This window comes from Pygocentrus nattereri, chromosome 1 (assembly GCF_015220715.1).
Source record: "Pygocentrus nattereri isolate fPygNat1 chromosome 1, fPygNat1.pri, whole genome shotgun sequence".
Lineage (NCBI taxonomy): Eukaryota > Metazoa > Chordata > Actinopteri > Characiformes > Serrasalmidae > Pygocentrus > Pygocentrus nattereri.
In genome coordinates, this window is record NC_051211.1 from 29,450,201 (window position 1) to 29,520,877 (window position 70,677).

Sequence of the window (70,677 nt, forward strand, 5' to 3'; positions counted from 1 at the left end):
TAAATGAAATTAAATGAAAATGAAATGAACCTTTATTGTCATTACACATTGTACTTGTACATTTGCACAACGAAATTGGTTTCGTTGTAGCCCTAACACTTAACACTAACCCTCCATCTCAACAAGAATCGGGACAACCCTACCCCAAACACAAGACAAAAGAGTCTTGGGAAACACTTGCAATGATATCTCTGAATCTCTGTCTTTCTTTCTGCATCAGACTCTTTAGCCCCTCTTGTTCACTCCTTTCCTTCTCCCTTATATTCTTTTCTTTCCTTTCTCTGTCTCTGTAGGAGCACTTGTTTATCATTCTTCAAGTTACACTCTAGTACCAACAACATGACAAACTGTGATGGCCTTCTTCAAAGGGCAAATTCAGCTGCCTGGCTATAAATTGACCCAAAGCACATTCACATACATTAAGTAAATGGATCCCTAGATAATTACCTAACGCATAAGATCTTTAATGCAGAAAAAACATGCCATATCTGAAAAACCTGCAGTGTCAGTGCACTATATGTTACCATATGAACCAGTGCCAAGACAGGGACTCATGAGGGAGTACAGTTAAGGTGATGGTAAGGTAAGACTTGAGTCTATTATCTGAAGATGGCCTTCTCAGATATCTGACCTAACAATCTAATGTGCAAATAAAGGGCTTGGCCATGGGAACAGCAGGCACATTTCAGTAGACGTAGCATGTAGGCTTTGCAGCAGCATTAACAAACTGCATCCCTCACTCCTGCCATCAGGCAGAGGATGTTTTCTGTTGGAATGCTTCTGTGGGGTGGGATAGGGGCTGCAGACACCTACATCCTCAACAGCTTGATCAGACACTGCGATATCAGCTTTTCTGTTAGCTTAGAGAGCAGGCAGACAAAACATATCCTAAATACACAAACTCACACAAACATAAGTCTCTCACACAAATCATTAAAATACAAATGGAATCTTCTGTCATCTGCCTTAGCCACAACCACTAGATGTGCAGAATTCCTGAAAACGCAGTGAATACCGCTCCTCTTGGCTCCGTAGAGAGAGTTCCAAATTCCTAGCAAGCAGAACAAGTCCAGAGCGGTATGTTTCTTCCTGCAGATGGCTTTTGGCGAAAAGAGGGAATTCACATTTCATCAGTTCATAGAAGACAAACAGAACAGTCAACTAAAAAAGAGAACTGAAACTCTGACTATATAATAAAAGATAAACAGTAAAAAGTGGTCTTGGAGTGATGGTACTGAAAAATCCTAAAGAACCTTCTAATGGGTGAGTACGAAGAACACAAAGATATTTTTAGTGTCCCAATTTTGCTTCTTTACTTTAGAACTGGAAGTCATATACACTGAGTCCTAAACCACACTAACAAGTCTATGCGACCTTGTTGAAGACCTGGATTTGGTTTGAGTGGGGTGAGAGAGGTTTTGGGGATATACAGGAAAGATTTGAGGGACTTCTGGTGTTTGTCAGCAACAATAGCCTCCAAGCTCTTGTGCTGAACTAAAGTATCAAAATTTAACATCAAACGTGTCTTGGCTAATCAGCTTCATGTGGGGTAGGTGGAAAATTGTGCTTAGATTTGTGTTTGAATACATTTTTTATTTGAACCAATTCTTTCAACAGTGTAAAACCTCATGACACAACAGAAGACTGTCGGCAGTTCTCGAGGCAATGACTTATAATGAAAAGCTGAAAAGTCATCGTCCAAAATAAATTATATCACAAACCTAGCAGGCCAAACAGACAGAAATACAGTGCTTGACTTGAGATTTGATCATCAAAACATGACGGCTACTTTCCAGAACAGCCCACTTAATTTTCCATTCTTTCAGCAGAGAGCTGAAAATCAAGAGCAAAACCCATGCAGCAGCACTGGCTACAAGCTCCTGCTTGCTGTTTAAGCACACACTTGACTATTTTCATCGCTGTGAAGCACCACACTCCTGTACTCTTATAATATTATTTAACGCACTATTAAGTCCACTTAGTTACTACAGACTGGTAAGTGAACAAGTTGATTTGAAAATCGAGCTCACTTGGTTAATTAAGTTAGCTTCTTAGTTTAAATTAGAGTTATATACATTACACTAGACAGTTACAAGAGCATGCACAGAGCCCAGAGCCCAGTAAGAAACATACTAGCTTTCACCCACGGGCCCACATGCATGCAGAACTGTTTCCTCTTTGCACAATCATTACATAACCACTGAGGTGGGGAAAGCTTTCAATGGTTCAGCAGCTAACATACCGAGCTATGAGAGCTATGCACACTAAAATAGGGCATTTAGGAGGGAAAGGCCCTGTGGTTGATGAGAAAAATCAAGAAGACCTTTGAAGACACAATATTCTGTCACATCTCCATGGAGTCAAGACAAAGTCACTGGTGTCCCAGAAACAGGAACCAAACAGCTAAATCAATATAGAGGATACAGTGCTGCCAGGTTGTACATAGGAATTAAGTCATGCTTACCACATAAGCACCTGTACAATGATTTAGCATCAAAAGAACAACTATGAAAACAAAATGCATGTGAGCACCTGTAAAGGCTGTGGGTAACAGTGGAAAAACACTTGCGGGGTGTGAACTGGAAGAAATGACTGAATACAATGAAAAGCTGTGCTCTAAGGAAGCTTAAAAAGAAAAAAAAACAGGTTTTCTTTTGAAATATTGGTGCAGACTTATAGCAAATAGTGAACTTAAAGTGATGAGTATTTCTGGAATGCAGCAACTTCAGACTTAAAAGGGAATTTCACCATTTTTTCATTTTGAGATGTAAACAAATTCAAAGTATTTTCACAAAAAAAATCTGCTCTAGAGAAAATTACAGATTCAGATATTCAGCGGTGGTGATGGGAACTAGAGGTCACAATGTCTGCAATAAGGGTGCAATGGATTATCAAGGTAGTTGACTAAAATCGATGACCAAATTGACATCGAATTTAATTGTTGAGTACATTGTGCATATTTTTTTACTGACTCGGAAAGCTCTAATAACTGCTAATAAGGCATAACTGCTTACTGGAGTGAAGAGGACAATTGTGCAATGGCGACAGTTTCAAAACCAAAGACCTCTTAAATGTGTGAGCACTTCACTCTTAACTTGGCCAAAAAGTTTACAAACCACAGCATTAGCAAAGCTGACCTTCCCTAGCACATCCATGAGTGTATATACACTCAATAATCTGATCTTGATTTCTTAGATTGGAATAAGGTCTAGAAATCCAATTAAGAGAGCTGGATTTTAGATCAGTAGCCAGAAGTAACTGGAAATAATCAAGCTGCGCTGCAGCCAGATGGCAGCAAAACAATTTTTGGAGTGACACTGAAAACAACTACATGCTTGATGAAATTAAGGATTAAAATTTTTTTCATCTTCAAGATGAGGTATGATCATATTTTTGGGTAAAGTGGTGCAATGTTTTTAAAAAAGCCATGGCATGAAGTTTGAGTTTTTCATTAAGCTTATGTCATGTTGTCTTCTGTGAGTTTATTGGCCAGCTACAAAGTAGAAGTTCAATTATTGTCTGAGTCATGTATACCTGGAGTTTCCCCATTATCTGATTACTCTAGTACATGTAAATGGGTCATTCTACAGAAACATCCACTTTTCTGTCATTGGTGTTACCTATCTCCATTGGTGTTACACATAAGAAATGTAACACCAGAGACAGTAACTCCAGTGACATTTTTAATGAAAAATGTACTTTACAAAATGCTATAGAGCATCAAACCACATGTTGTCTGTGGAATATCTACTTATATAATGAATATGTAATCCACTTAATCCATTTGTATTCTATTTCACAATTAGCCATATAATGTAGGGCACACCAGTGAGGTCAACTAAAAGCTTCATATGAAATCACAAGCTAAATGAGAAAATTATTGATAACTGAAAAACACAGTGTTTTTTTTTCCGTAGATCCTCAGAAATTAAGTAAAATAATGTCAAATGATGACATCGGTGTGATTTTTATTTCAAAATAAGAGATTTTTGTTAAGTGGTAACACAAGTGACAACTTTCATTATATATAATTTTTTATAATAATTGTTTTCTTTATGTAATTTAAACCAGCCATTAGGGGTGTACTTTGTGTTCTTCTGGTGCCAGACCTAAACCCGGATAAATGGTGAGGGTTGCGTCAGGAAGGGCATCCGGCGTAAAACTTGTGCCAAAACTATCATGCGGATCACAAATATGATTGCCATACCGGATTGGTCGAGGCCCGGGTTAACAACGACCGCCTCCGGTGCTGTTGACCAGTAGGGTGCTGGTGGAAATTGGACTACTGTAGGTCAAAGACCATCAAAGAGGAGAGGAGGAAGGCGGGTTAGAAGGCAGCGAGAGAGAAGGAAAGGCAGGAGTGTGGAGGTTAGAGTAGGGACTCTGAACATAGGGACAATGACTGGTAAAGGCAGAGAGCTTGCAGATATGATGGAGAGAAGGAAGGTAGATATTCTGTGTGTTCAGGAGACCAGATGGAAAGGAAGTAAGGCCAGGAACATTGGAGGTGGATTCAAACTGTTCTATCATAGTGTAGAGAGGATATCATAGTGTAGGAGTAGGGATAATCCTAAAGGAACAGCTTGGGAAAAGTGTTCTGGATGTAAAGAGAGTGTCAGACAGGATCATGAGCCTGAAGTTGGAGGTTGATGGTGTGATTTTGAATGTGGTCAGTTCATATGCACCACAGGTTGGTTGTCAGTTAGAGGAGAAAGAGGAATTTTGGAGTAAGATGGATGAAGTGGTAGATGGTGTCCCTAGAGAGGAGAGATTGGTGATTGGTGCAGACTTCAATGGACATGTTGGTGAAGGAAACAGAGGGGATGAAGAGGTGCTGGGTATGTATGGTGTGAAAGACAGAAATACGGAAGGTCAGATGGTTGTAGATTTTGGAAAGAGAATGAAAATGGCTGTGGTGAACACGTATTTTCAGAAGAGGGAATAACACATGGTGACATACAAGAGTGGAGGGAGGTGCACACAGGTGGATTATATCCTTAGCAGGAGATGCCACCTAAAGGAGATTGGAGAGTGTAACGTGGTGCCAGGGGAAATGTAGCAAGGCAGCATAGGGTGGTTGTCTATAGAATGAGATTAGAAACAAAGAAGAGGAAGAGAGTGAAGACAGAGCCAAAGATTAGATGGTAGAAGCTGAAGGAGGAGGATGGTTGCAGGCAGTTCAGAGAAAAATTGCAACAGGCCCTTGGGGGCAGTGAGGAGCTACCTGAGGACTGGGAAAATACAGCTAAGGTGGTGAGAGAAACTGGCAAGGATGTGATGGGTGTTTCATCTGGTCAGAGGAAAGAAGACAAGGAAAGTTGGTGGTGGAATGAGGAGGTCCAGGAGAGTATTCAGAAGAAGAGGGTAGCTAAGAAAAAGTGGGATAACCAGAGAGATTTTCATTGGGAGTGACAAGGCTGGACAAGATTAGAAATGAGCAGATCAGAGGGACAGTGAAGGTGGAGCAGTTTGGAGATAAAGCCAGAGAGGCCAGGTTGAGATGGTTTGGACATGTGTTGAGGAGGAATAGTGGATATATTGGTCAAAGAATGTTGGAGATGGAGCTGCCGGGTAGAAGGAGAAGAGGTAGACCTCAGAGAAGGTTTATGGATGCAGTGAAGGTGGACATGGAGATGGTTGGTGTGAAAGTAGAGGAGGCAATGGATAGGGCAAGATGGAGGCATATGATCCGCTGTGGCAACCCCTAAAAACTTTTTTCTTCAAAATATGGAACTCGGCCTTTACACATGACTGTGGGGACAAGCACTTCTGTCTTGCTTGGAATTCTAGATAATTGATTTAAAAACCAATATTGCAAAATTAATGGTTCAAGAAGGTGTACTTGTTAAAATTATTGTTTTATTTTAAAATGTAAATAATTTTAATCCCTAACATGTTTTTATGTATAATCCATCTGTATCTCTAGGAAAACACATTCTTGTAAAATGATCCAAATGAGCTTATCGTTTCTGGAGCATCTGAACCTCCTGCAGGTTGGCTCTCTGGATGATGCAGACTCAGCTCCTGCAAGCTAACGTAAGCCATGCTACCTTACCCTAGGAGCTGCAATGTTTTCTGTTTTGAAATACATTTTTCTTGACCAATGACTTGTCAGTAGAACTGAACACACTGGAATTGTGTGGGAATATGGATAGCTCCAACACTGCAGGTATAGGGACAAAACAAAAACATAACTTTACAATCTTAAACGTCGTTGTCATTGCAATGTAGCTGGCTGTCCAGTGCACGAGTTTAGGGAAAACCTTGAGAATATTCTACATGGCAAACAATCCTACATCTCCTGTGTGTGTGTGTGTGTGTGTGTGTGTGTATGAGAGAGAGACCAGTGAGGATGGCGAGATTTAACTGCATCAAACTTTACGTTATTGTATTTTTTGAGTATAGGAAAAATGCTGTAATGTTATCTGGTTGTGCCCAAAAGAGAAAAGACCTTAATTTTAACTAGAAAGTGTTGAGGGGGAGTGTATCTGCCCTGTGATGTACTGGTACTATATAGTACCCTATTCAGAAAAGATTTGTACTACTACTAGTAGTACCATATTAATGGTATCTATTTAGCTTATTACTATCTCAATTAATGCCTTGAGTTAAAATACAGCATAACATAATACTCCATAACTAAGGTCTGAATACGTAATGTTTTTTTAAACAGTTCTAAACAGCTTTATCCTGTGTTTCAGATAAGTTGGTAGAATGGCCCATACATCAATGAATGCTACACAAACATTCATCTAGAAGCTGGTACAAATTTGTGATCAAAGATTTAAAGGCTGTTAAAACAGGCTAAATATCATATTGATGAGCTTCCACAGCAAATACAAATATCTCTAATGCCCCTTCACACTACCAAGTCTGTATTACATCACTTACTGCCGACTAGAATGAGAAATATTACATCATACACTGATGGGTTCATAGTTGGCTGGTTATAAAGCTGCTTTAGCCATTGTGACTTTAGGTTAATGCCTTCGCTTTCATACAGACAGACCATGGACTTACAGAGGAGGTGTAAGCCATCTGCAAATCAAAAGGCAATTGATACACTCCAGACAAAGAATGGCCTACAACATTCAACATGTTGAAGTTCAGCTGCTATAAAAAGGGCTAAATTACTTGCATCAAAGGTGAAGTGTTGGAAGGATAATGCCTCGTACATGCAAAGAGTACATGAACTGAAGAAAGCGAGAGGAGCAAAGAGTACATGAACAGAAGAAAGTATTCTTAAAAGGTTCAGCTTTTATCAAGGAAAATGCCTAGGCAATGCCTAATGTCTAAGCTAATAAAGAACATGTTTGTGTGATGGTCCAAGAGTAGATTTTCACATTATGCTTTACTAATTGCCAGATGGAGTAAAGGTTTTTGAACTGTTGCATACTCATAAAACCTGAGAGATCTTCAGCATGAACCAGCAAAATAGAAAGGTTTTTAGACTTCTCAGGTGATGACTAGTTGATGTTTGCCAACTTCTTTTTATTATAATTACAAAAGAACCAATCACTGTTTACACAGAATTCTGTTGTCGATTTGCAAATCTTTGTTCTCTTCCACGGTTTGCTTCTATCTGTCTTCCAGTTAAGACAAGGTCATTGGTGTTCCAAAATTTAGTAAATACTAGTACTAATACTAGTTAAAAAAATTTTTAGTTGTAGTTATTTTAGTTGTTTACACCAACTACATCAATGTCAGGGAATGCATGAGCTTTTACCATGTGTATGTCCAGCGACACCTTGTGGTCATGACACTTTTACTGGAAATGAATAAAGCACATTCGAGAACTACTTTTGGTTTAACAGTTTCATCACTGTAACATTATCAAACAATACACTTTTTACAAAGAAAAACTAATAAGTAAATTAAGAGATAATTTACAGGAAGCAAACCACAAAGAATTATTAGCTTCACTCCTACTGCTTCAGTATAAATATTACTCTTGACTTTGAATTTCTGCTGTTTATTTCAGCTATCAATAAAGCTCTAAACATATTGGAACTAAAAAAAATAGCAGAATGTAAATTAAAATCTGAAACATCTATAACATTATATCAGCTAATATTATCAGCTACTGGAATTTTAACCACTTAAAATCTGTTGGGCCCTGCTGAAAATTCCTATAATTAAAAAATTGACATATTATTACATTTATTTTCTTTTGTAAAAAAGCACAGAGCTTTTAGCAACTCTAAATCGATAATGTGTTGTTTCACTTTGGTATACATACACTATATTTCCAAAAGTGTTGCTCGTTTGCCTTCACACGCATGTGAACTTGAGTGACATCCCATTCTTAATCCACAGGGTTTAATATGATGACGTCCCACCCTTTGCAGCTATAACAGCTTCAACTCTTCTGGGAATGCTTTCCACAAGGGTTAGGCGTGTGTTTATGGGAATTTCTGACCATTCTTCCAGAAGTCCATTTGTGAGGTCAGACAGTGACAGGGCCATTCCCAAACTGTTCCCACAAAGTTGGGAGCATAGAATTGTCCAAAATCTCTTGGTGCTGAAGCATTAAGAGTTCCTTTCACTGGAACTAAGGGGCCGAGCCCAACTTCTGAAAAACAACCCCACACCATAATCCACCTTCCACCAAACTTTACACTTGCAGTCAGACAAGTACCATTCTCCTGGCAACCACCAAACCCAGACTCATCCTTCGGAATGCCAGACGGAGAAGCATGATTAGCCACTCTCAGAGAACATATCTCCACTGCTCTAGAGTCAAGTGGCAGCGCTTTACACCACTGCATTCAACGCTTTGCATTGTGCTTGGATGCAGCTGCTCAGCCATAGAAACGCATTCCATGAAGCTCTCTACACGGTTCTTGAGCTAATCTGAAGGCCACATGAAGTTTGGAGGTCTGTAGCAATGACTCTGCAGAAAGTTGGCGACCTATGCTTATTATGCGCCTCAGCATCCACTGATGCTGGGCTGTCACTTTACATGGCCTACCACTTGGTACCACTGGCTGAGTTGCTGTCATTCCCAATCGCTTCCACTTTGTTATACCACCGTATGTGTGTGTGTGTGTGTGTGTGTGTGTGTATGTATATATATATATATATATATATATATATATATATATATATATATATATATATACACACAGTATATGCCACTGACTGTTGACTGTGGAAATTTCACCACTTGACTTTTTGCACACATGGCACTGAGCTCCTGAGAGCGACCCCATTCTTTCACTAGTGTTTGTAGAAGCAGTCTGCAGGCCTAGGTGCTTGCTTTTATACACCTGTGGCCATGGAAATGATTGGAACAGCTGAATTCAACGATTTTGATGGGTGAGTGAATACTTTTGGAATTATACTGTATGACCAAACACCCGTAGTCATCCATCAACATGGGGAAGAACATATAACAAACTGGGTTCTGAGGGTAACTTCGAAAAATGCATTCCATTATAGCTTACGATTTACCTGTTAAAATTTACTCATAAAGGATTATTATATTAAAGTAACATAATCTTATGTTACTTTTGGATTAATTTTATATCAAAGTCAAATAAGTAATAAAGAGAACATTAAGGCTATGTAATCATAGACATCTTGCTTTTGTTGAACATGTATAAATGTATGATGTATATGTATGTATGTATGTATAATTTTGTCATGGAAAAAAATTAGACTTAACCTAATAAAAACTAAAACAATTAAACACCAAAAAATAACAGAGAATATAATCTTTTATTAAAGATTAAAGCTTCACAAATGAAAGTGATAAGAGTTGCTTTTGGCTGCAACAACCTTTCTTCTAAAAGTGCCATGTCATCCTTGATTAGCCATTTCAGTTGATTTTACTTCATTAATATACCATTACATTAAAAAAATCATTTGCCTTAAGCTATTGCATTTAATTATACCATTATCTATATGTTAAAACACATTTGGCTATGCTATCACATCAATTAACATAACTCTGTTTACCAATTTTTCTTTAATCAAGAGAGTACAAAATCATGCAAAATAAATAGATTCTAACTTAACTGTGACTAAACCGGTTATTCATAATTGTGACTAAGCAAGGACGTGTACGTGAGATTGGTAAAAACAAAATTCTTCTGCATTCTTCTTCTCCTGGCATCAATGCCACTGCCGCCTCCTTAAAACTCATCAAAATCAAATATTTCAGCAAACAAATTTCTATATATGAATTGCCTTCTATTTTTCCCAAAAAAGACAATAAAGGAATGTCTTTTTTCTTTCTGTGTCACCTTTTACTGTTCACTTTGTGAATGTGCTAGAAGCTGATTTCTGGTTTCGTGTTAGCATGATATTTAAAAAGCAAGAGCTTTGATTAGCTAGTTAACAAACAGAAATCTTTTAAATGGTAACACTGAGAATCTGCGAGCTAAGGCTGCGTTTTCAGGTTCTTGTTCAAAATCTCCCTTGTGAGGTTGAGGCCGCATTAATATGATTCGATTTCCAGCATACGACATACTGATGTACCAAATAGCTTAGATTTCTGTTTGTTAGCCAGCTAATTGATGGCTTTGCAGCATGGCCACGCAATTTAAGATGAAGCAGAAAAAATCAAACAAGAAGCTGGCAAATAGTTTCAATAAGAAACTTAAGTCTCATATTGTTAACTGCTAACTTGTAACTCCAAAATGGTCTGAACATGAGCTGGATAAACATTATATTGGCATATGTTATCCCCCTGTTTGAGGGGGATTCAAATGCCCTACTGGCAACGAGAGAAAGACTTTTAGAGATCTTGATTAACGTTACTTAATGTTAATGTTAGCAAGCTAATTAGATTACAAAATTATGTTAGCTTGCACATTTTGCTACATTCTTATATTAGCTACATTGCCAAATAAACTGTCAAATGAAAATGATGACTGCTATTTAAAAATAAAGATTTACCGTCATATCATCCACACTGCCTCCAGTAAGTGTTGGGAAAGTCGGCTGAAAACCTGGTGCTGGATTGAGCCTAATTTACAAATGAGATGCCAACAAAATGCTTTGTACAAATTATTGTACTGGGTATCACTTCAACCCCAGAAAGAAATCAGAACCATTTTGAGTTGGTCTGAATATCTGGAACAGAATGTATAGAGTGATATTCTCCCTCTTGCATCCTAAACATTTGTAAAGCATTTGTAAACGAGTGCCATCTCTTGGTAGCTATAATGTTACTCCAGTCAAGCGATGCCGAGGTGTGAAGAGTGGGAGGGTCAGTTAATTTTACAGTTTATGAATATGCAATATAAGACAGACCAAATTCTGAGATTCTATATTTAAAAAAATCTCTTAAAAACATATTTTATAGTCACTTGTATTGGGACCTATCCAACACAGTGTCTTGCTATGTCCTTTCTTTCCTCAGCCTTGTACAAAAAGGTAGATGGTGATTAGAACTTCAGCTTGAAGACCCCTGTTCTGTCTCTGTGCCAACTGTCCTGTACAGCAGCATATATGCAGTATTATACCTGAAGTAAAAAGACAATCATAATAAACACATACAATTCAATTACAACATTTCTATCAAATACATGGGAATTAATTAAAATAGGCTGTTGTAAAAGGACATTAAAAATAGGTTTGATAGCAACATAAAACTACAAACCCTAACCCTCCATATGTTTGCTGAACCTCCTTCCAGCTGGCCTATAAGAGTGCAGAAAAAAATAATTTTTTAAACACATATGTTAAACTGTATATCTGTAGTAGTTACATACATAAATCATCATCGGATTCACAAGATTTAGCATTTGGGTACAAGTAGACTCACCGGATACACCTGGCTGTCATTGGTGAAATACCACATCTGGTCCTGCATGGAACGGATGTATGCTGTGTAATGACCGAAGGTGACCCCTGAATGCACTATAACAGCAAACAGGTTGTAACTTCTCACAAGCTGAGAACAGAAAAATAAACATAAACTCTATATTTATTTGTGTTCAGCATTTTGATTAGTGTGATAAATACAGCTGACACCTGTCAGTAAAACATACCATTTCCTGAGTTGATTTTTCTTCTTTTAAAATGTCAGCCATGTTGAAGGATTCAGGGAAAGTGACTTCACAAAACAGCTTCCTGGCAAAGCCAGAGCGACTTCTGAATCTTTTCAGATGGATACACAGGATGGATGGCAGTGAAACAATCTTAAACCCCTGTGTAAGAAATAAGGTTATGAGGGCTTTGTTTGCCTCTAATTGCATTCAGTTATATTCTGTGCTGTTTATTTCTCTGAACCATTTTTGTCAGATTTTTTATTTTAAGAGATTTCAAAACTCAAAGCACCTGAGCAGTTGGCTTCTTCTCCTCACACCTGTCACAGAAGAATTTTTCGCTGTTTTCTAACTTCTGGACTGCAAAGAAAGAACGAATACAGTCCTCCTGGGAAATAATGGAAATAATAATAATAATAATAATACTGTTAATAATCTGTCTGTAAGCTTGAATTTCATGTGCAGGGTGCAGAGCAGCTTTAAGTGAATAGTAAACGTTATAGCAAACATTTTCACCGACCTCCTTCTTAAGACTTAATAAAAGTACACAAAAAATGTTTGTTATGCTAACCTGAAGCTCACAATTATTTATGCTGGAAGTCTAATTTTTGTTTACTGTTTTCCCTTCTTTTTACTTTTATATACTGAAAAACCTCGTCTCAGTCCTGTCTCGATTACTCGATTACTATAAAGTCTAGGCCTTAACTTGAACTTGATGTGTCTAGGTCTTGGATTTAACTCGGATTCACCTCTAGTGGTCTTGGTTACACTATCATAAGAGAACTTTTGTGAAAACATAAACCTGACACTTCCCTGTGTTATGCGGAAGCTTATCAGAACTGGTGTGTCTATAGTCCCATAGGTCCCTCTTTCTCATTCAGAACCAGCACCCAACCAGTCTGGCTTTAAACCAGAGCACTCACTCAACTCGCTCCTGGCTGGTCTTCCTATGTAAGCCATCATGCATTTGGAACTGATCCAGAGTGCATCAGCATAGCTGGTCTTCAGTCTCCCTAAATTCACCCGATGTCAACGGTCAAAACTTGATCAGTACCTTTCAGTACAGTTTGGTTTGAAATGCCATCCTTCAGTAGGCATCAATGACAAGCATCAAGACTTTTCTCTGTCCTGGCACCCAGGTGGAACAAACTTCCACTGACTGTTTGAACAGCTAAGTCGCTTATTGTCTTCAAACACAAACTTAAGACTCGCCTCTTTTATAAAGCATTTAAGTGAGAACTAATTTCTCATTGAAATGCACTTTATTGCACTCATGCTGTGTTTAACTTTGTATCTTTATGTAACTTTCTTTCTAGGTATCAGCACTAGCTTTTGTTTCTGAAAGCATCTTAGAGGTCTTAAAGCAAGGAAAATTTCTTTGTCTGAAATGTGTTTGGGGGCCAGCCATCATTGTATATCACAAACATGTCACAAATTTTTAAACCTTTTGACTTATACTAATGAACATATGATAATATAGTATTGTTTAATACAAAAACCTTCACTTTTTAAGTACTTTTAGGTCACCAATAAGTACTGGTCCCAATGCTGGGAAAACACTGCATTACATAGCTAAAAAGTAGCCATTTGAATTTCACCTACATCCAAAAAGAAGTGCACTATTTGGTTGCAGAAACTAGCATTTCAAAACTTCCCTTTCTCACTATTTAGAGAATATGGAGCCGTTTGAGATTCAGCCTGAGTTTAATGTTACTTAAAGCAGATCTGAATTAAACACTGGTATTTGAAGCATATAGTTCTTTCCTTATCATGTGAGCAGTATTAACATCAAACATTAATCCATCAACAGCACAATCATTTTTTGTGATGTGGCACAGTAAAACAGAGTTCAGTTGTTTTGAGGTCAATGTGCATATATGGTGTATTTTAGACTTCAAATGGTTGCTCAGATTTCAGGACTGATCATTTTTTAATGCTGATCCTGACATGAATCCGTTAGCATGATATATGCATCTCTAAGTCTTCAGGTAATCCAATCTAAGTTATTTTGGTGAACAAAGTCCATTTCCTTACCAAGGTGTTCTTATCTTCAGACACATGTAGAGGGAGGCTTAGAAAGAAGGTGGAGACGCAGTGCACATATGCACATTCTAAACAATGTATCTGTCCTTCCATTGTGATCTTGTAAAGATTTTTGATCTCTGCAGCCTGAGTGCATAAAATATTTGAAAGTCCATCACATTCATCATGATAATCTACCAGTGATTTAACTGTGTATTTTAGTAGCAAGTTCTTATCATTAGTAAACTTTAAACTAAACAAATTACAGTATCATACACACTAAAAAAACAAAGGTGTTAAAATTGGTTCTTTAGAGTGATACAGCAGACGAACTTGTAAAGGTTAAAAAACCTCCCCAAAAAGTAACAGTTCTATACCAATTAAAGTTTTTTATAAACTATTTATAGACTTTTATAGACAGAACAGAACATTTTGTAACTCACCAGGCTCAGATCAGACATCTGCTGCTGAATGAGGTTGAGGATGGCATGGAACACTTCATCAGCGTCATGCTCAATGTACCCTGCACCACATAATGAATTCCATTCATTCAGAAATAACTTTTGCACAGGCCAAATTTTATTATTTTTCCTTATTAAATTCAGCAAATCCCCGCGACCCTGACGGAGAAGCGGCTTAGAAAATGGATGGATGGATGGAAATTCAGCAAATAAATATGCAAAACAAATGTGCAGAAGTGTGCACTTCTTTTCAATTAGAAAATCAACAAAACAGATGCCCAAACTTTTGCATATGACTATATTTCAAGTACTGGTTTCTTGGATAGACCTTACTTGAAATACCTTAAACTTGAAATTTGTCTGGAATTTTATTAATTTGAAAATATAACAACATGACATGGTGGTTGAATACAAAAGTTTGGGCACCACTGGCTAAATTACGTACTTAGGAGATTTTTTATTTGAAAAGAAAGTAAACACAATGTCTGCAGCAAACTATTTCAAACATTTTTCCCCAATGTTAATGCACAATTGGTTTATTTTATTTTACTTTTTATATTTAAAAAATTGAATAAAAATAGTAAATATGGTATGTACAATTGGAGACAGAAGAATGGATTCCAATAAATATCAGCAAAATGTGACAGTCAAGAAACTGAAGCTGAAAAGAGGCTGGCTTCTTCACCAAGACAATGATCCAAAATATATCTCAACATCTACCATGAACATCTTGAATAAACACAAACTGAAGCTTTTGGAACAGCCCTTACAGTTCCCTAATTGGAACATCAGTGAACATATGTGGGTAGATTTTAAATATGGTCTGAAAAAAAGTTTTCAAAAGCGTTTTTAAAAAAAAGTTTGCTGTAGATGTTGCTTACTTCTTTTCATTAAAAAAAAAACCATCACTGTGCAATTTGCCCAAAACAAGCCTTTGCATTACAACTGCATTAGCAATTGTATTTGAGATTACTAAACTTAATTTGAGGCAGAAGTGTGATGATTTAGGCATGCAGCTTGCATGAAGCTAACTGAGCTAGCTCCTATTACTTGTTAGCTACATTAGCCTCACAACTGCTGCGCTAAACCAAGGAATTAAAGTGCAGACATCAACTACATTTTGGGTGAAAGGGTAACTGTAAATTCAAACTGAGCTGAGAATTACCACGAAGTATTAGAACAGTGATCACCTACCTTCCTCTTGAAGATCTACTTTACTGCAGAGTTAGGTTCCAACCTGCATCTATGCTGCTGCCCCTCCTTACCTAACACATACACTATATTGCCAACAGTATTCACTCACCCATCCAAATCATTGAATTCAGGTGTTCCAATCACTTCCATGGCCACAGGTGTATAAAACCAAGCCCCTATGCATGCAGACTGCTTCTACAAACATCTGTGAAAGAATGGGTCGCTCTCAGGAGCTCAGTGAATTCCAGCATGGTACCATGATAGGACGCCACCTGTATAAGTCCAGTTGTAAAATTTCCTCACTACTAAATATTCCACAGTCAAAGGTCAGCTGCATCCAAGCCTTACATCACCAAGCGCAATGCAAAGCGTCAAATGCAGTGGTGTAAAGCACTGCCACTGAACTCTAGAGCAGTGGAGACGTGATCTCTGGAGTGACCAATCACGCTTCTCCATCTGGCAATATTGATGGATGAGTCAGGGTTTGGCAGTTGCCAGGAGAACGATACTTGTCTGACTGCATTGTACCAAGTGTAAAGTTTGGTGGAGGAGGATTACGGTGTGGGATTGTTTTTCAGAAGTTGGACTCGGTGTTCGAACCATTTGATCATGTTTTAGGTTCTAGGGTTCGACCTCAATACCAAAGCTGTGAAATTAGCCAGAAGCCCTCCATCCTTCTAAGAGCCCAGCCGGCTGGGGGGAAACTCAAATGACCACAGAGACAGTGTCTGTACTCAGAAAGCCTCTCCCCTTTATTAATCAGAATAGCAGAGTTTATATACACACAAGTGGCATGACCATCGCGCGATCATGCGACAAGACAACAGAGGGAGAGGAGCCTAAACGACAATGTTAGAACATTGCTAATCAGATATCATTGTCACCATGGGTTACAACTAACCATATGAATGCACGAGCATAAGCTGAGGCCTCTGTATGACGCAAGCCCTAAGGCCTTATGCGTACTATAGGCCTGAACCCCATAGGTCATGATATAGTCATGGACCCAGGATTGTACATTGATCAGTATGCGCTGACATTAGGATCTAACAGTCCCCCCTTTGATTCCAAAGGAATCATTGAGTCAGTGCATACAACAAAGTATAGATCAAGCAACATCAGTGTACATAGCAGGATCAGCTATGACAGCAAAGGAATAGTTAAGGCTACGATCTACGATTCGCATGATAAAAGAGTGTAAACAAGAAAGTAGACAAGAAACACAAATGAACAGAATGAAAACCACAACAATAATAGGTGTAATTAAAGACAAGTAAGGAGTTAAAAACCCAAACAAATCATACTCCTTAAGATGTAACATGACCCGCTAATAACCTTCATAGGAGAAATGAAGGGACTCGGTCCCTTAGTGCCAGTGAAAGGAACTCTTAAAGCTTCAGCAGACCAAGAGATTCTGGACAATTTCATGCTCCCAACTTTGTGGGAACAGTTTGGTGATGGCCCCTTCCTGTTCCAATATGACTGCGGACCAGTGAACAAATCAAAGTCCATAAAGACATGGATGAGTGATTTTGGTGTGGAAGAACTTGACTGGCCTGCACAAAGTCCTGACCTCAACCCGATAGAAGACCTTTGGGATGAATTAGAGCAGAGACTGTGAGCCAGGCCTTCTTGTCCAACATCAGTGTCTGACCTTGCACTGACAAATGCACTCCTGGAAGAATGGTCAGAAATTCCCATAAACACACTCCTAAACCTTGTGGAAAGCATTCCCAGAAGAGATGAAGCTGTTATAGCTGCAAAGGGTGGGCTGACATCATTTTAAACCCTAAGGATGGTGGGATGTCATTCAAGTTCATATGTGTGTGAAAGCAGACAAGTGAACAATTTTGGAAATACAGTGTATGCATGTGATCTAGCCAAAGACTTCTGAAGATGTTAACTAGCAGGAGCAGGTGAGGCACACTGTCGATGGAACTAGACTCCACAGGAAGGTAAATCTCCAGATCTCTTCTAGAAACTTAATTGTAAGCTTCAGTCTTCAGAATGCTAGTTGATCAGTTACTAATCAGATATAGAGTACTGGTGCTGGATTTGGGCCAGTATGCATACGGAGAATGTAGTTATAATGAAGACAGTCCAGGAAGTCACAATGAGGAGCAGGCTGCTGTGGGTCCCTCATGGCATGCAATGCTCTCTTTAGCTGCAGTGGAATGTTGTGGGGGCATTCAGATTCAGCAGATGGCTGCCATCTAAAACACAATAAAAGCCACTCTGAAAGCCAATGTCTGTTTACATTTGTATTGATAACTGTTTAGCATTCAATTTTAAGGTGGGGATGGGCAATATTTACTATCATGATAAATTACATGTCACAATAAGCTTTTCCGAGTACAACGTGAATATCGTCAGTACTTAAAGAACACTTAACAACTGTATGTTTCATCACAAAGAGAACCTAATTAGCTGGAGTGGGGCACATCAAAATGTTAAGTAAAAAACATTGTATTCATGTTTTTTTTAGTATTTTTTCAGTATTTGTAATGTGGCACTACTGGCTCTTTTTGTTATAATGTTATATTTTTGCTCACAAAGTAACTGATACTTTTCCCCCCCAAATCAATCAGGCATTGAAGCACAAAGAGGCCCAGATGAGCTATTACCTACCTGTTGAGCAAGTCAAACAACTCTGTAGTAGCTGAAAAGGACTGAAGCAGAGCATTTACACAACATGACAGGTTGTAGTTGAAAAGGCCCCTCACACCTGCAAGTTTGAGTGGTTTTGTGGGTTAATGATGCACTTTTAAATACCCATCTTTTAAAGATGCCTAGTCTCTATTTGTCATCAAGGAGCCTCATTAATGTAACTTGTTTGCTGAAAGCACTAAGCATTGAATCACTTCATTAAACTACTAAAAACTGTAAACATGTGCGAAAGCATTAAAAAGACATAACTTACCAGAGACTCTGCTTACATCCAAAGAGATAGATCTTCTCAAAGACATTCCCATTCAGTAATGAACAAGTGCAGTAAAAAGTACTAGGAGTTAATTTGAAGAAAAAAATAATTTGATGTTACCTAAATATAACAGTGAGTATAATATTTCATTGGTAGTTATACCTATATCCACAACTTGGCAATAGGACAATATCATTATTGTGATATATCCATCCATCCATCCATCCATTTTCTAAGCCACTTCTCTGTCAGGGTCGTGAGCGGGTGCTGGGGCCTATCCCAGCGGTCATTGGGCGGAAGGCAGGATACACCCTGGACAGGTCGCCAGTCCATCGCAGGGCAGACAGACAGACACAGTCACTCACACACTCACTACCCAGGGGCAATTTAGCATATCCAATTGGCCTGACTGCATGTCTTTGGACTGTGGGAGGAAACCGGAGAACCTGGAGGAAACCCACACAGACACGGGGAGAACATGCAAACTCCACACAGAGAGGACCCTGGTCACCCGGCCGGGGAATTATTGTGATATATTACTTCATAATATGTCACATGGATGGATGGATGGATGGATGGATGGATGGATGGATGGATGATCATTTGTGAATATCGTCAGCACTACAAACACTTCCCAATTCCCTGGTTCATTATAAAAGAGGTTATAATTAGTCCTGTTTAACTGGATTTAGCACAGCACATTATGTGAAATACCTGACACAAATAGTTTTATTCATACTTTTTGGTAGTTATTTTTTATTGTGGCACTTCTTTGTCTATTTCAACTTATTATATATCAGACAAAATAAATATTGTGGCATAATGTGTATCATTAAAACTTCTTGAAATATTGTGACATTACATTTTTACCATTTTGTCCACCTTTACATATGTAAGCAAAAAAAAAGAAATGTTTTAACATGTTACTCCTATTCCAATAATATTAAATACAAATTTTTAAAGTACAAACTGTGGCGCAACATGAAGAAAAACCTTAAGGGTGAATTCTAACAATTTGTTGGAATTCATATTTTTCAATCATTGAGATGTAAACAAAGGCTTTCAGATTGCTTTAGTGTGAAATGGTGCACTGTAGATAAACTAACCAGCTTGAATTTATTTACAGTAGTACTGCTAGCCAGTGCTCACAATGTCTAACCTATAGCCATAATATAAATCTTGGCTTTTTTTTAATCCAAAATCACCAGTGAACCTATATGTCATCCGGGTTGTTATATGTAATGTTTTTTTGTGAGTGGGTTCTATTTTGGATTACAACACCTGGCATGTACATTTCCGTCATGTGTATATTTAAAATGATGCTTTAGGCCAGGTCCCTCAAAACTACCGTCAAATAATGTCTTAGGCTGGTAATGGCTTCCAGTCATGTAGCTCTTAGAAACATTAAACGCTATAGACGTCTGGTTCCTATCACCAACGTTGTGACCAACTCTGACTTTATTAGTTTCTCTGGAAGTGAGTCCTTCACATCAAACCACTCTGAATCGTTTTGTTTACAACTTCAGGGTTAAATTTGGCAGATATTTGGAAAAACAGGTAGAATTTTCCTTTAAACTGCCAAAAAATAACTCACGAAACAAGCACAGTGATTAACAAAAGCACATAGCTTATGTCTAATAGGCCTATGACATTAGTTACGTTTCTGTACTGCAATATTTATAATAGATCAGTTTTGAAATTACTTCATACCTCTTCAGTAAGACTGAAATTGTAAACAACATGGGAATTGAATCTGCTCTTAAGACGAAAAACAGTTTAAGGTAAGGTGCCTCTTCATGTTGCTACAAATATGCCTCCACATTTAGCTGCAGCACTGTGATAAACGTGAAATGCTATTGCTAACACAATTGTTTAATTCGTGTAATGCGAAACGTTGATGCAGAACCAAAGACTGACCTTCCTGCTTCAGCCGTCGTCAAACATAAAAGTCCGAAAGTAGTCATCAAGAGATTCGCTTCATCCAAAACGAACGTTAACTCCGATAACAACACTGACCACTGAGGAAACAGTTTTGCTTTCGCTTTCATTTCGGCTGTTGGATTGTTTAAGAGCGAGCACATCGAGAAATCGTCAAGTGACTGTCTTTGTGTATACACTACTAAGGAGTAGTAGTACATATAAACTGGTTTATAATTCTAAACCAGTTGCTAGACTATGGGATACTGTACTACATGTAGTGTCACTTTTAAGTAACAAGACCTTTGTAAACTTATCATCTTACTCTAAGCCATCTTTAAATCATGGTTTGAGTCATCAGGCCTACTTGAAAAAATCTGGTACACAGAATTTAAAAACATGTTATTAAAGCGCTCAATAGCAAAGATTAACAAAGATAACTCTAGAATAACTGACTGGACAGACATTTTTGAAAGACTTTTAGCCATAACAAAAAGAAACACAACTATGGTATAAACTGAATCACAGTGATGTGGCGCAAGCTTGGATAAAATTGTTTGTGTTGATATGTTTAAAAATCTGCTCCACTGACTGTAATTTATTTGCTTTAAGTTGATTGTTTAGGTCATCATAACCTTTAAATCATCCTTGCCATATATTTTAGTTTTTAGACATATTTGAGTTTTTTATCTACCATTTATTTTACTTTGCAAACTTTAACACTTTTTGTTTACTATGATTTCCTTTTTATATTACTGTCATCACCCACCCTGTGTATGACTCGCCCTAACAATGTACATAGTTCTATAACTTTTGCTGTCTGAGGCAGATAAAATAAACTACTGATCACAAAAAAGATTTCTTCTCTTTTTCCTTTAAGTCAAACCAAGTCATAATACAGAAACCAAAGAATTAACACATTAATTGTTCATAGAAATACAACACTTCTTGTTTCATTTTCATTTGTTTAATCATTTATACATAATCAACAGCTATTCATTTATCTGCTTATATCTTGAGAGGGCTGTCACAAGTATTTAAGCCTCTTTGGGCCCTTTTCTTAAGACTTTAAGATGACAGTGATATTGTTTCAACTGGCAAATTGCATGAGTGCTGTTATAAATTACTCAACACTATTCTCTTGCCACACCCTCAAACCTTATTCTGCAAAACTGAAACAGAACCAACTTCTGGGTGACAAACAAACACTGCCTTGTTGTGGAATGTTTCATTCAAAAGGTATATAGTGACAATGCAAAATGTTTGAAATTTGTTTCTGCATGTAGACACTGCTGACTAGTGAAATTTGACTGTGGATGTTGTTCATTTCTCATTCCGTGCAGGCAGACTCAAGCTGTCTCAAAAGACTCAGACTCTTTTTATTTTAGGTGATGGTGTGCAAATCTTGCTTTCAGGATAAAGCCCTGTAGTAAGGTCCAAACATGGTATTCCACATCTGCTGGAAGAGTCCAAAGAGCCGAAGGATCCATGGAAAAGCTGAGGGCAAAGCTGTGGATTAAGGATTTTAAGAAAATAAATTATAATAGACTCATAAAAGGTTTTTGGAAGGCATATTACAAATATGAAGAACCAACAAATATTTCTAAAAAACAAACTGAATGCAAATTGTATAGTATTTTATGCAATAGCTAATTAACTAAATACAGTCCTATCCATCAGATAATTGCAACTTTATCCACTCCATTTGTAAGCTTACTGTTCTTTAGAGCACCATCAGCTGCTGAACATGGAGTCCACCTCTTTGTTTCTTGACAAGCTGATAAACAGGTGCACAGTTTAATTACATGTTAGTCATCTCACCTGGGTCCATGCGTATGAGCAACAGGTACAGCAGCAGCAGAAGCAGAAAAGCTCTGCGAAGAGAGTGGGACCTGATGTTGGTGCTAACAGTGGAGAGGGCCCTGTACAACAATCTCACAACAGAGTTCAACCACTGGACCAGCAAACCTAAGGGGTAAAACCAATAAAAGTTTCATACATTTGCTCGCACACATACACTGCCTGAAAATGACAGCTTTCACGGACACCCAAAAGACACTAGTACACCTTACTAGAAAATAAACATAGAATGAGTTACCAGTTTATTAAAGTAGATGTTGCACTTACACTCACTGGCTATATTATTAAGTACATCTACCATATACAACACTTGTGAATCAGAGCAAGGATAAATCATACATTTTGTAGTCTCAGGGAACACACATTTCACAGAAAATTGCTATATTAATTTTTTGAATGTTTGTGTCCAACCTTTATTACATTTTTGTAATAACTTTATTACATCTTTATTTCTTTTCAAGTAACTTGCTTTCAGTTTTATAAAGAAATCTTCAGGGATCTTTTCTAAACCGACCGTCTGCAATCCGCCTTGAGGCGTCACCCAAGATCAGCTTTATAGAGACTGTGTCTTTGCCCCGAATTAAAACTAAATTTAATCACAGAAAAACTCAATCAGTCCGTTTAAATAACCTTATCAACATATATCCATGTTCTGACGATGGCACTAACACCTTAGATCTAAAACTTGGACTACTTAATATAAGATCATTAAACTCTAAAGCAGTCGTCATAAAAGAAATTATAAGCGATCATAAATTTGACTTTTTTTGTCTTACTGAAACGGGTTAGACCAGATGAATATTTAGCTTTAAATGAAGCCACGCCTGTAGGCTATAATTACGCACATAGGCCAAGACTATCAGGCAAGGGAGGTGGAGTCTGTGTAATATACCAAAATACTCTCGATATTAGTCTGAAACAATGCGACACATTTTTTTCCTTTGAGGTCCTCTCTATTCACGTCACAAATCCGGTCACAAAAAAGAAGGCGTTGTCATTATTTAACATTTACAGACCACCAGGGCCATACTCTGAATTTATAAAAGAATTTAGTGACTTCGCTGCAAACCTGGCTGTGTGCAACGATAAAGTAATAATTGTAGGAGATATCAATATTCACTTTGAGAAGGTAGACGACCCATTAAAAAGGGCATTTACCTCAATCCTAGACTCTGTTGGTTTTACCCAAAATGTAACAGGGCCGACACACGACTGTAGTCACACGTTAGATTTAGTTTTGACACTAGGTCTTAACATAGACAAGCTTAATATCCTACCGCAAACCACAGCAATCTCCGACCATTACTTAATTTCATATGAGCTACGATTTAGCCATAATATATATACGTCCCCTCGTTATTCAACAAAGCGCACAATAAAACCTTCTACCACCCTACAATTTATAGAAAATCTCCCAGAGTTATCAACCCCAGTCTCCACTCCATCAGATCCAATGGAACTAGATTTACTAACCGATTATTTAGAAAATACGTTACGATCCACTTTAGAAAATGTGGCCCCACTTAAAATAAAAAGAATAAGGCAGAAAAAGTTCGCCCCGTGGTACAACGATAAAACCCGGACCTTAAAACAAACAGCTCGGAAATTAGAGCGGAAATGGCGTCATACCAAACTAGAAGTGTTCCACACTGCCTTGAAGAACAGCCTTATAGAGTATAGAAATGCTCTCACAGAAGCTCGCTCAGCATATCTGGCCTCGCTGATCGAGAATAATAAGTATAATTCTAGAGTTCTGTTTAATGTGATTTCCCAAATCACACAAAATCAGGCAGGTAATGAACCAGAAATCCCAGCAACTCTCACCAGTGAAGTTTTTAATGGACTTCTTTAATAATAAAATTGATGATATTAGACAACAAATTCAACCCATAGTATCAAATTCAAATCCAGCTTGGCTGTCATCTGACTTGGCTGATATAGAACAAAACACAGCTGTAGAAAAGAGTCTGGAAACCTTTTACCCACTCCCACAGCTGGAGCTAGAGAAGATGATCTCTTCTGCAAATTGCACAACCTGCACACTCGACGCAATTCCATCAAAATTACTCAAATAAGTACTGCCAGTTATTATAAACCCTATCTCAACTATTGTAAACTCGTCCCTTAGTCTGGGCCATGTTCCCAAAGCTTTTAAACTTGCTGTTATCAAACCTCTGATCAAGAAACCAAATCTTGATGTCACCATTTTGTCTAATTACAGGCCTGTTTCCAACTTACCGTTTATATCTAAGATCTTAGAAAAAGCTGTGGCCCAACAACTTAGTTCATATCTACACAAGAACCATAAATAAGAAAAATTTCAGTCTGGATTCAGGCCACACCACAGCACTGAGACGGCTCTAGTTAAGATAACTAATGATCTTCTTCTTGCCTCTGATCAAGGCTACATATCTCTCTTAGTGCTACTTGACCTTAGCGCAGCTTTTGATACAATAGACCACAATATTCTCCTAGAAAGGTTAGAAAACATGGTTGGAGTCACAGGGACAGCCCTATCATGGTTCAGATCTTACCTATCAGAACGTTATCAGTTTGTTAGGGTAAACAATTTATCTTCCAATTATTCAAAAGTGAGATTTGGAATTCCGCAGGGGTCTATATTAGGACCATTACTATTTACACTATACATGTTACCGTTAGGCACAGTTATAAGTAGCCATGGCATTAACTTTCATTGTTATGCAGACGATACTCAACTGTACATATCAGCCAAACCTGATGACCAATACAGGTTAAAGAAAATGGAGGACTGTGTAAAAGACGTGAAAGGCTGGATGTCATGCAACTTCCTCCTATTAAACAGTAACAAAACAGAGGTTCTCCTTCTGGGTCCAAAATTAGCAAGAAGTAAATCACCAGATTTAATCTTAAATCTCGCCGACTTTCCAGCCACACCTGGATCAGCAGCAAAAAATCTTGGCGTTATAATAGATTCAGATTTATCATTCGATCAACACATAGGCAGCATCACTAGGACAGCTTTTCTACATCTTCGCAACATTGCCAAGATCAGAAATGCCCTGTCCCTGCGTGATGCAGAAACACTAGTACATGCCTTTATTACTTCTAGGCTCGACTACTGTAATGCGCTACTGTCAGGATGCACGAGCAGGAATTTAAACAAACTCCAACTAGTCCAAAGCGCCGCAGCCAGGGTCCTCACTAAAACTAGAACATTTGAGCATATTAGTCCAGTGCTATCATCACTTCATTGGCTACCTATTAAATTCCGTATTGATTATAAAATCCTTTTATTGACTTATAAAGCCCTACATGGTCTTGCTCCTGAATACCTGCAAGACCTTATTTCTCATTATGAGCAATCACGACCACTCAGAAGGTTTCAGCTGGGGGAAGAGCTTTTTCTTATAAAGCCCCCAAACTCTGGAATGATCTTCCAGAAACTGTTCGGGACTCAGACACAGTCTCAATCTTTAAGACTAGGCTGAAAACTCACTTGTTCAGTTTAGCTTTTGGTAGCTAATGTTCCCCCTTAGATAAAGGCAGCAGATCCAGGGGTCCATGGACACAGGGAATTATAGTAAACTGAGACGCTGGTGCTGTCGTCCCGCTGCTCGCACGCGGTCACTCAAGTTTGTGGACGGTGGAGCGGAGGGATGCCGAATTGTTTCAGAGTGCTGCCGTGTCTGTGTGTCCTTCTGGTTCTCTCCTTTCAGTTAAGCTGTCATAGTCAGATCTGCCGGAGTCGTTAGCCACACTCTGTAAATGTTTACATTCCCTGTTTATGTACAAACGGATAGAACAAAACTAATTCCATTTACCTGCTTTCTTTCCAAGTATACAACCACCCATATGTCCGGCTGGACACTGAAGGACGACTGACTGCCGAGCCCTCCTGCTACCCACTTCAGACCAGCTGCCCACGCCCCAACCACCTACCTTGGATGAGCTGCCCACCCTACGCTAATGTTCTCATAGACTCCTAGTTATTCCTAATACCAATAATACTGCTATTAATATTAGTAGTATAATCACTTGTAGGTAGTTTGACCAGAGGAGGATGGGTCCCCCTGGTGAGCCTGGTTCCTCCCAAGGTTTCTTCCTCAGTTCTGAGGGAGTTTTTCCTTGCCACTGTTGCCCCTGGCTTGCCCACTGGGGGGTTTCTGTACATTCTTACAGTTCTCTTGAAACTTTTTCCTTTTCTGAAATTCTGTAAAGCTGCTTTGTGACAGCATCCGTTGTAAAAAGTGCTATACAAATAAATTTTATTTGATTTTCCACACCTTCAAAGTTCAACTGACTTGGCCAATTCATTGCTCTAAAAACACCAGCAGCTTCTCTGTATGATGCGTAACTTTACATACTTTTCATCTATTTCCTTTTCTTGTTAACAGCTTCTTGATTGCTACACATCCTTTCAGACCTACAACATTGTCTTCTCACAGTGGACAGATGGACAGAAACATCTGTGGGTTTTGTTTCCCCAATTGGAGCTTCATTGTCACCTGTCTGTCAAAGATGAAAGCTTTCTGTAGTCTAACAGGTCTTGCAAGATTAAGAGTCTGCTTTTATCTATATCTTAATATTTTCCAAACACCTGTTTTTTTCTTTACTGTATTTCCTTTAATCATCCAACTTGACCTCACTAATGCTCCTGAGGCTGAATACAATCAAATCCTTACAGCAATGTTCCAACATCTAGTGTAAAGCCTTCTCAGAAGAGTACAAGCTGTTCCTGCAGAAAAGGAGGGACAGACTCCCTTACAGTATTGCCATAGTTTTAGATCTCTCAGTTTTACTGTTGGCTAAAAATTGTCCACCAACCACAGAAATCCAGCTGATTGTGCCCTGAGGCCAAAAACTGAAGAGTTACAGAATGAACACAAGCTGTGAGTGAACAGAAAAGATGAGCTACAGTCTGTAACTGTATACCAGCAAAGTGATATAAAGTTGAGTGAAGTGGTCAGCCAGTGTACAGTGTTAAAAAGCTTTGCAGCACTTGATACACTCATAACAGTGCAACATTACTCTATCATGCCACCATCATGCTGGGGATACCACTGTGCAGAGAGTGCATCTAAATAATATCTGGTCCCTCCACACTGATGGACAGGAGAAAAGAGGGGATGATTAACAGCAAAGCAACAGATAAGCTACATTCAGGAACTGTAATCCTACTAAGTGCAGCTACATGGTGGGACCTGATCAAATGACCAGTAAGTTGACATACAAAGTAAATGTACTTCATAAAGTTGCAACTTACTACATATGAAATGAGCTAACTGATCAGTAATTCAAGAGATTAATTTGAAAAACCCTCTACTGTTTAAGCCAATCAGTGAGACATACCTTGCGGAGTAGTAACGCTGCTTCTAGCCTCTGCCTGCACACAGAGAGATTCTGGGACTGTATATGAGGGGGGCTTATTTTTGGCATTAAAATTCTCCACTACTGTGAGTGCAGTCTGTCTCTGGTCTTCATTAAAGGCAGCCTGTCCTACTTCATCCTCCAGCAGTTCTATGGCCTCAGTGGTTTGGCCAAGTGGCAGCAGAACATGTAGAATATAAAGCTCTGCAACACTACTGTAACCTGACTGGCTCATGTTACTGGAGCAGTGCAGCCATGTTCGGACCACTTCCTGCACTTCTGCCTGCTCGGCCACTTTGAAGTAAAGAAGAATACTGGAACAGCATAAAAGAAAAGCAGTTATCAGTTTGTGGGCATTATTATGTTAACACTTATATTCTACTTGCACACAACCTAAGCTTTCTAATTTTTAGCTAAACAAGATGCTTAAAATCTTTACCACAGTATAGTTTTTTCTTGTCAAATTCACAAGAGATAATAATGAAAACAACATCAAACTGATCAAGCTCATAATGAAATACCTAGGGAAAGGCTTACAGGTGTTTTACTGCTAACATGTTTTAGTTAGCCAACTACTGATTGGCACAGCGTGGCACCAATGTAACCACATAATAATTAAGAGCATTCTGCACTCCAGCACCATAACAGTCTACAACACAATAATAAAATGGAATTTTTAAATTATGATTTAAAATGTAATCTCCACTACTCAAGTAATTGAAATTTTACCCTGATTTGTGAACACAAATGTAAGTCAGCAATATGTATAATGTGCATAATGTGTCAGGTACTGCTTTTACCACATCTGCATGAGTTTTGCAGGAATTTTCACTGTTTCGCCGTAGTGCTGCAAGATCCATGTAAGGACATCGTGCCACTGGTTAAGCTCAGCCAAAGCTTGAACTCCAACTATACAAAGCGCTGCTTTCAACTCTCCATGTCTGAAACTTTGGACACAAACGGAACGCTATTATATGTAAAAGTATTAAAGGTTACAAGTATAACTTGCAATGTCTTTATATGACCCAACCACCTCAGAATCATATGGTGTTTTGTAATAGATGGCTTATAAATCTAGATCACCTATTCAATTTCTCATTCATATTCTTCATATCACTTTCTGCAGGAGCATCCCGTTTTAATTGGGCATTGCTGTCTGAATTCAATTGCTTTCATGCCTGATTGAGAACACTGCTTTATGTAAATCTTTATGATTTTGATTTTGTATTAACCTTCAGAGACCATCTTGTTTAAAGTACTTATGTCTACATCTGACTGTCATTAAAACTGCATATTCCAGCAGCTCCGAAGGCCACATAAAACACGACAATGAAATAACAGCTCATCTATAACTTCAGCGCAAGCAAAATACTCTGTAAAAGAGATCTGTTTTGTTTTCAAGTCACAAGAAATTGTTTACAGGTTCAATGCTAATAGAGCACCCAAACAACAGCATTCATTCAATAATGAACGAGAAAAACTACTGTGGACGGTAACGTTAGCTAGTTAGGTTATGTCTCTCAAGCTTTCAGACACCTTACTATTTCTTCACAGACAGAAGCTGCATTTAATTCACCCACCAGGTTTCTTCTTGCTCGTCCGAATTCAAACTTCCCAGTCCCTTCTCACATGTGTCAAACGCAGCTTGAAAATCTTTTCTGACCATTAAATGTTCTACAGCAGCGTCCACGAGTCCAGCTCGAGGTGCATGTAAACATGCTGGAGGACTACTGAGGCGAACCGAGGTTGACGAACTGCTCCTCATAGCGACCAAATTGCTGCTTTTTCGTCAGTGTCAACAAGCTTCATGTAGGCCTTTTCGTTTATTTTAACCTGTAGCATGCGAACCAAACCGCTGGGAACCGCACCAATGGCCGTTTAAATACAAAATATTTAAGGCTCTCTGAGGGCAGACGGACCACTACTTAGTACTACTGCGTTCCAATATGTTCACTTGTGCTCTAACTAGGGCGCTTGTTTGCTGGTGCGTAGAATACAGGACGACAGCTAAAGAGCCTAGCTAGAAGGCAGTACCTCCTCCAATACACATATTGGAACGCGACCAGTTTCATGCGGCTACATCTGCTACTTCCGTGTAAATGACATATGGGAAACCACTCTACAAGCTAAAAGTCCTACCACACAAGACAGTGACGCTCTAACATGGATTATGCACCTAACTGTGACTTTGAAGCTTGCAACAACTTAACTAAATTTTCATAAGTGCAGGGCTGCATTCAGTTTGACCACCAGGTTTATTTGCGTTCATCTGTATCAACTAAAGTCTCCAGTGTCTTCCCACGTGTAAAAAATGAAATCTAAAGTTTATAAAAATGTAACATCTGACAAAATATTTTCATCTGGAACAGATATCAAGAAAACACAATTAAAAACAGAAAGTTTCACCTCATTGTGCCAATTCAAATGTTTCTTACTGTACAAAGGACAGTAAAGCTCTATATTGCCTATTTTAGTGTTTTACGCATAAACAACAGTTGATAAGATTGTGGCTTTTAACACTGAGATATTTTTAAATATTAAATATTCCAGAATTACTAGTAAAAAATGCAATTTTTTACCTTTAGCTCAACACCCATAAAATAAACACCTTTGATCACCTTTTTTATATGTAGCACAAATCATTATTTAAAAAGTGCAAATATGTGGTCTTTTACACAGTATGTCATAGTAAACAAAAAAAGCATTTCATTTATTAATCACAACTTATAATCACTGATTGCTGATCATTGCCTCACTAACCAAGAGCTGACGTCGTTGTGTAAGTAATTTCATTATATTTTTCCTCCTTCTCCAAGTCACTTTCAAACCATAGTCTCTCTCTGGTGTTTCTTTCACTAACAGGCCCAAGCTTTGAGTTCTTGGAGGAGTCTTTGACTGACTTGGAGAAAAGAGGAGGTGGAGAACAGATGACGAACGGCAGTGTTCACTATGTGCCATTTCCGGAGTCTCTACATGAGGAGGGGTGAAAACAGTACTTGTGTCAGGTGTGTAGTTCCCTTTTGATGAAGGTGTGTGAACAAAGTCAACAGTCCTCTGTTTTCCAACTATGGAAGCACGAGGTTCCACCATTTCTGAGGTCCTAAAATGGGTTACTGTAGCTTCTGATGTAGCTGTTATCTGCCTTCTTGCGGTGATTGAAGCAGTCAGTCTTGAAACCTCTGCAGGAACCTCAATCTGGTTGTTTGGAGAAAAATTTTTGTCAATATCACTTTGAGCTTTTGGAGTTTCCCCAGCACATGCAGCAGTCTTTTTGTGCTGGATTTGTCTCTGTGGGATTGATGTGCTTGTCTCAAATGACAAAGCAGAATATTTGCAAACAGTATTTCTTCTAACTTGAGGCAAAGACAAAATAGATGTTGTGTTTATCGTGTTTGCAGGGAGCCGATTCTTCTTCCTCCCACGTCCTCCTCGTCTGACTGCTGTGTCTTTGATTGAGGTAAACTGTGGAGACACCTGCAGCAGACAAAAGCATATTTTAGTCACATTCAGAAATTTGTACAGCTAATTTTGTTTATATAACCTCAATATTGTTTTCTTTCGTATTCATATAGCACCTTTTAGGTATTTAATCTTACAAATACAATCCCTCTACCCCAATCGTCAGGCAAACAGAGCTTTTTTCCACTGTTTACAAACACAACCTATATAATCAAACCCTATTTAAATCATTGATTTTGGGTTCATGCATACTTACCCAAGAGGAAACCGCGATGCTTTGCCGTGATTCTTCTGATACAAAGGACTTCGGATTAATGGCACTTCGTAACTGCTGTCCATAGTCATGCCTCGGTCCATTTCGGTGTTGCTCTACAAATAACAGCTGAGATTTTTGCGGATTCAGCAAAGTCCTTTTTCGTGTTTGGCGAGGCATGAGAAGTCATGATAACCCTGTTTTCAAAAGTGGGGGAAACACCATTTATAATATATGACTGACTGATTGGTTGGTTGATTCCTGTTAAGAAGAGATCTATTTATAGCACATAACAAAAAAAAGGTACAACATGTTGTAAGCTAACGTTAGCATACTGAGAGAAGTAATAAGTCCTTTAGTGCAAAATCCAAAACTAACGTACGGCTGATCCTCACACATTAGCAGCGTTGGTCCATGTTCTGCTCATCCCACTGCGAATCATACACAATGTAGGCTATTATATTTGAAAACATTATATATAATTTTTTTTTTCTTGTATCTCTAAGTGAAATCGAGCCCAGTCTCGGACACGTACTGCTCTGTACTCTTCTCTCATTGGTTCCCCACACAGACACGACCAGCGTCGCTCAAACCCATTGGTCAGACCACGATCACGTGATTGAAAACAGCAGCACTGCGCCAAAATTCAAACTGCTGTGCTGCCTGTGCTTTAGACGCGACGGTGAATTTCTGTTCACAGATCTGATCCGGTTGATTTTTCAGAACGACAAGACAAGGACATATGATTAACTGAGAACTGGCGTAATATGAAGGTTTGCTTATCTTAATATTGACTGCCTATTATTAAGTGGTTCGAGTTCGGTTCAGTCGTGAAAACTGACTTTGTGAACATGTTGCCCTACATACGCTAACCTATCTAGCGTTAGCTGCTGAGCCAAACGGTGTCGCGAGTCCAGCTGGTACTAACTAGCGCTCTTTGTCTTAGACTGTACGACATAGCTGTTGTTGCTAACAATAGTGGCAGTTTGAACCCCGTGCAAGTGCAAATACTTAATTTCACCCTTAGTTGGGATTAGAGTAGACCATATGAGAACGGGTATGAATCAGATGTTGGGCAGTTATCGTTAGATACTAGCGAGGTACTGATTTTGCGTTAGCATGTCTTGTGAGGTTACTGCGTACGTAAGGTTGTTTAGCGTATTCAGAAGCTAGCTAACTAGCTAGCTTGGCTCCTTAACAGCAAAATGTTTAACAAGTGGAAACATGAGGTCAAGCGCGCAGTGACTGATCCAAACAACACGCTCGGGTTTTAACGGTATTATATTCCAAAACAAAGTACGTCACACGATTAGCTTATATTCAAAAGTGCTAGTTTTTCTCTAAGTTTAGAGTAAGTAAGTTAAATTTCCAACAGTAGTGTGATAAATAACGTTGGATATTCCACCAAGGTCAGCTGTTTTATCCCTACGCTGGCATCGCACCTCCCTGCAGATATTTGATAGCAGCTAACATCGATTGATCGAACGACTGCTCAGTTTGTTGACACTCAGGTCAGATAGCTCGATATGTTGCTATCTGGCTATCATTCTTCCTGCTTTTCATAATAGAATGTTAATGGTGGGATCGTTTTCCTTTTCTCCAGACTGCCAGTGGCCACGACAATCCTGTCGCTGTGATATGAACAGAATGAGGGAGAGTCCCAGGAGGCCCATAATCCTCAAGAGGAGGAAACTGCCATTTCAGAGAAATGGACTTGGTGGACACATTGAGGCGTGTGATGGGCCACGGACCAAGGCTGCCCCACCGCCAAGCGCGCAGTCCTTTCCTCACGGTATTTGCATCATGGACCATCCTACTATGCCTGACACACAGGTAGTGGTCATTCCAAAGACTGCTGATCTTCAAAGTGTCATTGGTGCACTGACTGCCAAAGGGAAGGAGTGTGGCCCACAGGGGCCAAACAAGTTCATTTTACTGAGTGGAAGCAGTAGTCTGGAGGATGGAGCCAATCCTTTCTTCAGTGCCTCATCAGAGGCTGGACAAACCTCATGCAAAAGCAGCCAGACTCTTGCTGTTGGTCCTGAGGGAGGTGTAACCACAGACATTGTGGTGGATTCTAGTAAACCTAGTATGTGTCGAATAAACCATTTAAATAATGAGTTATGTATTTTTACTTTATTGATTTGTTTATGTTTGTATGTTTGTCATTCATTGTACTGTATACATTTCCTGATCACTGTCACATTTTTCATTTTGTCAGTGAAAAAAGAAGCAGACTGCAGTCCTTTAGACACCAGCCTGACAAATATCCAGTGGCTGGGGAGAATGAGCACAGATGTCCTAGACCCTAAGTTGGAAAGGAAAGATTCCAATAAGGAGAATCCACAGCTTCAGCAGGTACATACTGAGAAGTGCAGAATGACCAAAAAAGTTAGCTGTTTGTTAGATTTCTTACTGTTGTTCCATGGTGTTTCATAATAAGTCATAGATTTAATCTTAATGTTCTACTTACAGATCTAAACATTTTTTTCACTATTTCAAATCAGTGTTTTGTCTTCTCCTTCAGCCAAAGCATGCTGATGAAGAAGTGGGTGCTGTTAAAAACCCTCTGTCAGAAAGACCACCTTACTCTTACATGGCCATGATCCAGTTTGCTATTAACAGCAAGAAAACAAGGAGAATGACTCTGAAGGAAATCTATAATTGGATAGAAGATCACTTCCCATACTTTCGGAATGTGGCAAAACCAGGTTGGAAGGTAATGTAGTAATTGTAACTTTCTTCAACATTTTATCCCCTTTTTATTAAAATGAAACAAAACATGATGTAATTTTTGTCTTTAAAGCAAACTTTTGTCATTTTAAGGCCAGAACAGACATTCATTACTACAATTCATTATTGCATGTTTGGACTTGTAACAGCTTGTGGTTCATTAACTGAATTATTGTTATTGTAATTTATTTATTTTATAATTATTATTGTTTGTTTTATTTTTATTTAAGAATTCCATTCGGCATAACCTCTCTCTGCATGATATGTTTGTCCGGGAGACCACACCAGATGGCAAAATCTCCTACTGGACAATTCGACCAGAGGCAAATCGTTGTCTTACTTTAGACCAGGTTTATAAGGTAAGGATCATCACTGGCTGTATATCCATGGTTGAGACCACTTAGTATTACATAAATTAGTTTGTAATCAAATTAAGCACGTAAAATTTAGGGGTGCGCCAGTCATGAATTTTAAGGCAAAGTCAGATTCTTTTTAGCCATTCGACCAAAAACCATAAGTGTTTTTTCTACTTATTTCTTCCTTTTTTATGTATATTTATTTTTGAAAGCAACACACAACAAATGCAAACATTTGTAGCTGTATTTGATTCACAGCATACTGTCTTGCAACATTTGTATCAAAAAATAATGTCAGGTCAGCCAAAGTGAAAATAAATCGGGTTCTGAATTTGGACTTGTTTTGATTGTGCACTCCTAGTAATTTTGTGCTAAATATTTGGTTCTTTAAGGGTTCTTGTAAAGACAGTACCATGAGGATTCAAAGAACCATCTACATGCTTAATAGTGGTGTTTTGTTTTGTTTTTTAATGGTGAAATCTTCAGATTCATGGAGATTGTGTTGTATTTGTCTGAAAATAGTCCTATATCACACCAAAAAGGGTTCTTCTGTTGTTACAAGTGTGACATCATAACAATAACGAAACCCTTTATGGTGCTTGTATAACTATTTTTAAAAGTATAGTATTATATTGTTTGCCTTACTTTTATTTTCTCACAAATGTGGCCACGCTTCTTGTTTCCCAACCCCCTCACAGCCTGTGGTTGACCCAGCGGCCTCCCCTTACCCTCAGACTGTGCAGGTCTGTGACCCACAAGTAAGACCTTTTTTAACTTTACCTTTTCCATGCCTTTCACTGCAGTCTGACAGGGACGACACATCTCTCCATCACCTTCTTCAAGATGCACTGATTTCATTTCAGGAGTGTTCAAGCTGGAGCATGTTCATCTCTGCAATTATTACCACTTCTGTTTCTATGATTAGCATACTTTTTGCTTCGCTCGGGCAGTGACTGAGTTCTGTTACGGCTGGTAACTACGCTACTGTGGCATAAAGAACCTGGAAAAGTAAACAAAACTTGTCTTTTCACAGCAACAGAAGCGAGCTGTGCCTGATCAGAAGAGACTTGCACCAGCTGGTAGCACAGGTACGTAAAAAAAAAATAAATAAATGTCTGCTGTCATTTTCTTTACATCAGGAATTTTTGAAAGGCTCCATTTAGGATATTGTTGCCTACAGAGATAACATATGCATTTTAAATCACAGATTACTTGATTTATTGTTATAATAATCCTGAGATGACTTGTGTGCTAATAGAATTAGTAGTACCAGCCCAATGGAAGTAAGTGAAGTGGTGTAGTGTTGTGTGTTTTTTTTGTTTTTTTTTTTTAAATTAATTTATTGATTTGTTTATTGTTTTCTTTTTTCTTTCTTTCTTGTAACATCTACGTTTTCTTTAGAGAGGAAGATGAAGCCTCTCCTGCCTCGTACAGACTCATATTTGGTACCCATCCAGCTTCCTCTGACTCCTTCGCTTTTCCTGCCCTCCTCAGCACCACTCCCTCTATCCACTCCGCAGCACGACACCATCTCCTCCACTGCCAGCTCCATTGGAGGAGGGAAGAGGGTCCGCATAGCCCCTAAGGTAAAGGCTTATTATATAGGGACTGAGTTTGTGGTAAAAACAAAATTGAACACCATTAAAGCGCTAGTTTCATGAACGATCAAATTTGGCCCCAAAATCAACCCACCAACATATTGTCTTAGATGATCAGAGTTGCATTTTGTGTCAATAATGTACAACCCTAATGGGCATTTCAATGAACAACTGCAAGAAATACATTAAAAGAGCCTTATCACCTCTTTAGAACGTCACCTATGATGTGTTAGTTAAGCAGAAAAATTGATCTTTCCTGCTGCATTGCAGGAAAGTGAGACACTTGTGTATAGTTTCCTACATCAACTAAAGAATACCCCATAATGAATGTTAATAGAAAATGGATGGATGGATTTTTGTAAGGCGCTTCTCCGTCAGGGTCGCGGGGGGGTGCTGGAGCCTATCCCAGCAGTCTTCGGGCGGAAGGCAGGATACACCCTGGACAGGTCGCCATCGCAGGGCAGACAGATAGACACAGACAGTCACTCACACACTCGCACCTAGGGGCAATTTAGCACGGGAGGAAACCGGAGAACCTGGAGGAAACCCATGCAGACACGGGGAGAACATGCAAACTCCACACAGAGAGGACCCTGGTCGCCCGGCTGGGGAATCGAACCCAGGCCCTCCTTGCTGTGATTTGATGTTATATGTATAGTAAACAAAATGTGGGATTAAAAATTATAATTAAAGATTTTAGCAACGTCACTATGTGCTAGCTATGCTAGTCTTGTTAACTGTGACCAGGACAGCTAGTCATAGCATATGCTCTATTTACACAGTAGACTACACTACATTAACTCGAAATCAGTGTGCCTTATGAGCAAAAGTGTTGAAAATATTGAGGCTTCAAGATGGCTTCCTGTCCCAGTTGAAAGGTAAAGATGTAAACCTCTGACTACATTTGGAAGAAGGTTATTATTGTTCAGCTTTTGGATGAGCTATTGCTTTAACCAAGTCATTTGGTGATGTGTTGAAAGGTTCCATCGAGTGATTCCAGTTCAGTGAAGTCTTGTGCTCTAACCCCAGACAAGATAAAGGAAGAGCCCATGTGTGTTCCTATCAACTCTGAGCCCCCTAAGGCTCTGCTGGGCAGTGGCAGACGAAGGGAGGCCAGCAGCTCTCGTCGTAAACAGCGACTGGTCCTGCCATCCAATGAGGAGCCTGTCCTGCTTTTCTCTGACAGCACTTTCTTTGACTCTGGTGTGGTATCAGACAACTCCGCCTGCCAGGATACACGTGACGCTGAGCAAGAGTCCCAGAAGCTTCACCCTGAACCACAGCCTGAAAGCCCCACCCGGGGTTACACATTCAAAACTCCCATCAAAAGCAGCCACCCAGCTTCCTCCACACCCAGTAAGCCACCCACAGCTCTTGAACCCTGGAGGATTACGCCGCTGGGTAAAAGCAGCCAAGAGGTGCTAGACTTCAGCCCCATCCGCACGCCCAGTGGCCCACTGCACACTCCACAGCGGCATGAGCACATTACCTTCAGTTTAAACAGCACACCCTTCAAAGAGCTGCCGCTTTTCAGCTCCCCCCGTGAGCTCCTCACTTGCAGCCGGCCCTCACCGCTCCATAACATGCCCAGCTGCTCCCGCCAGCTCCAAGTGGGGGCTGCCAACCGCTCTCTTACTGAGGGTCTGGTGTTGGACACCATGAACGATAGTCTGAGTAAGATCCTTGTGGACATCAGCTTCTCTGCCCTGGAGGACGACGACCTGGGCATGGCCAATATCAGCTGGTCGCAGCTCATTCCTGAGCTGAAATAATCTTGCTCTGGTGTTTCTTATCTGATATATTTCTTTTTTCCAAGCTGCTCACACTCTGTCTTCCATTTCTTAATGTGACTTTTACTAAATGTAGACAAGTTTCATGCCTTTTGTTGCAACACTTTTTCTTTGTACCCGCTGATTTCCACTCTTTAAAAATACTGATGTCATAAAGGGTTCTTTGGAGTGATGCTATAGAAGAGCCACTTTGGCTCCCTTAAGGACCTTTTGAATTTAGAGGTTCTTTAAGGACCTTTCGGTTCCATGGTTCTTAAAAAAGCTCAGTATAAAGATTCTTTAGGGCACATGTTCTCATGTTTTTCCACATCAAGGTCCACCTATTTATTACTGAAAGCAATTCATTTTTGGGGAATTTACCACAGCAACATTGGTGCCACAATGTGTGATGAGCATTATTAAATATAAAATGTTAACATATTAGGCTGACTGAAGCTGGTATTGTACCTGGAATCACTTAGAACTGTGGAAATTTAAGTGAATTGTCATATAGAAATTTAAATTAATTGCCATAAAGTGGCATCACCAGCCCACTCAGGACCACTCTCTTCTAAATATCTTCTGTAGTATCAAGTTAAAATTGCTTTTTGCCACAGTTGTTTTTAAAGAGTGTATATCGTCACCTCTTAACGTTTCACACTGCTTCTAAAAGTGGGGAGCGAGCAAAACTGTCGAAGGAATGTACTTAGAATTAAATTTGCACAATTTGTAATATGTATTTAGCGGTTTATAAAGAAAAGTGAGTACACAGATTTAACATAATCCAGTGAGACACTACTACTAAGTGAAATACCTGAACTGAAGCTGATACAATGTAGCTGTAATTAAAGGACACCGCAAAAACAGAAAAATAAATTCATCTGTAAACATCCTCACATCCATCAGCTGAGAATTTAATATTTTTTTCTTCCTCTTTTTGGCTTTTCAAGTACTTGGTTGAACGACCTTGTCCTGTTAACTGGTTAATCATATGCCTACACATGTGAATGGCATATGCATTTGTACAGTTCTGAGGCTTGGCAACACAGATTATGTGTTAACAAATGATCTGTTGCATGATGATGTGAAAATTGCCTCTGCTACCACTGTTGTGAAAGTGATTTGTTTCTATCCATTTTACATATACAGTCACAAAGGTTTGGGCGCCTCTGATGAAATTACATGTTTTGTTGACTTTATAAGTGAAAGTCTTCTACAGGGAACACATGTCTTCACATTTAATGTGTGATTACTGTTTGATTGCTCAGTTTACATATTGGCAAAAAATAATGACAATAAAAAGTGGCCTGAGCAAGTTATTGCAGTTTATAGTATATTTCTATTTTTTATTCCTAAAATGTTAAACTCAACAAATTAATAGGAATTGTGCACAAATTTGCAGAAATGTCGTATTTAAGTTTGTTCTCTGTAGAGGGCTTTGCTTTCACCCAAGACAACCAACAAAAGATATGATTTGACTAAGTGTTCTCAATTTTGTACACTGAAAGTCTTATTTTTTATTTTTAAAGTTTAATTTGTAATAGTACATACATTTGTTCTGGGTAAAAGGCAGATATGTAAATTTCACATCAGCAATGTATAGTTTAATAACTGGATAATCAGAACGCCCGCAATTTTTTTTTTTTAAACAATTTTACTTTACTTTTAACGCATTCAATATAATGCATAGTTTCTGATTCTGGACGTTACCAGTGTTCTGGATGTGAGGTAATAGTTGACTAAACCTGATCATCTTAGTTACAGACTATGGAAAACTAGTGTCTGTATCATGGTATGCATGGTCTTCTACAGTGTTTATTTTTTCTTAACGGGTACATTGTATTGCCCAGCCCTCGTCTCCTCAATACATTTTCCTTTAAAATGTCCTTGGTTTGACTTCTGCCTTTTGGCTTTCCATGAATAGGAAATGCACTAAAAATATAAGAGTATTCAGCTAAATTTAAATTTTTATTAAATTATTATTTTTATTTATTAAAATTTTTATATGCACGGAAATTTGTTCAGAGCTACACCATATGTTGTAGGTACATGCTCATCCAGCATTTCTTCTGAAATTAACGGTATTAAAATTTGTCCAACCTTTGCTGCAGTAACAGCCCCTACTGTTCTATAAAGGCTTCACCCTAGGCATTAAAACATTGCTGTGAGGACTTGATTGCACTCAGCCATAAGAGTGTAAGTTAGTGAGGTCGACATCTTATCCAACTGATGATGGTTGATGAGTTTTGCATCACTGAATTCCAAAAGTGTTGGATAGAACTCCATCACTCTAGAGAACGCAGTTCCACTGCTCTGTCCAGGCAGTGGCCATGGCGACTCTTGTCTGGCTGCTTGCAGCTGAATTTCTGTGTCAGCAATGAGTGCACTATATAGCAGGTTAATTCACTAATTAGTAGGGTTTTCTAAAAAGTTAGGAAGTATATTGAAGGGATCTCAACATCAAAAGCTGCCACAATATCCTGTTTAATAATTTATAAACATGCGGTAGGTTTATTTACCTAACTGATTTGTGTTACTAGTCACAGATTGCCTTTCAAAGCAAATGCACTAAGCTAATAATTGTAGGACATTTATTCATATGTTACCACTGGTAGCCTTTTAAATAAAATGCTTTGATGCGTATATTTTAATGCCATTTTTTATTGTAGCAGTCCATCAGCACTTGACCTTTTTTGGAGTCGTGTATTTTAAAATCGCTTAAACAGGACATTTAAAAAGCAGAGTTTCATTAAAGCCCCACTATCCTGCATATACAGTGTTTAAAGCTTTGTGTTCATTTGGGGCCTGTACCCACCCCTAAACACACTGCTTAAGGCCTGTTTCCCACCCCTGTACACACACAAAAACACAGTTTATTTTACGTATAAGATCTAAATAAAGGGTGTTCTATAAGATGTTTACATTTTGTTTTATTGAATTTACACAGACGTTTGCCACTGGGCCTTGATTATTTGTTAAGCGTGCATGATTGAAATCTGCTGATTTTTACTCCGAACTTGCAATCAGTAATCAATTTATTACTTTTATTTTGTCCAATCTGTGATGCAATTGTATGGCACAGGCATCATGACTCAGGTAAGGGCACCTCATGCTGTACTTTAATGCTTGTGTGCATATTAAAGAACAAATAATGTTATTTATGTTGCAGCTTTGGCTAGCAGAAAGTACTGTGAAATGTGTTGGTGTGTTTCAACATTGTGTTCATTTAGTCCATGGTGTGAGCTTTTTGTTTATATAAAAGGCTCATCATAATCAGCCAGTTTGGCTGTAAGGGAATCTGAATCAGCCATAAAAAATCATGATTTGTTCAAAGTAAGATTATATTGTGTAGTTGTATAATTGTTTTGTGTAATTTTACCTCGGTATCCGTATATTTTTTATTTCTTGAACAAACTATTACTTTCACCCCACCCTTTTAAAGATGTCATGACAGTTATCAATGGATATTAGTATCAGGTCAATATCAGCAGAAAATGCTGGGTTGGATATCAGAGGGAAAAAATAACACAATTTAGTCCTGTAACAGTAGTTCTGGTCCTCAGGGACCCCCAAATGGTCCACATCTTGTTCCCAAGTCCCAACACAGCCCTAAAGAAAAAACATGGACTGTCTGGAGGTCCCTGAGGGCCACTTTTGAGAAGCCTGCATTATATGATGTGAGCTGAGTGTTCTCTTCTTCTGTGGTTGTTGAGTAGTTTGAGTATGGTTGAGTAGACTCAGCCTACTAAATGCTCATTTTAAGTTCAAAACAAGAAAAAAACTCACTAGTTTTGAAAGAAAAAACGTCAATATCTTCATAATAATGATATTAAAAAAGAAAAAGTGATATCTAAACGCTTTGTATAAAGTTCACTCTAAATCTAGTCTGTATATGTCATGCAACTAGTCAAGAAAAATGTAACTGAAAAGTTTCACAGTGGACTAATCTGAAAACATCACTTCTTAATGCACTCGACATTGTAAGTAGCAATATGAGTACATATATTTAACATGGAGGATTTTGTGATTCACTTTTCTCTCGGTATGATGGAGAGAATGTTCTTGTTTCTCTCAGTAAGTCAGAACTTCTTGTTGTACCACTTCCAGCAGGATCTGAAGTTGTAGGCTGCAGTAGTCTGAAGGATACAAGAAAAAGTGTAAGTAAATATGCTGTTTTTAATATTTCAATATGAACAACTATTCTACAGAATCATGTAAGCAACAGTAACAGTATGATAATTAAGCAAACCTTTTAATACCAACTGGTTCTCTTTGATCTAAGAAATGGTTTTGTTTGAAGATGTACTTTTTCAATTAGACTCAGCTCATGATTTGACAGCTCACTGTTAACTAACTGGTGAAATGTCATGTTCTCACACTTGCAGAACAATACAAAAAAATAGTATTTAATATTTTAACCAGTGAACTTCATTGAAAAATATCCTTATTTTAAATCGCTTGGAAGCTGATGAATGGTTTTGCCATTGTGCTATTATACAAGTCTTCAGCTGCACAATGATATGTGGCCTTTGTCGTCATATTTTGCTCTTCTAATGTGCCATGTGTTTTCAGTGGCAGACAGGTAAGCCAGTCTTGCCTCTGCATTTTCTGATTATGAAGCCCTGCTGTTACAACACATATAAAATGTGGCTTGATGTTATCACATTGAAAAAAATAAGGACATCCTTGAAAAAGATCATCTAGAAGGCAGCATATGTTGCTCCAAAATGTGTATATAGATATAGTGCATTACTGGTGCCTTCATACCATCTAACCATCCCTAACTTTATGCTGGGAACAATCTGGATTGTTCATTTTGTCTGTCTCAGAGAACATGACATCCATTATTTTCTTAAATACATGCTTCCATGCAGTAGTCCATTTCAGATGAAGTCAAGCCCAAAGGAATCAACAGTATTTCTAGAAATTGCTGACATATGGCTTCCACTGTCCACAGTACAGTCTTAACTTACATTTTTGGATATACACAGAGACTTCTCAGAATTCTCTGATTCTTTTGCAATAAGTGGTTGAACATTCTTGCTGAAGCAAATGGCAAAATGGCAAATTTGGCAAATTGGCGAAGCTTGACAGCGACACATACTTGCTCAGAGAAGTAAGAACTAAGCCTTTCCTGGATGTTCCTTTTATACTCAAGTATGATTTCATCTCCTGTTTAACATTTCACAAACAAGTTGATGATAAACAAGTTGATGAGACGTTAAATATTTTGTCTTTGTACTGCTTTAGTTTAAATACATGTCAAAGTGGATTTCCAAATCACTGTTTTCTGTTTGAATTTCTCACACTGTCCCACCTTTTTAGAACTGATGTTTTATAAACTTGCAATTGTTACATCCTATACAAATACTGTCCTATATACAGTCTTCAGAGGCTTCATGAGACTTTATATTTTCTTCATATTTATGTTTTCTTCCCAGGATCCACGGAGCATGTGGAAGGGTATCAAGTGCATCATAGACTACAACACCAGACATGCGCAGTGCACTAGGGACCCTCCACTGCCCAATGTTCTCAATAAGTTCTATGCCCGCTTTGAGGACCCAAACACACCTCCCAGACTCACTCCACCACCTGGAGAACAGCCCCTCAGTGTGACCCAAACTGAGGTGAGGAGGATCCTTAAGAAAATGAATGCCCGCAAAGCTGCTGGCCCGGATAAAATTCATGTTCAGCATGTGCTGAAGTGCTGTGCAGACCAACTCTCCAAGGTGCTGACAGATATCTTCAACTCCTCTTTAATCCAGGCAGTTGTCCCCACCTGCCTGAAGTCCGCCACCGTCATCAGTCATCAGTCCCTAAGAGCTCCACTGTGACAGGACTGAATGACTATCGGCCAGTAGCCCTCACCGCGATAGTCACAAAGTGCTAAGAAAGACTGGTTATGACCCACATCAAAGCCAACATTGACGTCACTGGGGATCCACACCAGTATGTGTACCGGAAAAAACGATCCACAGAGGATGCCATCTCCTCTGTGGTCCACACTGCACTCACCCACCTGAAGAGTAAGGATTCTTACGTCCGTATGCTCTTTGTGGATTTCACATCTGCCAAGATTCCCCAGACCCTGGCTTACAAACTCCATACACTTGGACTGAGCACATCTCTCTGTAATTGGGTCCTGGACCTCCTGACTAACAGGCCACAGTCTGTGAGGATCCACAGCATCATCCTCAGCACTGGCTCCCCTCAGGGCTGTGTGCTGAGCCCCATCCTGTTTACACTGCTCACATATGACTGCTCAACCATCCATCCAGGCTGTCATATTGTAAAGTTTGTAGACAATATGCCAGTGGTTGGATGCATCACAAATAGTGATCAATCTGGCTATAGGCAGGAGGTGGAACACCTGGGGATTTGGTGCAGTGAGAATGATCTCTGCATCCGTGTGAAGAAGACAAAGGAGATGATTGTGGATTTCAGAAGGGGCAACACCATCTCTCCCCTCCCCCTACACGTCGGAGGATCTGCAGTGGAAGTGGTCTCCAGCTATAGGTACTTGGGTGTACACCTAAGTAACAATTTTACCTGGAGTAATAACACTTATAGCCTGATCAGGAAGGCACATTAGCGCCTCTACTTCCTCAGATGGTTGAGGCGTGCTGTACTCGGGAGCTCAGTCCTCACCTCATTTTACAGATGTGGGGTGGAGTATGTTCTGTGCTCCAGCATCAATGTGTGGCACGGAAGTTGCTCTGCGGCAGAAAGGAAAGCTCTGCAGAGGGTGGTGAAGGCTGCACAGAGGACTGTTGGAGTCAGCCTTCCCACCACCATGGACATTTACACCTCCAGATGCAGGAAAAGGGCCACTGGCATCACGAAGGACCCCACTCATCCAGCACACACATACTTTATCCTTTGTCCTGCTCCCCTCAGGTAGGAGGCTGCGGAGCATTAAGAGTAAAACAACCAGACTGAGAAACAGCTTCTTTCCTGAAGCCGTAAGACTCTTAAACTCCAATTAGACATCACTGCAATGGCACTTCATGTCCACTTATTTATCTCTGCTGCTGTAATGAATCAGTGCCTCCACTATATCACCCCTACACGTCACTTTATACATTACCAGTATTAAGATGTACACCTTCTACCTCATACTCATGCTGCTGTGTTTCATGCTGCTCTTATTTGCACCTTATTTGCAACTTTTGGGAGTTAACTGGGACCTTGAGTACACTATTTTGTTCCACCCCATGTACCACATGTGACAATAAAGCCTTATCTTATCTTATCCTTATCTTATATGGCAGAGAGTGACCTAGAGATTTTTGAGCAGTATGAAGCAGTTGGGATCAGCAATAACACATAAATTTGGTTGAGAAAGTAAAGGCTCAACTCACTGAAGGCCTTTCTCCACTGGGCTGGTATATATGAGCGTTTTATTGCCAGGTAGTACACTGGTACTCCAGAAAGTGTAAGAGCGCAACTGCCGCCTGTGTTCCATGGGTCCGAATACAGAGACATACCCACGATGCAGAAACACACCACTGTGAAGATCACAATCAGAGCAAAGGGAACCTGGATTCAGAAAAAAAAGTGTGTTGATTTCAAATAGTGTTTGGCTTCTCATACAGTATTTAACAACATATGTGTTGTCCTAGCACCAAAACACTGAAGGAAATAGAAATGAATGAGAATTTATTTATAAACTAGTGATATGGGGTAAATTTACATCAAAAAAGTTAAATTAACTAAAAACATAGAAACAGGAAATGGCAAAGACCTTAAATGGCCTTGGATAGTGTGGGAATCGATAGCGGTGGACAAGAAGCCCCAGAGTCGCCAAGGCAATAAAGAACCAGCGTGAGAAGGAGGCGAAGTTGATCAATTGAAAGATTTCTCCTCTTGCTACCATGACAAGCACCAGAGGGTACTGTGAACAACATAAGCATATACAATGTATATATAAGATATACAGATATGAAATCTAAGGATACATATAATACTATATTTTTAAAGTACTTCTAGTAGCATACAAAAAGGCTTTAAATGAAAATTAGCATCAACCAAATTCTCTATAAATACAAGACTAGATTAAAGGCATGCAGTAGGCTTTTATTGTGAAAAAAAAAATATTGCTATCTAAAACTCTGACAAAAGATTACCCATACTGAGCAGTTACTGCTAAGATACAGTCAAATACTCAAATACTGTAAATAGTTCTGTTCTGGAAAAAATACATGTCAGGGTGTATGTCAAGATGTATAGTCCTGCGTTCTTTGGATTTTAACCTTGATAATTGTTATAAAATAACAGATGCATTTTGGTGATGTTGCAAAAAGTAAGTTTCCCATCATTCTTTATGTTTTACAAAGAATTTTTACTCCAGTAGATGATGTTGATGGCAATGGCTAAATGTCCTTTCCAAATAACATTTAAAAGAAAAGAATAGCGATAGACTGCGTGGGTAACAGACATCAAACACTGCTATGAGTAAACACATGGGTGGACAGACAGATCAGGAAAAAATGAAACATATCCGCATTCTCAAGTAAGCACAGGAGCATGCAACAAAATACTGTATACTCATGGTGTGTTTAAAATATTTTTCTTAAATAAAACAAAAACACAAACTAAATATGAAATCACTGTACATTACCAGTAATAGCACAGCTGGCAGGGGTGTTTTTCTGCGTAAGTGGATCATAGAAAAGAGAGCTGGCCAGTGTCCCTCTCTGGCTCCCACAAACAGCATCCTATACCACACCCATACATATATATGCGCGCGCGCACACACACACACACACACACACACATATCATTATTTCTCTCCTCTTGATATAAATTGGGTGGATGAAATTTTGGGTAATACTTCAGTAAGCATTCCCCTGACCAATCACAAGGCTCTTGCCCTACCCACACAAAACAGTTTCAGAGCCAGAGACACTTCAAGAGCTAAAGCTAACTCAGCATAACCAAAAGTTAGCAAACTAAGCCAGCTGTTTGTAGCTGCCTGTCATCCGTTCATTTGTTTACTCATACTTGAATACTTTATATCTTACATTATTTATTCAAGCTTTGCTGGATGACACCCAAGTTTAGTATCATACAAACATATTTAATATTCAACTCTGTGCTCCAGGGCTTTAATGTCATCAGATTTCTTTGAATTACAAACGACACACTGATTGTTCCAGTGAGAATTGTTATTGCAAACCATTATATTATTAGGAAATCAAAATCAAATACTGCTTGCAGAAGTTTTCAACCTCTTCAGACTAGTACTTGGAAGAACCACCTTGTGCTGCAATAACAGATTTTAAGTACATTGAGGTAAGTTTACACCAGCTTTGAACACTATTTGGGAGTGTTTCAGCTATTCCTCCTGGCTTGCCAAATTCTAAACTCCTATATTATAATTTGTAAAAATAATTAAAAAATACTTTTTTGTTGTTTTTTCAAATGTTGTTTTTAATCAATAATAACTTATTATTGAAACTTAAGATATATGTTTTATCTTTTGTAACTGTGGATTCCATACCTAGGTACTCCAAAGAATCCTCCATTAAGGGCCCCAAGGCAGGACAGAGAAACCAGTATGGGCACCCCTGAGGCCATGCCCTGCAAAGCTCGGCTGGCAAAGGTCTGTATACAGTCAAAAAGGAATAAAAGGGAACTGGCCTATACACATTCAAATAAGGGTAATTTTTAGAAATGTTTAAGTCCCATTAATACTGACCACAGCCACTGCCTCAGACATCAGCAGCTCAGCTCCGGTCATCATAGTGTAGTATGCCACATTAACCAGCACATAACACACGGTAACTGTGATCATTGATAAAGCGATTGCCAGTGGAATGTTTCTGACAGGTACAAGAATCTGAACTTAGACACATTTTACAACACCACAAGTATCAAAGTTTCTAAATAATTAAATCTTTATGATGTAAATAAATATTTGGTGGTTTGATGTGAGTAGTACTGATAGGAACCATACATTTGAATTGTTTATAGTTTCTAAAAGCTACATTATAGAAAGTTAATACGTGAAGTGTTTATAAATCTTTTGCCTGAAACATTGTTGAACAAAAGTTTCCAGATAAGCTTTTGGCCTAAAATATTTTAAAACATTCATGGCAGAGAGCAACATTTTAAATGAGGGGCAACATTGTAAATGAGGGGCACCCTCAATGTTCTCTGAGACTAAATAAAGGTTGATTGATTGATTGATTGATTGATATTGTAAATAGTCCCTAGAGAAAGTTTTTTTTTCAGACTTACAACTCTTCTACCATTATCAACATTAAATGGAGTCTCTCATTCTCTCATTTTGGATAGTAAATAAAATTTGCACTGTAGACATTGTGACACCAGGTTCCCATCACTACTGGAAAGAAATGATAAGTTCCACACCAAAGCAGTCTCAATGACTTTAGTTTCTCAATTAACAGTTATACAGAATTAAATCAATTAAATTATACAGAAATTCTGAAACATTGGTGGAATCCCCTAATGAAGTAAAGTTGCTTTAGTCGTATGATTAGATTCCCTTTTCAGTTTTACATACCTATTCGGATTAACAACTTCCTCTGTCACATAGTTTAAAGTAAACCTGAAATCAAAGACAGTAGTGTACCATAAGTAACTGCGCAGTGACACATTTGATTTGAAAAAAAAAAAAAAACACAGTGACTGCCAGGTTAAAATGCAAAACATAAGCTTTAAATTAAATTTTAAGGCACAATAGAGTTTGGGACATAGGGCTACACCTACACAGGGTGTTTGGTGTGTTTCATTGTTTCATTAGGGTAGGTACAACATTCTTTTAGTCAGCTTTGGAGTCTGCTTTGACTGTTTTCAACAAGAGGACAGAGTTGTGCCAAGAGAAGTCAAGGAAGTCATTACAAGTCTGAGGAACAAAAATAAAACAGTAAGGAACATCAGCCACACTTTAGGACTACCAAAATCAAGTTGTAAGATTATTAAGAAGAAAGAGAAAACTAGCTTAGTAATCAAAATCAGACTGGTAAGACAAGGAAGATCTCCACAGCTGATGACAGAAGAATTTGCACCATAATGAATGAATAATGATATAAAGTTCTTCTAAAGTTCTTAAAAGAGCCTGAAGAGGAAAATGTCTTGCGGACAGATAAGACCAAGATTAACAAAGATTATCATTGCGAGAGCAATAGCAAAGTGTAAAGCATACCACAACATCTGTAAAACATGGTGGTGAGGGTGTTATGGCCTGGGCCTGTATGGCTGCCACAGGTATTGGCTCATTTATCTTTACTAAGGATTATGGCTGATGGCAATACTAAAATGAATTCTGCCAGGTACAGAAACATTGTATTAGTTCAAGTTCAGAACACTTCTCAAAGCAAAAACATAAGGCATAACATTATGACCACTTTCTTGATTCTACACTCATTGTCCATTTTATCAGCTCCACTTAGTTCTACAATGACAAACTGTAGTCCATCTGTTTCTCTGAATACTTTGTTAGCCTCCTTTTACCCTGTTCTTCAGCGGTGAGCGTAGAAACAAGGAGGTGGTCATAATGTTATGTCTGATCAGTGTATACTGGCAAAACAAGAAAGGAGTTTTTCAAAGCTAAAAAATGGACAATTCTTGATTGGCCCAGTCAGTCACCTAAAACAAATCCCCTGAATATGCTTTTCATATGCTGAAGAAAAAACTTAAGGGGACTAGCAGCTGAAACATGTAGGAGCTAAAGATGGCTGTGGTACGAGCATGGCAGAGTATCATCAGAGACGATACATCATAACTTATGATGTCCATGAATTGCAGACTTCAGGCAGGGAGTGCATGCAAAGGACATGCAACAACGTAGTAAACATTACTGTTTAAAATGATTACTGCACACACCACTCACATTTGACATGTTTACATTTGGAGTCTTACTGTTGTCTCTCAACATGAGGACAAAAAAGGGAATTTGGTAAAAGTGAATGATCTGAATGACAACAAAGGACCACAGTAGCCACTAGTGGCTGACTGAAAAATATGTTCACAAATAAAGATCGCTAACCAAGATGCAGGCATAGTTTTGTCAAACAACAAAGAGAAGCAGCATGACCTGAGTTACTACAAGATGGATACCAAGTACCCACTTGTTAAAAATACATGAAAAATCTGTTGTGTTCTGGAACAAAGTCTTATAAAACATTAATCCTGTAACCTGAATATGTTACTGTGTATCAGAAGAGCTGTGATTCCTGTACTGTTCACCTGAAACAATCACCCTCGATTTAAAGACACTTTTTTTGCTCTTTGACCTCACTATCATTGTTTAATTTCAAATCCAGTGAACTTGGGTACAGAACTTGTGTCACTATACAGTTTCACACAGACTGTACTGTAAATTTGTTTTTGTCAGTTGATGAAAAAAAGAGAACAAAGTGGTGATAGGAACCAGGAGTGTGCAACGTAATATACAGACATTTATTTACTATGCATTTACTAAACAAACACCAAGCATATGCCTCTTCACACCGCACGTATTCTAAAAAATATATTGTGAAGCATGTCAAGCATCAGGTAACAGTAACTTTCTATGAAGTAACGTTTAGAGACTGGTTCCTATCAACACCGCTGTGAACAGTTAAGACTCACTTTTCAGACTAAGTTTCTCTAGAATTAGGAAAAAAAACATCAAAACATTCTAACATTGTTTACATCTTCATGGTTTGATCCTGCCAACAATTTTGAAAAATAAGTGGAATTCCGGTTTAATACTCACCATCCACCATAGGCATAGAGACCTGAGTAGAAGGCCAAAGGAAGCTTGGACACAGTGAAAGATTCTGTGTCTATGTCAAAAGCATTCTGGAAGTTTTCTGTTTGTCCTGATGTGAGAGAGAAAAGACACTAAACCACAAACTCACTCCAGTCTGATGATTGTGAATAATCTGACAATTATTAACAGCAAAATATACTCTTTAGTTCACTCTTTAGAACCTCCCAATGTTTAAAACATTAAAACATTCCCAATGTTTGTGACTTGTACAGAACAGTTTTGCAGAACTCTAACTCTGCTTACCAGCTCCATCTAGCAAGATTTGTTCTAAACATTATAACCTGATCAAACTACTTACTGTGTGTCAATAAACAATAAATCAAAGGCTGTTGCTTAAATAAGTTAAATGTCTAATACTTCTTAGGTGAAATAAGTATCTTTTTTCACATTTATTGACACTAGGGCCTGACTGATACATAAATTGTATGACCGATATTGATTTTAAGGAGTTAAAAATTCAGATAACTGTTAAAAATGACAAATGTATTTTTATGTGTGTTTTTATATGTTATGTCAGAGGAATTGGTATACAAGCATGAAATTGTAAAGTGGATGATTCTTCTTATTCCAGATGTGTCTTGTTAGTCTTAATAAGACAATAACAATTTAGAAAATGCAGAATTTGTTCACTTGCATAATCGCTACTGTTGCGTAGCTTGGGGCATCTAGAGAGCTTTGGTGCTTTAAAGAGGAACGAATTTGGCTTTCTATTGTAACACACTATTGTATTCCACATTTCCTACCTTGGGCAAGGGCCATGATGCCTGGGACGATGATTAGAGCAAGAGCAAAGATTTTAATGAAGGTCAGAGTGACTTGAGTACGAGAGGCCAAAGACACGCTCCAGCAATTCACTGCCACTACAAATGCTAGAATATACATAAACAGAAGATTTACTTTAGAGTAATATAGGGTAGAGGTGGGTGATATGATGAAAACATTGATCACAGTCATGATACTATATAATAAGATAAGTTAAATAATTTGGAACCAACAAAATAGCATAGTATATAGTGCCACATATACTAAATATTCTACAACTACAATAATTTTTGTTAAATGTTTTAACTGCACTACACTAAATCTAATTAAACAGGAGTTATTATGCTCACTTTGTAAAGAAACATGCAGTTAGTCACCATTCTTTAAGTACTGACAATATCCTTGATATGCTCAAAAAAGCATATTGTGACATAATTGAACAATAGAGTATTGTCATATTGCCCACCCCTACTGTAAGGCAGTTTTCCAAAGCCTACATGACACCTACATAAACTTGTCAAGACAGGTTGACATAAACCTGCATAAGCATTCATAAAAGCTTGTTCCAGTGCATGTCATCTGTCATCTTTTATCAGCTTTGATGCCAAATTGACATAACACCTACAATTACATTCTGATCTTTGGACACCCCTGGCCAAATTACATATTTTGTTGATTTTTGAAGTGAAAAGACATGAACACAACCTATGTAAAGCAATTGTGCATTAACATTTGCAGAAAAAAATATTTTTCATTATAGTTTGCTGCAGAGGTTGTGTTTACTTATTTTTGCTTCAAAAGTCAACAAATTATATATTTTGTTTACTTTTGCATGCAACCACATATCCAATATCCAGTGAACCTTTATATGCAACATACAACTGAGCCTCTGGTCCTGGAGAGAAAGATTCCTGCACAGTTTGGTAAATTTCAGGCTCAAACACAACAGATTCAACTCAGCAGTAAATCCAGTTTTATTCAGTGTGATGGAGCACAGAATTCATCAAACTGTGCAAGAATCCAGGCCTAAATTTAAACTTGTGTGGGGCAAGCACACTGATTGTAGATTCCACATTAGTTTCTGTGGGTGCATTAAGACATTCACATAATCAAACAAACATTAATTGTTTTTGTAATGCAGGCCAACCTTGTACTACATAAATAATTCAGGAATGTATTTTCAATATAATGCAAGTCACACCGCCATAGCAATTTACCTTCAATGAGATGCCCTTGTATGTACTTAAAAAAGGATTTAGCTACTGAAGCTACTGGATTTAGCTACTCACTAACTCCAAGGATGCTGACTAGTTTGACCAGTGCTGGAGGAGCTGGGCATGGCATGTAAAGTGGTTCTACAACATAGCGCCCAAAAGCCAGTGACACATAAGAGGCCACTGCCGGCCTAAAACACAGAAAAGTATTTGTCAAGAAATGTCAGTAAATCACTGCACACTAAGTTGAATGAACTGAAGTTTCCAACAGGCTTTTCACACTGCATTGTACATGTATATGCACTGTATACACAAACTTACTACAAAATTTTTCTTCAGTGTACTGAAATTCAGAACACACTAACCTGATGAAAATGAACTCAGCCCACAGTCTCAGGAAAGCAGGAAGGGGGCCAAGGGTCTCAAGTAAGTATGTATAATGACCACCAGACTTTTTAAAGCTGGTACCTAACTCAGCATAGCACAGGGCACCTGAGCAGAGCAACAGACACAACACACATAGATGGTATTATGTATACAGCACTATGCAAAAGTCTTAGGCAGCCATGAAAGTTGTTTAAAACTGTTTGTAGGGGTGTTTTGCAAATAAAAACACTATATCACATTAGAATAAGTTTTGCACAATCAAGACCAGCCAAGATCAGAATTAGAAATTTACTCCAAAAAGCAATCTGCCAGTTTATGATTTTTAATTTGGCCTGTTTTGAAACTTTAGAACATGACTTAGACTTAGATAATGTCATACAGGTAAGTGCACTTTTGCTACAATCACTAAATACATAATTGTTCATGGCTCATTGTGCTAAATAGCCACCTGCCCCTTACTTTGGGTACAGCACTTTGATTCATGTTATATAAATAGGCAACTGATCTTTCATTTATCAATATAAAATGTCAGTCTAGTCCAGTAAAGAATAAATAATGCTACATATGTAATGATAATGCGTAATAAAAATCATGCGCTAGTGTGTTTCAAGTGTGAATTTACTCCATACAGTGTGTGCAACTTGGCATTGGGCCAGGAACCAATAAAAAAACATGATGAATGCATTTCTAATTAAAATAAATACAGTAAAATGTTACCATGATGTCTTGTTTTCAAAAATGTTGTTAATACAATTAGATAACCAGAAAAAGAAAGACAGGTTTGGTTCTTGACTTCCTGCTGCACTCCAGTCATCACGTGGGTTTGTAAAATTTCATCAGCAGCACACCTCTTCTTCTTCTTCTTCTTAATCTTTCGGCTGCTCCCTTTAGGGGTCGCCACAGCGGATCATCTGCCTCCATCTTGCCCTATCCATTGCCTCCTCTACTTTCACACCAACCATCTCCATGTCCACCTTAACTACATCCTTCTCGGAGGTCTACCTCTTCTCCTTCTACCCGGCAGCTCCATCTCCAACATTCTTTGCCCAATATATCTACTATTCCTCCTCAACACATGTCCAAACCATCTCAACCTGGCCTCTCTGGCTTTATCTCCAAACTGCTCCACCTTCGCTGTCCCTCTGATCTGCTCATTTCTAATCTTGTCCAGCCTTGTCACTCCCAACGAAAATCTAAGCATCTTCATCTCCGCCACCTCCAGCTCAGCCTCCTGTCTTTTAGACAGAGCCACAGTCTCCAAACCATACATCATAGCAGGACGCACTACTGTCTTGTAAACCTTTCCTTTCACTCTTGCTGCTATCCTTCTGTCACACATTAGCCCTGACACCTGTCTCCACCCACTCCATCCTGCCTGCACCCTCTTCTTCACCTCTTTTTTACACTGTCCATTGCTCTGGATGGTTGACCCAAGATATTGAAGTCATCCACCTTTACGACCTCTACTCCTTGCATTTTCACCTTTCCACTTGCCTTCCACTCATTCACACACATGTATTCCGTCTTATCTCTACTGACCTTCATTCCTCTCCTCTCCAGTGCAAACCTGCACCTCTCCAGATTTTCTTCCACCTGCTCTCTACTCTCACCACAGTTTACAATGTCATCTGCAAACATCATGGTCCATGGAGCCTCCTGCCTGACCTCATCTGTCAACCTGTCCATCACCATTGCAAACAAGAAGGGGCTCAAAGCTGATTCCTGATGTAACCCTACCTTCACCTTGAAACCATTTGTCACTCCAGCTGTACACCTCACCACTGTCTCACTATCCTCATACATGTTCTGCACCACCCTAACATACTTTTCAGCTACATCTGACTTCCTCATACAGTACCACAGTTCCTCTCTTGGCACCCTATCATATGCCTTCTCTAGATCCACAAAGACACAATGTAGCTCCTTCTAACCTTCTCTGTACTTCTCTACCAACACTCTCAACGCAAAAATTGAACCTCTCGCCTTAGCTTTGCTTCAACAACTCTTTCCCATACCTTCATGTTGTGGCTCATCGACTTTATGCCTCTGTAGTTACTGCAGCTCTGCACATCACCCTTGTTCTTAAAAATGGGGACCAATACACTGCTTCTCCACTCATCAGGCATCCTCTCACTCGTCAGGATTTTGTTAAACAACCTGGTTAAAAAGTCCACTGCCTTCTCTCCTAAACATCTCCATACATCTGCCCTCACTTCCACTTTACTAATTCTCTGCACTTCCTGATCCACTGTCTCTCCCCCCGTTGTCCTCCTCTCTCTCGTTTTCCTCATTCATTAGTTCTTCAAAGTACTCCTTCCATCTACTCATCACTCTCTGTTCACTCACTAGTACATTTCCCTCTCTATCCTTTATCAGCCTAACCTGCTGTGCATCCTTTCCAGCTCTGTCTCTCTGTTTAGCCAAACAATACAAGTCCTTTACTCCTTCTTTACTGTCCAGCCTCTCATACAGCTCATCATAGGCCTGAGCCTTTGCCACCATTCTTTTCGCTATGTGACTAGCCTCACAGTACTCCTGCCTACTTCCTTCATCTCTCTGGTTATCCCACTTTTTCTTAGCTGCCTTCTTCTTCTGAATACTCTCCTGGACTTCCTCATTCCACCACCAACTTTCCTTGTCTTCTTTCTCTGACCAGACGAAACACCCAACACATTCTTGCCAGTTTCTCTCACCACCTTAGCTGTATTTTCCCAGTCCTGAGGTAGCTCCTCACTGCCCCCAAGGGCCTGTTGCAATTTTTCCCTGAACTGCCTGCAACCATCCTCCTTCAGCTTGCACCATCTAATCTTTGGCTCTGTCTTCACTCTCTTCCTCTTCTTTGTTTCTAATCTCATTCTACAAACAACCACCCTATGCTGCCTTGCTACATTTCCCCTGGCACCAGTTTACAATCTCCAATCTCCTTTAGGTGGCATCTCCTGCTAAGGATATAATCCACCTGTGCGCACCTCCCTCCACTCTTGTATGTCACCATGTGTTCTTCCCTCTTCTGAAAATATGTGTTCACCACAGCCATTTTCATTCTCTTTGCAAAAACTACAACCATCTGACCTTCCACATTTCTGTCTTTCACACCATACATACCCAGCACCTCTTCATCCCCTCTGTTCCCTTCACCAACATGTCCATTGAAGTCTGCACCAATCATCAATCTCTCCTCTCTAGGGACACCATCTACCACTTCATCCATCTTACTCCAAAATTCCTCTTTCTCTGACAACCAACCTGTGGTGCATATGAACTGACCACATTCAAAATCACACCATCAACCTCCAACTTCCAACTTCAGGCTCATGATCCTGTCTGACACTCTCTTTACATCCAGAACACTTTTCCCAAGCTGTTCCTTTAGGATTATCCCTACTCCATTTCTCTTCCTCTCTACACCATGATAGAACAGTTTGAATCCACCTCCAATGTTCCTGGCCTTACTTCCTTTCTATCTGGTCTCCTGAACACACAGAATATCTACCTTCCTTCTCTCCATCATATCTGCAAGCTCTCTGCCTTTACCAGTCATTGTCCCTATGTTCAGAGTCCCTACTCTTACCTCCACACTCCTGCCTTTCCGTCTCTCTTGCTGCCTTCTAACCCGCCTTCCTCCTCTCCTCTTTGATGGTCTTTGACCTACAGTAGTCCAATTTCCACCAGCACCCTGCTGGTCAACAGCACTGGAGGCGGTCATTGTTAACCCGGGCCTCGACCAATCCGGTATGGCAATCATATTTGTGATCGTTGATATTTGCGATCGCATGATAGTTTTGGCACAAGTTTTACACCGGATGCCCTTCCTGACACAACCCTCACCATTTATCCGGGCTTGGGACCGGCACCAGAAGTACACAAAGTACACCCCTAATGGCTGGTTTCATCAGCAGCACACCTGATTAAATTTAATGATGATGATCATTGATTGATGACCTGAAGCAGTTATTGCATTGTAACTGTAAATACTAAACTTCTTCCAGGACAGATTTATTAATGGTTAAGGCAACACACTAACACATGCAATCACAATAGATTTTTTTAAATTGTATTTATTGTAATGTCAGTGTTTTTTGAACAAATATTCCCTTACTGCTTTGAAAAACAGCTTTACATGTCATTTACTAAGTACTGCATATCTGCAAATACACACGCACTCTAACTTTAACTTTTGTGTACAAACCGAGGTATTGAAATACTGTAGTTCTGTTATTTTGTCTCTCCGAAATTGTTTACAATATGTTGTAAAATGTTACATTTTTGAAAGCATTGCAAAATGCATCCTTTTTTCACATTGTACCATGTTGGTAACAGTTAAAAACCACAGGATTGCTATTTACTGATTAGAAATCCCATCAAAAGAATATTATAGAAACCTAGCATAGCCTATTTCCTTTTCTTAAATTTATATCATACATAAAAGGAAAATTTTGTTTTGGAAAAAATGGAAACATGGTGTTCATTTAGGTTTTATGCATTTTTAACTGTTCAAACAATCTGAAGAACCAAACAAAACACAAACTGCAGTGAAAATGACAGATCCTGGATACCAAAGTGTACAAAATAGAATAGAAGAAAAAAACTGATTGGCAACACAGCTATTTTATGGAATATGTTATTTTCATGGACCTAATTCTGGCTTTCAGTGCCATAAAAAATATCTTAAACATACCAAAGGTGGAGAGGACGCCACAGAGTGCCCACACCAGCAAGGACAGACCCACGTTGCCTGAATTCATCAGCACCCCTTTAGGAGCAATGAAGATGCCACTGCCCACCACTGAGCCGATGATGAAGGAGACAGCGGGCAGCAGAGTGATCTTCCGCCTGAGATGAACTCCTTCATCTTTCCCTTTGTCCTCCACTCTTTCAGCCACCGTCTCATGTTGAGATCCCCCCATACTTCTAGTGTAATGCTTTGGTCTTCAAAGAGTGCAGAAACACTCACTCATTGTCTGGCAAAACCGCTGGAGGTCAACTTGGTCACTTGTAGAGAAAAAAAAAACAAAGCTCCCTACTCTTTTCTTATTTCACACTCCATTAGTTATATATGAATTTACTAAGTAAGTAACATAACTACTCACCAGAACGGGTAGGTAACACAACTATTCACCAGTGTACTGCAGGCTGTGTACTATGGCGTTACATTAATGTCAAAACTAGTAATCGCAAAAACACAACTCGCGCGCGTAAATATCCCTCGCGCGAGCACAATCTCCTTCGACTGTTTTCTGCGCTGGAGTGAGTTTTGTGCTCGCGTATTTGATTGGGAGTGGTTTGGCCAGTTTGGGGGCGGGCATGTGGGCCTTTTGCCAGTTTGGGGGCGGGCTCATGGCCGTTCTGTCAGCGAATGCTATTGGCTGATGGCTCCTGGGGGTGTGGCTGACAACACAGCATGAAAAGCACAAGCATGATGGACGAAGACGAATGTCGGCAGGTGAGTAAGGTTAAAACCACTAAACTCTGGTTTATCTAAACTATAAGAAACACTAGTCATTACTAGTCAAGCTTGATGTCATGCTGGTAGTGCTCATCCATTTCGTTTACACTTAATCTGTATGAAGTGTCCTCCTAAAGTATCAAGCTACACTATCCAATATGAATTACTTTGTTCACATCTCAAACATTTATTTATGTAGAATTTGTAGAGTTACCTTTTAAGGCAGATTAAATGCAATTATGGTATGAATCGAGGGAGTGAAAATGAAATAATAAACAAGAGCGGTGCCCAAAGAATTTCCACTGTTGGCAATACACAGTTAATAGAAAAAGTGGCTTTATCATTGGCAACGATTAATAAACGTTACAAAAACTGCTTATTGTGTTGACGACTATCAAAAGGTCAGACATTCAGACACAATCACATATCAAAATACTGTTTGTTTCATCTCTGAACTGTCCTGTCTACTGTTAACTGATGTTACAGTTAACTTAGCCAGCTACTACCCCTGGCTAGCTGGCTCAAGCTGAAGGGCTGTAGTGTAGCTTGATACTTCGTCCAACATGCTTGTGCTTTTCCTGCTGTGTGGTCAGCCACACCCCCAGGAGCCATCAGCCAATAGCATTTGCTGACAGAAACAGCCATGAGCCCGCCCCCAAACTGGCAAAACCACCCACATGCCCGCCCCCAAACTGGCAAAACCACCCACATGCCCGCGCCCAAACTGGCAAAACCACCCCAATCCAATACACGAGCACAAAACTTTCACTCGAGTGCAGAAAACAGTTGAAAGAGATTGTGCTTGCATGAGAGATATTTACGCGCGTGAGTTGTGTTTTTGCGCTCACGAATTTTGACATTAATGTTACGCCACAGGCGTACTCTCTCACATGATAGTGTTGACTGTGTCCTGTACACTGTGTGTTTCCCCCCTCTGGCAGGCTAATTTCATTCAAGGCACAGTAACCGTGGAAACTCGGGCACCCAGCTCAGAGTTCAGGCGAGGAACAAAGCCAGCAGTCTTCCCCAGCTTCATCAACATGAGCAATTAAAGCAGTTTAGAGGGGGGGAAGGCCACACTGCTCTTTGTGTGTGTGTGTGTGTGTGTGTGTGTGTGTGTAGACCCTGCTTGAATGTGTGCATAGCATGACACAGGAATCCAACACAGGTAGAAGCCCCTCAGCCCCGACGGTAACCCCTCGCCTGCCTGTAACAGCTGCAAAGCTGATGTTCTCTCTCAGCAACAAGAAAACAACACTCACGTATTGAATGTTTTCAGCTTACCCTAAATGATCAGATCTAATGCTTGTTTAGTGTCTGAATTTTGCTTCTTTAGTTTAACACTGGAGCTAATGTTGCTAAGAAGTAATGTAAGCTTATAACTGACCAATTAGCACTGAGCAAACTGCATGTCTATATCACTAGACACTTGCCTCAAACCATGGTGAGCTGTGAAGTAATCTTAAAAATACTTGCGTATGTAGCTTGTGTCAATGTTTGCATATTGTGATCTATAAAAAAGTAAAACATAAAATAAATTGTATAGCTAAAAATAGTATTAGTCATCTAAGGCTGAATTTTGTATGTACTTTTGTTAATTTTTTAATGGGCAGGTGTGGGCTTTCTCATAGCCCCTCGACTCGGTGCCTGTATGTTGGGGTTTTCTCCGGTGGATGAGAGGGTAGGTTCCTTACGCCTTCGGGTTGGGGAACGGGTCCTGACTGTTGTCTGTGCTTATGCACCGAACAGCAGTTCAGAGTACCCAGCCTTCTTAGAGTCCTTGGGAAGGGTGCTTGAAAGTGCTCCTCCTGGAGACTCTATTGTCCTACTGGGGGACTTCAACGCTCACGTGGGCAATGACAGTGAGACCTGGAGGGGTGTGATTGGGAGGAATGGCCTCTCTGATCTGAACCCGAGTGGTGTTCAGTTTTTGGACTTCTGTGCATACCACAGTTTGTCCATCACGAACACCATGTTTGAACACAAGGATGTCCATAAGTGCACATGGCACCAGGACACCCTAGGCCGCAGTTCAATGATTGACTTTGTAGTTGTGTAATCGGACTTGCGGCCATGTGTTTTGGACACTCGGGTCAAGAGAGGAGCTGAGCTGTCAACTGATCACCACCTGGTGGTGAGTTGGATCAGGTGGTGGGGGAAGATGCCGGTCAGACCAGGCAAGCCCAAACGTATAGTGAGGGTTTGCTGGGAACGTCTAGCAGAAGAACCTGTCAGATTGATCTTCAACTCACACCTCCATCAGAACTTTGACCAGATATCGGGGGAGGTGGGGGACATTGACTCAGAATGGGCCATGTTCCGTTCCTCCATTGCTGAAGCGGCTGACTGTAGCTGTGGCCGTAAGGTAGTTGGTGCCTGTCGGGGCGGTAATCCTCGAACCTGGTGGTGGACACCCCAGGTGAGAGATGCCGTCAAGCTGAAGAAGGAGTCCTACCGGGCATGGTTGGCCTGTGGGACACCAGAGGCAGCTGGCAGGTATCGACAGGCCAAGCGATCTGCGGCTTCAGTTGTCGCCAAGGCAAAAACCCGTGTATGGGAGGAGTTTGGTGAGGCCTTGGAAAGTTACTTTAAGTCGGCTCTGAAAAGATTCTGGCAAACCGTCAGGTGACTCAGAAGGGGAAAGCAGTGTGCCACTAGCACTGTATATAGTGGAGATGGTGTGCTGCTGACTTCGACTGAAGACGTCATTGGGCGGTGGAAGGAATACTTTGAGGACCTTCTCAATCCCACCGACACGTTCTCCAGTGAGGAGGCTGAGTCTGGGGACATGGGAATAGGCTTGTCCATTACTGAGGCCGAAGTCGCTAAGGTAGTTAAGAAGCTCCTTGGTGGCAAGGCTCCAGGGGTGGATGAGATCCGCCCTGAGTTCCTCAAGGCTCTGGATGTTGTGGGGCTGTCTTGGCTGACATGCCTTTTCAACATTGCGTGGACATCGGGGGGTGGTGGACTGGGGTGGTGGTGCCTCTTTTTAAAAAAGGGGACCGGAGGGTGTGTTCCAACTACAGGGGAATCACACTCCTCAGCCTCCCTGGCAAGGTCTATGCAGGGGTACTGGAGAAGAGAGTCCGGCTTATAGTCGAACCTCGGATCCAGGAGGAACAGTGCGGATTCCGCCCTGGTCGTGGAACACTGGACTAACTCTTCACCCTCTCCAGGATTTTGGAGGGTTCATGGGAGTTTGCCCAACCAGTCCACATGTGCTTTGTGGATCTGGAGAAGGCATTCGACTGTGTTCCCCGGGGTATTCTGTGGGAGGTGCTTCGGGAGTATGGGGTACATGGCTCTTTGCTACGAGCCATTCAGGCCCTGTACAAACAAAGCTGGAGTTTGGTTCGCATAGCCGGCAGTAAGTCAGACTCGTTTCCCAGTGAGAGTTGGACTCCATCAGGGCTGCCCTTTGTCACCGATTCTATTCATAATTTTTATGGATAGAGTTTCTAGGCGCAGTCAAGGGATGGAGGGTGTCCGGTTTGGTGACCTCAGGGTCACATCGCTGCTGTTTGCAGATGATGTGGTCCTATTGGGGACATCAGGCCGCGAACTTCAGCTTTCGCTGGATCGGTTTGCAGCCGAGTGTGAAGCAGCTGGGATGAGAATCAGTACCTCTAAATCCGAGACCATGGTTCTCAGGCGGAAAAGGGTGGAGAGCCCTCTCTGGGTCGGGGATAGGCTCTTGCCTCAAGTGGAGGAGTTCAAGTATCTCAGGGTCTTGTTCACGAGTGATGGTACAAGGGAGCGGGAGATTGACAGGCGGATTGGTGCTGGGTCAGCAGTGATGCGGGCTCTTTACCGGTCTGTTGTGGTAAAGAAAGAGCTGAGCCATAAGGCAAGGCTCTCGATTTACCAGTCGATCTACGTTCCCACCCTCACCTATGGTCATGAGCTTTGGGTAATGACCGAAAGAATAAGATCGCGAATACAAGCGGCCGAAATGAGTTTCCTCCGCAGGGTGTCTGGACTCTCCCTTAGAGATAGGGTGAGAAGTTCAGTCATCCGGGAAGGACTCGGAGTAGAGCCGCTGCTTCTTCACGTCGAGAGGAGCCAGCTGAGGTGGTTCGGGCATCTGGTTAGGATGCCTCCTGGACGCCTCCCTCGGGAGGTGTCACAGGCAAGTCCACCTGGGAGGAGACCCCGGGGAAGACCCAGGACACGCTGGCGTGACTATATCGCCCAGCTGGCCTGGGAGCGCCTCGGAATCCCCCTTGGAGAGCTGGTGGAAGTGGCTGGGGACTGGGAGGTCTGGGCTTCATTGCTTGGGATGCTGCCCCCGCGACCCGAACCCCGGAGAAGCGGAAGATGATGGATGGATGGATGGATGGATGGATGGATGGATGGACTGTCTGTTGTGGGAATATAAAATTGCAGATTTCCAAAATGTGTAGACATTTAGTGATTTGATCTAAATATGGCTTCTCTGTTGATTCTCCTGAATGTGTGGCTCCTTTTGACAGATCTACAACTTTCCTTAGGTCTTTTGTGTTACATGAAAACACTAAACCCAAAAAAATCCTCCCTGCTCACCCATGGTTTTTGAATGCTACACTCATGATTTACTTCTGATGTAGTGTAAGCTTAAATTTCTTGCTAGCTACGTTAGTCTCATAGCTGTAATGCAAAACTATGAAGAACTTCAGACACCAAATATCTGGAGTAAAGGGGAATTGTGTAAATCAATTTTATTGAACTATTACTTTAACAGTGCCCATTTTATCCAAACCTGTGCTGGATATTCTGAACAAGCACTGAGTGTTCTGAATGTACTCAGTGAATGTACACTGATGGATGACTGAAAGATCATGTCATGACCCCCAAATTGTATGTTGAAAAGGGAGGTCAGTAAGAGCTCACTGTTAAATGACACCAGTCTGCTCTGGGATCTCTCTGCTAGTCCCTCCTTCACTGTCTATGGCTGTCTGCTACATTCCATCAGTGAGTATTCCTGGAAGTTTCATTCCAGCTGTGATCAAAGGCCCCAAATCTGACATATGTGTTCTGCATTTGTTCTTATGTCTAGTGAATATCAGAGTAAAGTCCAGATTCTGAAAAGTTAGGAAGTTTTCATTTAGGCTTGAGATCATAGAAACTGTTCCCCCCAAAAGTGTTGTAATACAGGAGCTTGTAAAGATATGGATCACTTGCCATATTAACAATTTTTGGTTATTTTATAAGCAATAATGCTATGATAATATGTGCAATAATAACTTAAACTGTGTAGACATGCACAGATATTTATTTTAGGAATTCTGTGAACAAGAAATTATTAAATAAATAAGATACAATTTGACCTAATTACGTTAATGTCAAAATATCTGCTTCGAGATTTGATCACCACCTTTGAAATTCTAATGTCTAGTTATTCATTTTATTATAAAATAATTCTCTATATTATCAAAATCATTTTAGTAACATCTTCTACGTCTCCATTCCTCATTTTGGAACATTAAGTTTTCTTTACTTTTATTTATAGTTTGAAAGTTGTACGATTGCACAGGACTTACACACTAGAATCATTTTATACTAAATTGGTTTTGTATTATTGAAAACATTGATTCCATACTAGAATCAATATAAAACTTAAAAGACTTAAAATTTTATGCAAAAAGTGGCAGAAAAAACATAAACTTCAAGATATACCCAGAAACACCATGAAAAAGCTAATTTACCTTATATTTCTGATTTAATCTTTAATCCTAAATTCTTTTGGCAAACACTAAACATTCTAATATATAAATAAATAAACAAATAAAAAGAAATGACTTACATCTAGAAATATAAAAAGAAAGAAAGAAAGAATAGATCTTCAGCTCAGGAGAAAATGGAAGTCAGCTTGAAGTACAAAAACACACAAACTTTTGACCCAGTTGGAAAAATAAACAGACATCTGCAGTGAGATGCAGGAACATCCCCTCCTGCCTGTTTAGCTTGTACAGCTGTAAATGAATGACAAAGGATTTTCATTCAAAGAAAGCTTAACATTAACAGTTCAACTTAAAATGTTCCCAACATCAGTGATAAAGTTAAGTCTTATAAGAATGAGTAACTGTTTGAGCAGTAAGTGCCTTATGGTTTAAGTAGGTCCTGGGACCATTTTAGTTTTTTGATTTAGTTTTCTTTAAATTCAGAATACATAATAGTAGGAGGACTGTTTTCATTTTGTAATGCTTAAGTACAAAACATATTGTTTACTGCAGCAAAGATGTTTTAATATTGTGTATTTTGTAGACACTGCTTATGACTGAACTTTAAATACCAATAATAATTTCACTTACCTGAAAAATATGTAGAAATCAAATTGTCTACTCTAGCTGTTATTTTTGCTGAATCAAACTGCCATTCAGTTTTAAGTTTTAGGTGTGTTCAAGCCTGTACACACAACTGCTGCACAAATCCTGTGATCTACATCAGTGGCCTCTTTGCTATTTGGTTATATGATTATGTATTTTGCCAATGCATAAAGCTTGTGGCCAATCAAAATTTTCTTTTGACAAACACATGCAGTGCTAGATTTTAAATCCACAATTCAGTAAGTGTCTAACCACAACTGCTGAATGTTAAAGGGCACTGTTAACCATAAGTGAAGAGCTGGTTAGCAATAGCTTAGCTAGCATGCTACCAGCTCTGCTCACCACAAAACAAGTTTGATTCTGACTAACTAGCTTATTAAACCTGTTATGTGGTGCTGGATCTGTAACTAGCCTTTTAGTTAGGCTAATGCCAGCTGGCTCCTCTCTCCTACTAGCTAACTAGTAGCCTGCAGATCCAAACACTATGGCATTGGTTTGATTCCAACAAACTTGAGCTATGCTGTTACAAGTAATAATGATAAAAATTCATGTCTAAAGGAACAAAAGGAACCATTGCTCTACAGTGGAAAAGATGCCATTCCCAACTCCAGTCTTGTAGTCCAGTACTCCATTGCTGGAGAGTGTATGAGAAGCAGTGAGAAAGGGCAGAAGGAAAGTAGTTCTTATTCTTCATATTTACTTCCTATAATCATTATTATTTAGTAGACAGTCACCTTGATAAAATATATTCAGTTTCCTGCTGAAAAAGCTAGAAACAATATTTCTCCAAAGGAATATCAGAATCTTCTGTACTGTTACTTCAGAATTGATTCACCCACTCCTAGTTCCAACTGTTTCCTGTCTTTGCACACCTAACTCAACTCATGAAGGGCTTAATAATTAGCTTATGAACTAGGTCGGTTATCTTGTGATACAGGCAGGGACTCCCAGGGAATACACAGTTTGAAACTCAAGTTAAATTGGTGATCTATGTGTCATATGCACTGCTCAAAAAAATAAAGGTCTTCTGCCCTCAGTTAACTGTCATGTAATTAACCTAGACAGCGAGCTAAACATTAATGGGTTCAGCAATGATGAGACGGTGTGACGTTGTCTTCTGTTCTTTACTGAGACACATTTTACTGTAAAACTGTAACAAAAGGAGAATCCAGGATGTACATAAATGGTTTGTCATAAAATAAATTCACTTCCATAAACATACTGTCACATGTCGTTACACGAATAAACTAATAAACGAACATTCACGTGCCCTTTAGCCAAAACTAGCATAGACAGAACTGAAGCCTAGTAGCATTAGCCTATTCTCACCTACGCTAGGAAACTGGTCTATAAACAGAATCATAAAAGAAACTACAATCAACACAAAATGCTACATAACATTGTGTGGTTCTTACACTTACAGATTATGAATTGCCAAGGCTCACAGATGATACGAGGATTGGTTTTGTGTTCGAAAGCTTGACCATGACACGGCTGCTTCCCTAACCTACTTGCTGCTTATAGCCACTCGCCATTAGATGGCACTAAGAGTCAAAAGCGGAAGAACAACAAATGTAGCAAGGCTGACCCCTTGTGACGGAAAAGAGAATTCAACTGTTGACCAACTGGGATTAAAACAAATGAACAAATCCTGCTGCAAGTGCGCGGGACGGAACAAAAGGGAACACTCAAATAACATCCTTGATCTGAATGAATGAAATATTCTCATTGAATACTTTGTTCTGTACAAAGTTGAATGTGCTCACAACAAAATCACACAAAAATCAATGGAAATCAAATTTATTAACCAATGGAGGCCTGGATTTGGAGTCACACACAAAATTAAAGTGGAAAAACACACTACAGGCTGATCCAATTTTGATGTAATGTCCTTAAAACAAGTCCAAATGAGGCTCAGTATTGTGACCTCCACCTGCCTGTATGACCTCCCTGCAACGCCTGGGCATGCTCCTAATGAGATGGCGGATGGTCTCCTGAGGGATCTCCTCCCAGACCTGTACTAAAGCATCCGCCAACTCCTGGACAGTCTGTGGTGTTGGTGGATGGAGCGAGACATGATGTCCCAGATGTGCTCAATCAGATTCAGGTCTGGTGAACGGGCAGGCCAGTCCATAGCTTCAATGCCTTCATCTTGCAGGAACTGCTGACACATGCACATTTGTGGCCTGCTGGAGGTCATTTTACAGGGCTCTGGCAGTGCTCCTCCTGTTCCTCCTTGCACAAAGGCGGAGGTAGCGGTCCTGCTGCTGGGTTGTTGCCCTCCTACGGCCTCCTCCACGTCTCCTGGTGTACTGGCCTGTCTCCTGGTAGCGCCTCCAGCCTCTGGACACTACACTGACAGACACAGCAAACCTTCTTGCCACAGCTCGCATTGATGTGCAATCCTGGATAAGCTGCACTACCTGAGCCACTTGTGTGGGTTGTACAGTCCGTCTCATGCTACCATGAGTGTGAAAGCACCACCAACATTCAAAAGTGACCAAAACATCAGCCAGAAAGTGTAGGTACTGAGAAGTGGTCTGTGGTCCCCACCTGCAGAACCACTCCTTTATTGAGTGTGTCTTGCTAATTGCCAATAATTTCCACCTGTTGTCTATTCCATCTGCACAACAGCATGTGAAATTGTCAATCAGTGTTGCTTCCTAAGTGGACAGCGTGATTTCACAGAAGTTTGATTTACTTGGAGTTATATTGTGTTGTTTAAGTGTTCCCTTTATTTTTTTGAGCAGTGTACATGCATTCATTTGTGGTTATAGATAATAGATTATAGGTTAGATCACAGGCTAGATCATTCATTTTGTGTTTATAGGTTATAGATAATAGATATGAGCAAATGCTTTTGCACTTTTAACTGATGTCACTAACTAAGGTTAAAAATATTATAACAAAACCAGCAACAGGTTCCTACTGCTGTCATGATCCCTTGACAAAGCTTGCTGGGTTGCAAAGGACAGTTTTAGTCATGTTGCAAGTTTCATGATGCACATGGATCTGATGCTCACAGATATGATAGATCTTTACCTTCTGTTCACAGCTTGCTTTGATAAACACTAGAATTATTCTTTTAATGCTGCTAACATTTTCTGGAACGTTGACCGCTGGTGCAACTGCCATTTGAAGTGGAACAGGAACATTTAAAGAAGAAGCTGGTAAGTGAGAAGCTGACTTCAGCCTCCTAAGGAGTTGAAAAATAGGAGGATGAGGAGATTGTAGCATTTTGTAGTCAGTGCCATACTCTTATGCCCATGAGTCTAAACATCACTTCTCTACGGCCAGAATGAATGGGGTTTGAAAAAAAAAGAGAGACCTCTATCGCACCCTGGTTTAAATACAAATGTTCAGAACCTGATATGTTTTGTCCTATGAACATTCTTCTCTCAAATATCACTGGAGCTTCTGAACTACAAGGTCAGTAAAGAGTTGAAATATATGAATATTGCTACATATAAGCTAATGCTACCATGCACAGAATTGACGTCAGCAGATGGGCAGCCTCCTTACATATTTTTCTCAGTGTGGTACCATCTTTCTACATACAGACTGAGGACAGATGAAAAGAAATCAGAATAAAAGAAGCATCTTTCCTGCAGCAGCGTTCTTCAACTTATACTCAATGAAACACGCGATATTTAATTTCTGTACATTCTGCTTGATTTTAAAAGCTCTGCAAACTTACCTGCGCTCAGCCTAATTACCAACACACACAAAATTTGTAAGCTGCTTCTCCCTCAGGGTCGTGGGGGGTGCTGGAGCCTATCCCAGCGGTCATCGGGTGGAAGGCAGGATACACCCTGGACAGGTCGCCAGTCCATTGCAGGGCAGACAGACAGACACACGCACTCACACAAACACTCACACCTAGGGGCAATGTAGCATGTCCAATTGGCCTAACTGCTTGTCTTTGGAATGTGGGAGGAAACTGGAGAACCCGGAGGAAACCCACGCAGACACGGGGAGAACATGCAAACTCCACACAGTGAGGACCTTGGTTGCCCAGCCAGGGAATTAACAACACAGCTAACTATTATTTTAATGTTGGTAACATTTTCTGAGGACATTTTCCAGCTTCTTGTTTGACTAGTCCCAGCTTAAATGGTGCAGCAGTTACATTGTGAACAGCTACACAATTTAAGGTGGAATAATGGGAAAGGCTAAAAAATATGCTGACTCCAGATTTACGCAGTTATTTAACAGCAGAGTGACAACTTATTTTTGCTGTCTCATAGAACTAACAGGCCAATATTAAGCTAATCACAACTGTTGCACCACTTAAGGTGGACCGAAAAATTCAGATAAGCAGCTGGTGAAAATACGCTATAGTTTTAACACCTAAAATACAGCCTAGTTTTTTTTTTGTTTTTTTTTTTTTTATTGCTTTTTTACAGGTCTTACAACACAAATACAAAAAAAGAAAAAAAAAACAACATTAAGAAAAAAAACAAAAGTACTAAGGCAACAATTACAAAGTACAGCCTTATAATCGTGAATCAATATGCAAATAAAATAATATGAAAGGAAAATAGAGAAATGAAAACAGTGAAACATTAATGTAAAATAAATAAATAAATAGGGGGGGGGGCTTGGGACTATTGCATGTTCAAGAGGGGGGAGTACCAATGTCCTCCGCAGGAAGCTGCGGGAGGGACCTGAAAAAGGAGATGAAAGGTGACCAGCACCTATAAAAGTTGTCCACTGAACCCCTCAAGCTAAACTTGATCTTCTCGAGGCGCAAAAAGAAAACAACATCTTTTAGCCAGAGGGAACGAGAGGGAAGAGAGCGAGACTTCCAGCTTATAAGAATTCTCCGCCTTGCCAATAACAGAGCAAAAGCTATAGATTCTAATTCACGAGAATTCAACCGAGTACTGCCGATGTAAATACTAAAAATAGCTAGTAGAGGGCAGGGGCTCAGATGTTTATTAAAGACTGTTGAAAGTGTAGAGTATACAGAATCCCAGAATCTCCCCAGTTTGCGGCAAGACCAAAACATATGAGAGAAGGTGGCCGGGTCCTCGTCGCAGCGGGGACAGGTTGGTGCTAATTGTGCTAATTTAGCATTGCATAGATGAGCTCTATGAATAACTTTCAGTTGCATTATGTTTAGTCTTGCACAAAAGGATGAAGAGTTAACTCTAGCCAAAGCTTCAGTCCACCATTTCTCGTCCATCTCAAGTCCTAACTCCGCTTCCCATTTAGTCTTGGCATCAGGAATCTTTACTTTATGAAAAGACAAGATCTTATTATAAAAAATAGAAATAAGCTTTCCCTCAGTTTTTGCAGTAAAAAAGTCCTCCCATGGGAGAGCAGGGGGGCATTCCGGAAACATGGGAAAAAGGGATTGTGCACAGTGACATATTTGGAAAAATCTAAAAAGGTCTGTTCTAGGAAGCCTAAATGTTGAGACTACTGAAGAGAAACTACGAAATGTTTCATCAAAGAGATCCTTAAAGGTGGTAATACCACTTCTCTCCCAGCTTATAAATCTAGTGTCCAGGGTTGCAGGTTACATATTGGACTTAAAACAGACGCCTCAGTAAAATGAAACATTTTGCGAAACTGAGTCCAGATCTTTAGCGTAGACACAACTAACGGATTGGAGGAGAAATGAGAGGAAAGTATGGGAAGAGAGGAATAAACCAAGGCGTGAATAGAAGACGAGTGACAGGAAAGGGATTCCATAATACACCATGCAGTCTCTGGGTTTTTAAACCAAAATGCCATTTTTTGTATGTTGGCTGCAAAGTAGTAATACATAACATTAGGGAGGGCCAAGCCTCCAGAAGAACTGGGACACTGAAGAATTCCTTTCCTGGTACGGGGGACATGACCACCCCAAATAAACCCAGTGACAGCCTTATCTATAGAAGCAAA

At 39.6% G+C, this 70,677-nt stretch overlaps 5 protein-coding genes across 12 annotated transcripts; 1 reads left to right on the plus strand and 4 right to left on the minus strand.

Moving 5' to 3' along the window:
* Window positions 1-9,701: 9,701 nt before the first annotated feature.
* Window positions 9,702-20,660, minus strand: usp18 (ubiquitin specific peptidase 18). Of its 2 annotated transcripts, none has more exons than XM_017724037.2 (11): window positions 20,511-20,660; window positions 18,594-18,674; window positions 18,302-18,398; window positions 17,747-17,886; window positions 14,462-14,541; window positions 14,031-14,165; window positions 12,289-12,384; window positions 12,000-12,158; window positions 11,774-11,902; window positions 11,615-11,649; window positions 9,702-11,471 (listed from the first exon to the last, which is right to left on the minus strand). In XM_017724037.2, exons 2-11 carry the CDS (start codon window positions 18,643-18,645, stop codon window positions 11,402-11,404), a joined length of 993 nt encoding a protein of 330 aa, XP_017579526.1. In that variant the 5' UTR covers window positions 18,646-18,674; window positions 20,511-20,660; the 3' UTR covers window positions 9,702-11,401. The 2 variants fall into 2 exon arrangements, with proteins under 2 accessions (XP_017579526.1, XP_017579525.1); XM_017724036.2 differs by having other exon boundaries at window positions 11,609-11,649.
* Window positions 20,661-21,461: 801 nt separating this feature from the next.
* On the minus strand, window positions 21,462-29,702 carry pex26 (peroxisomal biogenesis factor 26). Its single transcript, XM_017724038.2, has 5 exons — window positions 29,300-29,702; window positions 28,520-28,666; window positions 27,702-28,033; window positions 22,332-22,478; window positions 21,462-22,019 (listed from the first exon to the last, which is right to left on the minus strand). The coding sequence occupies exons 1-5, from the start codon at window positions 29,482-29,484 to the stop codon at window positions 21,922-21,924; spliced, it is 909 nt and encodes a 302-aa protein (XP_017579527.1). The 5' UTR covers window positions 29,485-29,702; the 3' UTR covers window positions 21,462-21,921.
* Window positions 29,703-30,324: 622 nt separating this feature from the next.
* rhno1 (RAD9-HUS1-RAD1 interacting nuclear orphan 1) lies at window positions 30,325-31,952 on the minus strand. 2 transcript variants are annotated; one of them, XM_017724018.2, is made up of 3 exons: window positions 31,814-31,952; window positions 31,435-31,628; window positions 30,325-31,193 (listed from the first exon to the last, which is right to left on the minus strand). In XM_017724018.2, the coding sequence occupies exons 2-3, from the start codon at window positions 31,609-31,611 to the stop codon at window positions 30,450-30,452; spliced, it is 921 nt and encodes a 306-aa protein (XP_017579507.1). In that variant the 5' UTR covers window positions 31,612-31,628; window positions 31,814-31,952; the 3' UTR covers window positions 30,325-30,449. The 2 variants fall into 2 exon arrangements, with proteins under 2 accessions (XP_017579507.1, XP_017579508.1); XM_017724019.2 differs by having other exon boundaries at window positions 31,827-31,947.
* Window positions 31,953-32,049: 97 nt separating this feature from the next.
* Window positions 32,050-38,783, plus strand: foxm1 (forkhead box M1). 4 transcript variants are annotated; one of them, XM_017724041.2, is made up of 9 exons: window positions 32,050-32,113; window positions 33,035-33,520; window positions 33,653-33,789; window positions 33,959-34,150; window positions 34,395-34,523; window positions 35,219-35,278; window positions 35,554-35,608; window positions 35,922-36,106; window positions 37,099-38,783. In XM_017724041.2, exons 2-9 carry the CDS (start codon window positions 33,070-33,072, stop codon window positions 37,888-37,890), a joined length of 2,001 nt encoding a protein of 666 aa, XP_017579530.1. In that variant the 5' UTR covers window positions 32,050-32,113; window positions 33,035-33,069; the 3' UTR covers window positions 37,891-38,783. The 4 variants fall into 4 exon arrangements, with proteins under 4 accessions (XP_017579530.1, XP_017579531.1, XP_017579528.1 ...); XM_017724042.2 differs by having other exon boundaries at window positions 32,069-32,204; window positions 35,219-35,263; XM_017724039.2 differs by having other exon boundaries at window positions 32,070-32,204.
* Window positions 38,784-40,532: 1,749 nt separating this feature from the next.
* On the minus strand, window positions 40,533-58,293 carry si:ch73-352p4.8 (cystine/glutamate transporter). 3 transcript variants are annotated; one of them, XR_005130742.1, is made up of 14 exons: window positions 58,125-58,293; window positions 57,713-58,026; window positions 53,013-53,139; window positions 52,723-52,838; window positions 51,415-51,540; window positions 50,615-50,720; window positions 48,419-48,463; window positions 47,591-47,714; window positions 47,393-47,496; window positions 46,511-46,607; window positions 45,635-45,784; window positions 45,252-45,429; window positions 44,539-44,795; window positions 40,533-42,023 (listed from the first exon to the last, which is right to left on the minus strand). XR_005130742.1 is itself a non-coding variant. In XM_017724045.2 (13 exons), the coding sequence occupies exons 2-13, from the start codon at window positions 57,939-57,941 to the stop codon at window positions 41,959-41,961; spliced, it is 1,467 nt and encodes a 488-aa protein (XP_017579534.1). In that variant the 5' UTR covers window positions 57,942-57,963; window positions 58,125-58,293; the 3' UTR covers window positions 40,533-41,958. The 3 variants fall into 3 exon arrangements, 2 of the variants coding, with proteins under 2 accessions (XP_017579534.1, XP_017579532.1); XM_017724045.2 differs by lacking the exon at window positions 44,539-44,795 and having other exon boundaries at window positions 57,713-57,963; XM_017724043.2 differs by lacking the exon at window positions 44,539-44,795.
* Between the last annotated feature and the right edge of the window lie 12,384 nt (window positions 58,294-70,677).

What these genes read in the sequence shown, in the direction of transcription:
- usp18 (XM_017724036.2), bottom strand. Translation starts at nt 18,645, where the DNA reads ATGGGAATGTCTTTGAGAAGATCTATCTCTTTGGATGTAAGCAGAGTC. An exon ending in TTGTTTGACTTGCTCAACAG is followed by an intron (nt 17,887 to 18,301) that starts GTAGGTAATAGC and finishes ATTGTGTTTTAG; the next exon opens with ATGGCAGCCATCTGCTGAAT. An exon ending in TCATTATAACTACATTCTCC is followed by an intron (nt 14,542 to 17,746) that starts GTATGCATACTG and finishes TATGTGGTGCAG; the next exon opens with GGTACATTGAGCATGACGCT.
- pex26 (XM_017724038.2), bottom strand. Translation starts at nt 29,484, where the DNA reads ATGAGGAGCAGTTCGTCAACCTCGGTTCGCCTCAGTAGTCCTCCAGCA. An exon ending in CAGCGTTACTACTCCGCAAG is followed by an intron (nt 22,479 to 27,701) that starts GTATGTCTCACT and finishes TTTACCCCTTAG; the next exon opens with GTTTGCTGGTCCAGTGGTTG. An exon ending in GCTCATACGCATGGACCCAG is followed by an intron (nt 22,020 to 22,331) that starts GTGAGATGACTA and finishes CTTAATCCACAG; the next exon opens with CTTTGCCCTCAGCTTTTCCA.
- rhno1 (XM_017724018.2), bottom strand. Translation starts at nt 31,611, where the DNA reads ATGCCTCGCCAAACACGAAAAAGGACTTTGCTGAATCCGCAAAAATCT. An exon ending in GCATCGCGGTTTCCTCTTGG is followed by an intron (nt 31,194 to 31,434) that starts GTAAGTATGCAT and finishes TGTCTGCTGCAG; the next exon opens with GTGTCTCCACAGTTTACCTC.
- foxm1 (XM_017724041.2), top strand. Translation starts at nt 33,070, where the DNA reads ATGAACAGAATGAGGGAGAGTCCCAGGAGGCCCATAATCCTCAAGAGG. An exon ending in AGAATCCACAGCTTCAGCAG is followed by an intron (nt 33,790 to 33,958) that starts GTACATACTGAG and finishes CTTCTCCTTCAG; the next exon opens with CCAAAGCATGCTGATGAAGA. An exon ending in TGCAGGTCTGTGACCCACAA is followed by an intron (nt 35,279 to 35,553) that starts GTAAGACCTTTT and finishes GTCTTTTCACAG; the next exon opens with CAACAGAAGCGAGCTGTGCC.
- si:ch73-352p4.8 (XM_017724045.2), bottom strand. Translation starts at nt 57,941, where the DNA reads ATGGGGGGATCTCAACATGAGACGGTGGCTGAAAGAGTGGAGGACAAA. An exon ending in GCTGAGTTCATTTTCATCAG is followed by an intron (nt 52,839 to 53,012) that starts GTTAGTGTGTTC and finishes TCTGTGTTTTAG; the next exon opens with GCCGGCAGTGGCCTCTTATG. An exon ending in GAAGTTGTTAATCCGAATAG is followed by an intron (nt 47,715 to 48,418) that starts GTATGTAAAACT and finishes TGTACCTGTCAG; the next exon opens with AAACATTCCACTGGCAATCG.